This window comes from Callorhinchus milii, unplaced genomic scaffold (genome assembly GCF_018977255.1).
Source record: "Callorhinchus milii isolate IMCB2004 unplaced genomic scaffold, IMCB_Cmil_1.0 Scaffold35, whole genome shotgun sequence".
NCBI lineage: Eukaryota > Metazoa > Chordata > Chondrichthyes > Chimaeriformes > Callorhinchidae > Callorhinchus > Callorhinchus milii.
Genome location: NW_024704776.1, coordinates 101,164 through 173,252, shown reverse-complemented (window position 1 = coordinate 173,252; position 72,089 = coordinate 101,164). Strand labels below are relative to the sequence as shown.

At 40.9% G+C, this 72,089-nt stretch overlaps 2 protein-coding genes across 4 annotated transcripts; both read right to left on the bottom strand.

Moving 5' to 3' along the window:
- Positions 1–24,385: 24,385 nt before the first annotated feature.
- On the bottom strand, positions 24,386–30,410 carry polr1f (RNA polymerase I subunit F). The gene is made up of 4 exons (XM_007899697.2): positions 30,054–30,410; positions 27,498–27,639; positions 26,383–26,588; positions 24,386–25,558 (listed from the first exon to the last, which is right to left on the bottom strand). Exons 1-4 carry the CDS (start codon positions 30,311–30,313, stop codon positions 25,111–25,113), a joined length of 1,056 nt encoding a protein of 351 aa, XP_007897888.2. The 5' UTR covers positions 30,314–30,410; the 3' UTR covers positions 24,386–25,110.
- Positions 30,411–39,122: 8,712 nt separating this feature from the next.
- On the bottom strand, positions 39,123–57,298 carry LOC103182624 (transmembrane protein 196). 3 transcript variants are annotated; one of them, XM_007899693.2, is made up of 4 exons: positions 56,877–57,298; positions 54,733–54,789; positions 51,767–52,021; positions 39,123–39,807 (listed from the first exon to the last, which is right to left on the bottom strand). In XM_007899693.2, exons 1-4 carry the CDS (start codon positions 57,036–57,038, stop codon positions 39,745–39,747), a joined length of 537 nt encoding a protein of 178 aa, XP_007897884.1. In that variant the 5' UTR covers positions 57,039–57,298; the 3' UTR covers positions 39,123–39,744. The 3 variants fall into 3 exon arrangements, with proteins under 3 accessions (XP_007897884.1, XP_007897887.1, XP_007897886.1); XM_007899696.2 differs by having other exon boundaries at positions 51,767–51,961; XM_007899695.2 differs by having other exon boundaries at positions 56,895–57,298.
- Positions 57,299–72,089: the final 14,791 nt, after the last annotated feature.

Sequence of the window (72,089 nt, the reverse complement as noted above, 5' to 3'; positions counted from 1 at the left end):
AAATAAGCAACAATAGCAACAACAACAGCAACAACTTGGATGTATATAGCGCCCTCCACACCGGACGGCGTCTCAGAGCTCTTTACAGTAACGGATCCCGCAGCTGAGCCAGGGGGAGGGGGAGGAAGGTGACCAAAGGCACGGTCGAAAAGAAAGGTCTTCAGCAGAGACCTGAAAATGGGAAGGGAGGGAGCGAGACAAAGGGAGTGAGGAAGGCAGTTCCAGAGCCTCGGGGCATAGTGGCTGAAGGCACGTCCGCCGAGGATAGAGCGGAGGACTCGGGGGACGAGGAGGAGGCCAGACCCGGAGGAACAAAGGCAACAGGTACGGTTTTGAGGAGAACGGAGGTCAAGGATGGATCCTTGGAGTACCCCGCAGGTGACTGGGTGGGAGAGGGAGGAGAAGCCATCTGTAGAGCACCATACATGTTTGGCATTCATGTTATATACATTAGCTTGCTGTGTAGAAATATGTTTCATAAAAACACATGATCTTTCAGAACAGATCTGTTGCAACAATTATTTCCTAAACATCTTGATGTTATTGTGTACATTTTACACTGCCTTCAGACTTTCGTGCATGCAAGGTGCCATTAGAAAATCAATTGTTTTCATGTCTGCCACTCAAATAATGGTAGTGTAACATTGCCTGATATTCAGCCTGGCTCAGTTGACTGCACTCTCATCTCCGAGTGAAAAGGTTATGGCTCGAGCCCCATGTCGGTACTTGGAGTCCATGGGCTAGGCTAAAATTCCAAAGAAGCGCTGCGATACGCTGCCTTGTTGGAGTGTCATAAACATTGGGCATTCACTCTTGGCTGTTTTTGAGGTCATTGTTGCATGCAAATTGGGTTTGCCTACAAATGCAGTTACTTTACTTAGAAAAAATATGAAGTGCTTTCAGATGTTTCAATGAGAAAAGGCACTATAACAAATCTAAGGATTATTATTAAATAAGAGACAATAAACACCTCCTTCCCTTGCTAACATTATTTGAGGAGCAGAGATCACCAAAACACATCTCTGATGACAGTTTGAATATATGTGAAAGTGACATTATCGCAATACTTGTACAATATCAAGACATTTGCACCTGCAAGGAATGCTAGTTGTCACCAGCACCAGTTGGAAGTTTGGATGCCATGTGTAAAAGTGGCAGGGGCTTGGAATATGAGAATGCCTCCATTTCCTTTTTGCATTCCTGATGAAAGAAAGCTGTTTTTCTTGAAAACAATTCCAAACATTCTGCCAAATAAGGTGGAACTAGAATTGTCTGCATTAAAGGTCCAGAGACTTTCCTATGGGTTCTACCAACAATCTGCACAGTGCTTTTAAGTGGCACAGTCTTCATTAAAAACATGCCGAAGAAACATTTTGTAAAAAAAGCCAGAAAATGAGTTTCATCCCAGTGGATTTACATATGAATGATGTATTGTAATACGATTTATATCACAGTTCCATGTGTTTCCAACTAACTAAAAAGAAAAGTTGCAACACTTTTGCATGATGATAATGCAGCTTAGAATTTATATACATTGGAGTTTGAAGCACTTTATTCCCGCTTATCAGATTTGAGTAATAGAGGAGATTCAAACTCCTGCCAAGAGCATTTCTCAATAGAAGCAAAATATTTCTTGATAGATTTTTAGACAATTAGGTGACAAAGCATTCAAATATTACTGTTTTTCAGGGCTTCAACAAGTCAGTGAAGAGTGGAGTAGAAGATTAGAGTCACATGCTTGAATTAATTATGCAAATAAGAAACTATGTGTACTGCCGTAGGCTCAGTAGAAGATAAACAGACATGTTTAGAGAAAAATAAACCCTAGAATAGATTTTTGTTCCAGAACCCTGAAGAACAGGGATTGAGTCATGAAGTTTCTTGCAATGGATATTTGCAATAAACCACAGCTCACGTAAATCATCCCGGGTGGAATTACCCTATCTGCAATGGTGGTTATGTGGGTTTATTTTGGCACTGAGAACACTTTAAACATTATTACCAGTCATCACATTTTCATGGGTAATTAGTCACAGGCGTAATGTGTTAACCCTTGGGATGCTGCTGATGAAATCCCTCCTTTCTGCGGCATTGAGTTCTTCGGCAAGTTATCTCATCCTGATGTCATAGTCCGCTTGTTACCGCCAGCCACACCTTGTAAGACTACCTCATGAAGCAACCATGCCAATGCCCCAATTTAGAAATCCACTCCGACCTATTTTCAGAGAGATGTTCTTTGTGAATTACGGAGAAGAAATTCCACCTTTGGTTTAGATTTACTTTACTTACATTGCAATTCAGGATTCAAAATTCGACAAATTCTTGAATCCAACACTAAGTTTGAAGTCGTTTTTATATAAGCTTGTTTCAGAACTGTAGAAATCCGACTTCAAAATGAAGACCGAATTCAACAATTTGCCTAAAAATGGGCCCTCGGAAATGCTAAGACCCAGGTAGAATTTTGCTCTCTATACCTGGCTCTAAAGTAGCAACTGTATTTATAGATCCTTTTGTGAAAATCGCAAATGTTCGACCTATATCTATTTGTTTGTACATGCTTCTCAATTTGTTTTTTGTGTCTATTAACCTACATTACATATGGTTGATATTTTGGTGTTATACAATGAGTAACATAACAAATGCATGATTTAGAAAAAAAGATTAACAAAACCAGAAATAAAATAAATGTGAATGGAAGGATTATTAAATGACATGCAACCTAGAGTATCATTGTGGGTCAATCGTAGCACTCTTGCCTTTCAGTCAGAAGATAGTTCGTTCAAGCCCCATGTTGGGATGTGGAACCCATATAGTCTAGGCTGACGCTGCAGTGCAGTGCTGAGGGTGCGTTTCATTGTTGGAGATGCCATCCTTTGGATGAGATATTAAACTGATGTCCCATCTGCCTGATGTTAAACCAAGATGACATGGCACCATTTGAAAAGAGTAAACTAGTTTTTCCTGGTAGTACCAGGCCAACAATCCCCCAAATAAAATTGGTCACTCACTCCAAGGCAATTTGTGGGACATTGCTGTATGCATATTGGCTGTTGGATCATCCACAAAATGCACACAGATACACAACTTTACAGTATATCCTGTGAAGCACTTTGAGACATCTCAATGACATGATAAGATGCTATATCAAATGCAAGGAACATAGTTATTATACCTACCTATCCCCACAAAGTGGAAAATTGTGGTCATTTTCCTTCCTACAATAAACAGTAATTTTCTTGGTGGTACACCTTCACACTTCACCTTTTGAGAGCTTTATTGAGGGCCACCTATATCAGTGCACCCTTCTTTCAGTTCCCTGTATCTTTTATTGCTTTAGGAATATTATTTATTTTGGGGAGGTGTCTTTTAGCATATTTGCCACCCACTTACTGTATGGGGCTGGTTCTTTGAGCCAAGAGTATCCTTTTTTCTATCAGTAAGTTCACAGGATTGTAAAGATCATCCTGCCAGAAATGTGATTTGTGCTCTTGAGGCAGTTTGCAAGTTAATTTCTTTCTGGTCCCACCAACAGAAATTAAAGCTGACTGATCCTCAAAGTTCAGATACTTCTGGTTGTTGAGCACATGGTGTTATTCGGCTGTATGTTTTAGTCACTGCCAAATATTAAGGATATAAAAAAAATCAGATACACCACTATGTGGTGGGCAGAATAAACAGACTGCATGGAGCTATTAACCATGCTATATTTACATTGTATTACAAAAACTACTCTTGGATCTGAGTTCCCGCCAGTCCGAGTAACGTATTCCTAGGGAATAATTTATAAATGTTTTTGTGAAGCACTGCTGGGCATGCATTGCATTGTTGGAGGTGCTGTCTATTAATGAAACATTAAATCGAGGCTCTATCTGTATTTTTGCAAAAAAAGTTTGCATTTCGCCCGCAAAATATACAGTCAATCCACTTTACAATATATTCTGTGAATCCATTTTGAGACATCTCAATGACATGATAGGGCTATATATCAAATGTACTGATTATTATTATTATTATTTTCAGATGGATGTGTGCAAATTGACTGCCATTTCATTGCAAAATAAAATGTCACTAAAGCTTAAATTGTATCCTTATCCATGCTTTTGTCATGTATAGGCTTGACTAGGCCAACAAAAACTGTGTCCTCTTTCTCACCTGGCAGAAACAGGTTTTGGTCAAAACCATTTGTTAGTAGGAACCTCACCAATCGACTAACACTTGGGTTCCACTTGGGAGGAGGAGGGAGTGGAGGGATGTTCTCATGTACCAGTTGCACTAGAACACGTCCAGGAGAGGAATATCCTTCAGTGTGACAAGTATTACCTGACATTACATTTTGCACACTATATTAATTAGAATATAGTGACTTCTGTTCATTGAGGAAGAACTGTGTCTAGACAGAGCTAAGATGGCTCTTATTGATGGGTGGCTGCAAACCAAACAGAAAGGAGGGAGGAAGCAGACATGGGCTATCTTCATTGCGAGCTGATCTATGTTCCTTCACTTACTTTCAATGAACACTCACTAAAAAGGAAATTATGTGTACCTTAAGAAGTACATGAGGGTTGAGCTTCAAAGTGATTAATGGCTTTCTTCATCCTGACTATCACTAAGCTTTTTAAATGTATTTATGTTCTTCTATATTTATAGGTTACTCATATTTTGGAGGTGGGGGGGTAACTGAATTTAGTATTTGGCAATTTCAATTGTTCCCTATTCTGCTGTTGAAATCTTGGCCATTGATAAACCGTAGAACAATAGAACCATCAACTCAGGCTTTTATGCGAAATCCAATCCTGGGTAGTAAAATTACAGAACATAAATATGTAACAGATACAATTTTGAATAAGAAACCCACGCTGATTATGGACTTTATAAATGAATGTCTGAGTATCTAGATCAGAGCAACTTACAGACTGTTCTAAGCAATTTTGTTGATGTTACAGAATGCATTGGAGTTCATGTTACTTCCCAGGCTGGCCAAATAAGACCTGAAAAGTGTGAATTAACAGTGGCAGAACGTTACGCCAACACACCACATTGTTCAGAGAAACATTTCAGTCTGTCTAAATTACAGGAAGTCTGGCACTTTTTGCATAGTCTGGCACTAAGCATTCAGAAGTGCCAAGTTCCCAAAGTACATTTGAGTGAATATTTGCACAACTTTGCTGTTATGACTTCTATTTCATTCCTTGAAATATCATTGCTGGCATTTCTCTGTCACTACAGCTCTTTCGCACATATCATTTAAACTTCAACTTTGCCTACCATGCACATATGCCAAATGGACCTACTTTTCAGCAGCAGTACTTTTTTGAAGTCATACGCTTTCTTCTATATGCTTCGTCAGGTCCATGGAATCTCAGTATCAGGGAGACATTGTTAACACAAAACATGTTTTGCCACACTTGCTGTATATGCTGGAGATGGCAACATCACTCCATGTTGGAGCCCACAAGCACATGCAGGGTCTCGCCTCAGCTTTTTCATCGCTGTTGTTTAGATATTTCCATCTGGAATTCCACTCTCCACAGCTGGATTTATAGACTTTTCAAATTTTATAGGGGCCAATTTGTCTATTACCTGCTTCATAAATGCAAAATTCTCATTTTTTGCAGGTGCTTGATCATTCGCTATGTTTTTTTTACTATTAATGGAATTTGAAATTTCACGGCCAGCTGTTAGGATGAAAATGCAATTTTATTGGCATTTCATTACCATTGTTCAGAAAGATGCTTGTTCTGATGCTGTTGCTGTTTGGACCAAAAGAAGAATACCAAACACTTTCTTTATCCTTTTTGATTACCTTTCCTCCATTACCATAACTTTTGCAATTGCTCCACCTTGTTGTGGCTCAATCAAAAGCAGAAACTCTTTTAGACCATTTAAATAGATTTGAATGATAGACAGGCAGTTACATTTTTGAGCAGCTAGTTATAAAACTTAAACATGTTATGAGGAAGCTTCCATGCTGCTTTGAAATCAATGATTTCAAGGCAAGTTCTACTGATCTTTCCAAAATATTGCAGTACAGTTGGAAGTTAGAGCATATACAACAACAGCAACAAATTACATTTGTATAGAGCCTTTTACGTTGGGAGGACGTCCAAGGCGCTACAACATGTTATCCAGCAAAACAAACACATATTAACACATTGTTATTTTGTGCGTTGTATAAAGTAGTGATGTATTAATAATAAAACCCTTTCAATTGATATTGCACATTATATTTTCAATTCTTGGATGATGCTGCAGATCTATTGATTTTTGTCTTTTGTTAAGAAATATCTGGAACTGAACAGACATAAGAACAGACAGTGTAGACAGTGATCCTTGCACTCAGTTCATATGTTTGTGATGATAATCCGTTCTGCATCAGTATGCCCTGCAGACATGTTTATTTAAAACATTCTGTTTTAGTAAAATTCACTCCTTTATTTAAGAACGTAGGAATAAAGATGTTCTAAATAATAATCCTTGCATTTGTTAGAGCACCTCAATGAACAGAAATGTCTTAAAGCACTCTACACATTGAGTTGCTTTGATATGCAGTGAATGCTGTTATGTAGGCAAACATGACAGTTGATTGCTGCCAGCAACATCCCACAACATCAATGAAAGAAAAGATCAAATTTAATCTGTTTTATCGGTGAGGTTGGATGAGGAATGGAGATTGCCCAGGACACCGTGAACATTTCTTAATCTTCTTTGAAATAGTACTACGAGTTCTTTACCACCCATTTGAACTGTCAAACATCTGTTTTGGTCAGCTGGGTGCCTGACACATGTAGAAACCCATCACCGTGTTTAAGAGTATCCAATGTAGCCTGAGATTTTCACATATGCATGTCACCTACACATACAAATTCTCATGTCTGGAATGGAATGTGCACTATCTCCCTGGAGGGATGCACCTGCTTACTTAATTCCGGAGAGTATTAGGCACAGGTTGGCAAGAGCCCAGTGCTTGAGGAATGTCACGGACACATTGTTTTTTATTGATGCTGTACCTTGTTGTAATGATATTTGCTGTAGATAGTCTGTGTATAGAGAGTTTGTGTTAAAATAAGCCACTTCGCTTTAAGCGCAATTATGGTCCAGGGACCAAAAATTTTAAGTGGTACTGCCTACCAACACACAAGGTCTGTGACCTGGGTGAGTGTTAGAGGAAAAAAAGGAGGGAAAAGGATCACATGGGCCCTAGAGCAGAAACCCAGTGATACATTGGAAGGGGCTGAGATTGAAATTGGAGGGAAAGGGTATCGAGAGATACATTGAAAAGGGGAGCAGTTAAAATCGTATAAAAGAAAAGACCTCATTAAACTCTGGGTCACTCTTCACCTTTAGTGTCATCAAGGAGGTTCGTGCCTGACCTGAGAGTCTTGTCTCCAGGTCAAGATTGTTTTTTCTTTGTCTACTAACTTTGGAGAAAGCTGTTAGTTTCATAGTTATGGTGTCAAGGTTTATTTCTTCATGTTGCGACTCTTTATCTTGTTCCGGGCAGGGTAAGTGAGCCATAGGGTTTTAAGGACCAATAAAATTCTGTTGGGTTTTTTAAAAAGTGCATCTCAAGTCTCTGTTAAATTCAAGGAGGGAGAGGGAGCCACAAACAGGTTACTGCAGAAGTCAGCTATCTGGTAGTGCGAGGGACACTGACTGAAGCATCTCATTGTGCACTACAAGGCATTGGGATTACCTGTCGCGTGTTAATTCTCATACAGTGGAGTTTCACATGGTGAAGGAACTTGCACGTCAAAGAGAAGAATCTACGCAGAGGCCACCTAGTACACTGTTCGCTTTACATATATTAAGGGCTGAGAACCATCACTGGACCCCAGAGTTTGAGTTGGGATACTGCTGGTGTTTAACCAGCTAAAATTGCAGAGCTTGCCATTGAAAGGATTGTCTGTTAAGCTTCCCGCTATTTGTGCAACTAGGAGCATCACCCAGTAGGGGTTTGTCTTACAGTCAAGAGGGAAGAATACCAATCTCCACCAAATCCCGCTGATGAGCCAGGCTGTCTGGTCTGTTACCATCAGTGCTCTGAAGTACTGCAGACCTCTCTGACTCAGAAAGCAGAATACTGAGACCGACGGTGCAGACTGACTTAGAGAAAATGGAATCTGTTTAACCTATGATCAGGCAGATACACCTGAAGAAATAAGAATGTAAACCCAGATCATTTTGCTTGAGGGACTTTGCCATGCGCAAATTACTCTTAACACTTTCACTTACACCTACACAGTCACTTTACACCAATAAGCTATGAACCCCTTTCAGAGATTTCAATATGATAGGTGCCATATCAAATGCAAGAATTATTATAGGTTTGTCTATCCAATTCAATCTAAAATATTGTTACAATTACCAGGTATAAAGGCACTTGTTAATTTTTGATATATATGTGGTAGAAGTCATTTGAAACGTCTTTCCAATGTAAAAAGTGCTATATAAATATAAATGTTATTGTATAGAGCAACATGTTGCTCCAGGAAAAATCTTTTGTTTTCATCTTTTTTATAGATTTTGTAAAATTTTATAGTGGCCAATTTGCCTATTAAATTGTGAAGTCCTGTAGCTCAGTGATTAGAGCACTCACCTCGCAAGCGAGAGACCATGGTTTGATTCCCGCAGGGCGAAACGTTGGGCAAGTTTCCTTACTCCACACTCCTCTGTTTACAGCAGTAAGTAGGAACCTGGTTGTTAGACGATTAGTGGATCGCTTTTCCTGGGGGAATAATTTCTCCAAAAAAATAATAAATTGGTCACTCAATCCACCACTGTTTGTGGGACACTGCCGTGCGCAATTGGCTGCCGCGTTTCGCCCACAAATATATACAGTCAATTCACTTTACAGTATATTCTGTGAAGCACTTTGAGACATGTCGAAGACGTGATAAGGCGCTATATCAAATGCAAGGATTATTATTACCTGATTCATAAATATGAAATTCTCATTTTTTTCAGGTGCTTTGTCATTCACTGCAATGCGTTTTTCTACTATTAATGGAATTGCAATTGCAATTTTGTTGGCATTTCATTACAATTGTTTAGAAAGATACTGTTCTGATGGTATTGCTGCTTAAAAAATCACTAAATGGGTTAAATCCTGCCACAGCTCTGCTGTCTTTGTTTTGTATTTCTTGGACATAATAAGTCCCAGTATCTGCTTCATATCAAGATTTTATTGCAGTGATACGCCAGCAGAATTCTTATATGAGGTTGTACATCAGCCTCCATTATAACAGATTTATGTCAACAGCCCCCACACTATAAGCAGTCATTCTGTGAGCAAGCACTCAGCTATCTGAATGAGTTGCACAATAAAAATGCCAAGACGACCAAAATCAATCCAGTAGTTAGCTTCCATCTGGTGGAAAAAAAGCACAGAATAATTCAAATTTGTGATTTTCCGGCAATAATACTCAGAAATAATAAGCAGTTGGAGAACCTTACTTACTTGGTTGCTATCAATCACTGTGCTATGACCATGAGTGCCGCCTGTGCATTTCTGTGGGCTGTTGTGGGTTCTAAAGTTAAATAAATAGAACTCCATCAGTCTAGATTGACAATAGAAAGGCTTTCAGCAGCTGTGCTTCAGCAAGGTAGCTACACACAGGTTGTAGCTTACAGTGAATGTCAGTACTGTCAGCCTAGAGGAATGTGATGTAAAGCCAGGTGCACTGAGCAGAACTGCTAAAAGTAAATCTTAAAGAGATAATACAGTCAAAGTATCTCTATATATTATATTGTGTACCGAGAATCTTTCTCTTAATCACCCTGTGCACCATTTCCTAAAGGCTAAAGGTGTCGCTCTGTACTGCCATAAAAGCAGGTTGTGATCTTTCCCCAATGGCTCAAGCGAGAAGCAAAGGCACAGAGAATCAGACAGTCTGGGGTAAGATCCTTACTTTCTTATGAGCTAGCTGATTTCAGACAGACCCATTCTAGAGATTAAATCAATACCTTTGGCTGATGGATGGAAACAAATGTGGGACGATTTTGGCTCCTGACAACTGTCCAGTGATTCCAGTTGAAAGGTTGATCTGCGCGTTTTCCCTATATTTGAATAGGCTGTCTGGACTTGGACATGAAGAATGGCCATTTGGAGGAGATAGTGGAAACCAGCCGGTACCTGTAAAACTGCACTCCTGTATACGAGTGGACATCAGATTCAATCCCCAGATGTCCTTTTCACCCTGACCTGGGCAACTTTCCTCCAGTTCCACCATATCAGCCGCCTCTGATGATACCTCATACCCAATGCAACCAAAATCCTTATCCACATATTTGTCACCTCCAGCCTCTATGTTTCTATTGCCCTCCTTATCAGTATCCCCAGTTCTACCACCGATAAAATTTAATTAATCCAAAACTTCCCCATCACATCAGTCCTTGCCAGGCTCCACTTTCAAATAACGTCTAAAGACCTTCCTTTTTGATTGTGCTTACTTTCACTTGCCCTCTCCCCCTGGCTCCGTGTCAGATTCCGCCATTGTCCACCACTCCAGGATGCTACTCCATGTGAAAGGCGCTATATAAATGCAAGTCGTTGATGTTGTCTCCTCTGCTCCACCATCGGCAGCTGTACGTTCGGCCAAATGCCCCGAAACACTTGTACTCTCTGCCTCAAACCCCTCTGCCTTGCACCCTCCTTGCCCACCGAATCTGTAGACCTTCCTCTTCCCCCAGTTCGGCGTTAAGATCCGACATTGTTAAACTCTCCGAGACACTATCCCTCATGAAGGGCATTATACAAATACAAGTTGTTGTATGTTCCCAAGAATATTAACTTTGCCCAAGTTTAGAGAAAAGCTTGTATAGGTAGTTTTAGGTGCAGCCTACAAAATATACTGTCATTACAATTTGCAATAAATCTTGTGAGGTGCTTTGAGACATTCTTCTAAAGTGAAAGGTGCTTTAATAAAATGCAAGGATTATTAAGGATTATTATTGTAAAGCAGGTGTTATGTAGGAGAAAGGGTATTAAAGATAGCTATAAAATACGAGGTGAAGAAACATAGCCTAACGTGACTGATCATGTGTGTTTCTGTATGGGGATGGGAATATAGAAATTTATGAGATTATAAAAGTACAAATTATAAGCAGTTTGCAACACCTAAACATGTTGCAACAGAGGTGGGTGAAATGTACACCAAGTTCACCATAAATAAATAATCCTATCATAATAATTCTTGCATTTAATATAGCACCTCATCACATCTACGAGACGTCTAAAAGGGCTTCACAGAATATCCTGTAAAGGGAATTGACTGTATATTTTGTGGGCAAAATGCAGCAGCTAACTTCACACAGCAGTATCCCACAAACAGTCATGGATTGAAGTGACCATTTTATTATTTTTTTGAAGGAATTATTACCCGGAAAAGCAATCTGCCAATCAACAGGGTTCCTACTCACTGCTAGGTAAACAGGCATGTGGAGTAAGGAAACTTCCCCAAAAGTTCGCCCTGCCCGGGAATCAAACCCAGGTCTCTTGCTTGCAAGGCGAATGCTCTAACTGCTGAGCTACAAGACTCCTGATCTCACCATTCTCCACATAAGCATAAGGCATGATTTGAAAAAGAGTTGGCAAGCAGAATAGTGGAAGTGAATAAAAATTAATGGGTGAGTCACACCAAGTCCCATTTTTTTTGGTCAGCTGTGTGTCTGACACATGCGGAAACTCATCACCATGCTTAAGAGTATCCAAACCAAGCTGAAATTTCCATGTATCCCTCCTATACATGGAACTTCCCGAGATAGATTGTTGGAATGGAATGCACACTCTCTCCTTGGAGGGACACATCCTGCTTACATACTTCTGTAAAGTATTAGGAGCAGGATGGCAAAAGCCAAGGCTTGGGGACCCCAGAGTGTGCGTTGGGGTACTGCTGGGGTCTAACCAACTAAAACCAGATAGCTTCCTATTGCTTTCCCACTGCTTGTCCAGCTAGGACCATCATACCTGTTAGGGCTTTGGCTTGCAGCGTTAACAGGAGCTGAGTGGGATGACTCCCTGACCCAATGACTGGTTTTCCCTTCCAGGTCCTGCCAATGAGCCAAGATGGCTGTGTTGTCATCAGCAGTGCCCTGTAATACTGCAGACCTGTCTGGATCAGGAACCAGACTACCAATACTGCAACATAGGGCTGGCTCGATTCTGACATTCCATTGCTAAGCATGTCACCTTGGAGCCAGTTCACCTCCAAGGAAACCCCACTTACAGTCACTTTCTCCAGAGAGAGGCTCAGGAATGTGTTTGTGTGTCTATACTTAGTAAAAATGATGGAAAAAGCTGTTGTGACTCAGGCACCTGAACCAAGAATAACTCAAGCAAATCTGAGGACTTCACAAGAACATCCCACAACAGCCATAAGGTAGCTGTGCTATTCCTCCCCAGACCTCTCACTCAGGAAGTAACGTATAATCACTTAATCATCAAGAATAAAAATATATAAAATACTACAAATGAAGGTTACGTAACAGAACATATGTCTAACATAAAAGAATACAGACATTTACAGGAATAAAAACAGACCATTTGGTCCCAAAGGTAAAAAGAAAACAAAATAATCTTGGACTACTCTATCTCTCAAAGCCCTGAATTCAATTCTGCACCTTCAAAAAACAATCTGCCTTCAATGTAGTCTATTCCACATATTACTGTATAAATAAATTGAATTTCAACTGACTGTTCACATTCCCTCTACTGGACTTGATTCTGTGTCCCCTTGTTCTATTTTTGTTGACCATGTTAAACAGTTTTGTTGACATATTAGTGTTAGGGTTCAATTTCTCTATGCCCTTTAAGGTCTTGAATATTTTGATGTGATCTCCCTTAAACATTCTCTTTGGCAGTGTGATATATTGAACAGATGATATACTATGTTTCCATTCACCTAATACTGTGTGTTGCTGTCATCATACGCCGTTGAAATACAGTAACTGTAACTGGATATCCTTTTCTTGTGGTTTTATATTTGTTTTTCTCGATCTGAATATGGCCAGCTGGATGGCAAAAATGTAGTGGACGACTGACTTAATTGAGTCCAAAAGCGAGTCTTGAAAACTTACTGGAGTAACCGCTAGCTATAGAAAATGAAACAGTGATATTGGTTGAGTAGACACCTCTTCCAAGAAAACAAATGCTGAGTTAGTGTAGTCTGAAGGGAAATGTGATTTTTTTTACGTGAAGTGTCCAAGATTTATAAAAAGTACTTGCTGAAAGATTTACAGATGTTTTAGCCATTGCCGTATTCAGGATTTTTCACTAAATCCTACAGAGAGGTTTAGGTTAGGTGATGGTGAGAAGAGTAATGTGTTTTAATTTGTTTATTTTTATGGGTTTGTTCAGGTATTTTCCCATTGGTATTTGGGCATTTTGATTGCACAACACTTTAGCCATCTGGCCTGGTGCCTGGAGCCAAAATGTGGGTCCACAATCTTCTCCCAGGCTCTTGATTCCCCCTGTAGTCAGCCTGGTTCCAGGAAGCACCAGGATAGAATATCACAGTCATGATTCTGCTCTGATTATTCCTAGCTACAGATTCCATTCTATAATCGCACATCTTAACTTAACAGTTCAGTTCAAGAAAAAGATGGAGCGATCTTCAAACCTGCATTTATCACCCCTCGCTTTACCTAGCAGTAAGTAGGAACCGGGTTGTTAGTCGATTGGCGAATCGCTTTTCCGGGGATAATAATCCCTTCAAAAATACATATATAAAAATATAATAATAATTTGGTCACCCAATCCACGACTGTGTGTGGGACACCGCTGTGCGCAATAGGCTGCCGCGTTTTGCCCACAAAATATAAAGTCACTACACTTTACAGAATATTCTGTGAAGGGCTTTGAGACATCTCAAAGATGTGATAAAGTACTGTATCAAATGCAAGGATCATTATTATTATTATCAGATGCCCCTGCAGGAAACTGTCTGTCAAAAGTCTCAAACTCCTGTCATTTGGAATGGTTTCTCTCTTACCATAGTCTTTTTCTCCCATTCTAGTGCTGCTGATATTCCTCTCGCCCTCCTCCTCTGCAAGAGCAGCAATGAAAACTTCCTTCCTTCCTCTCTTTTAGTTTCAAAATGCTATGGCTTCCTTTTCCTTTATAGCTTCATGGTTAAATTGATGTTCCACCCATGGTGCCAAACCTCATACTGACTTGATTTCTAGATCGTGGCACTGGAAGTAACTACTCTGTCATCTGTCACCTCAAATACAGTAACAATAATACACACAGCATGGTTTCTATTGTTCTAAATAATACAATAAATAAGATATAAATAACACACATGTCTGGCAGCTGGATTATACAAGCTTTATCTCTCTCATGAACCCATCCAGCATAACTGACTCACAATTTTATTACTCATTGGCAAAACATTGGTTCACTTTGAGGCATAAAATCATAAAACACAGCTGGCAGCTGCATATCCTTTATTCCATCTATTTCCTCGCAGACTTGAGTAACACTTGGAAGGAAAGACTCACTAACTTATGTCCAAGAAGTTATTTTATAATCGTCTGTTTGTTAAAGAGCAAAGGCATAGATGGTTTGTTCATAACTCGTGACGAGAATGTCTTGATCCTGAGTACCAAAAAAGAGTACCACCTGATGGATACAACTAAATGTTGAATAGATAGTCGTACTTGCACATATTAATGTTGCTGCAAAAGCATAGACTAAACTCATTTATTTTAAATTATCCCCCAAACTTTGATGATGGAATTCACATGTGCAATACCTCTGTCACCAAAAGGTTTTCGAAGGTCTTTGAAAGACTCATTGTTTCCCAGCTTCACTCATTCCTCTCCTACCACTCCCTTCATGAGCCCCTCCAATCGGGTTTCCTTGCTGCTCAGAGCATGGAAACTGCTCTGGTCAAGGTGACAAACGACATTTTGTCCATCTGTGACCAGGGCTCCCTCTGCTTTCTTATCCTCCTTCACCTGCCTGCTGTCTTCGATACCGTGGACAACTCCATCCTCCTCCACTGCCTCTCCTTTTACCTCAACCTTCAAGGTTCTGTCCTTGAATGGTTCAGGTCTTATCTCACAGACCGCCTCCAATTTGTCTCTGCCAACGGTTTCTCTTCCGGCCCCCGTACAGTCTCATATGGTGTTCCTTAGGGCTCTGTCCTCGGTCCCCTTCTCTTCAGCCTCTGCATGCTCCCCCTTGGTGACATGGGGTCAACTTCCACATGTACACGGATGACACCCAACTCTATCTCTCTGCCTGCACCCTCGATTCCAGGATCACTGACATCCTGACAGACTGTCAGACATCAAGCCCTGGATGAGAGCCAACTTTCTACAACTGAATGTCAGCAAGACTGAGGCCCTCCTGATTGGCTCACACCAGCGCCTTCACCCCTCAGGCACTGGCAGCATCAGCATCCATGGTTGAACAGTCCACCTTACCAAGCCAGTTAGGAATCTGGGCATCTTGTTCAACCCTCAACTGTCCTTTCTTCCCCCATATCCATGCCATGACCCACTCTGCCTTCCCCCACCTCTGCAACATTGCCCAACTCTACCACTGCCTCAGCCCTCTGGCCACCAAAGCCCTCATACATGCACTCATCAGCTCAAGGCTGGACTACAGAAATACCCTCCTTGTCGGTCTCCCCAAATCTTCCCTCCATAAGCTGCAGATCATCCAGAACACTGCAGTTCATGTCCTTTTCTGCACCAGGCTCCATGACCCCATCACCCCCACCCTCACCCGGCTCCACTGGCTCCCCATCCCTCAGAGGATAGAGTTCAAAATCTTCATCCTCACTTTCAAGGCCCTCCACGGTCTTGCCTCCTCCTACAACTCTGACCTGCTGACCCACTATCAACCTGTCCACTCCATCTGCTTAGCAGGATCTGGCCTGCTCCAGGTTTCCCGCCCGACCCGCCCTACCATCAGCGGCCGGGCTTTCAGTCTCTCTGCCCCCACTCTTTGAAACTCCATTCCACAATCCCTTTGCCTTGCCTCCTTCAAGGCACGGCTCAACCTTCCTTTTTGACCATGTCTTCAGCCACCCTTCTACCCACTCTGCCCTCCCTCATCCCAACCCCCCACACTTGAGTCCTGATCCTTAACTGTTCAGCGCCTTGGGACTTCCTCCTGACATGAAAAGCACTTTCCAAATGTAATTTTGTTGTTGATCTGGATCAATGCATTGAGCTGTTGTGAAGGTTAAGTTGTCAATATCTGCATAAAGACTGTTATTGGTCTCAAATAGGATATGCAACATCGGTGCTTGTTGAAGTCAATAGAAAGAAAATAAATGAATGCTATGAGGTTCTAATGATCTAAGAACAGGATCATGAGGGAAATCTAGTTACACATTTGTACATATCGTGTCTTGGCTTCCTCTAACTCTTCTCTTTCTACTATTATTAATTTTATAAAGTCTGTTCTACAATGAGTCATCATAAGTTCTATAGTTGAGTAAAAAGTATATTATAAATATACTTGGTCAAAAAATGGTGAGTAATGGTGAGATGTGTGATATGTTTGTGACAATCTTGTTTGGAGAATTGTTGGCCAAGACACTGGGAGAAACTTCTCATTTCAAATAGTGCCATCGGATTCTTAACTTCCACCTGGAGGAGCAGATGGAATCTTGGTTTAATGGTTCATCCGAAGGACGATACCTAATAATAATCCTTGCATTTGATATAGTGCTTTATAATGTCTTCGAGATGTCTCAAAGCGCTTCACACCACATACATTAAAGTGAATTGACTGTATATTTTGTGGGCAAAATTCAGCAGCCATTTCTGCACAGCAGTGACCCATAAACAGTCATGGATTGAAGTGACTAAATTATTATAATTTTTTTGAAGGAATTATTACCCCCAGAAAAGCAATCCGCCAATTGACTAACTATCGGGCTCCTACTTACTGCTAAGTGAACAGAGGCATGTGGAGTAAGGAAACTTGCCCAACATTTCGCCCAGCTGGGATCGGACTCAGGACTCTCGCTTGCGAAGCAAGCGCTCTAACCACTGAGCTACAGGACTTCATAATGCACTGTGACAATACCTTGACAATGCAGCACATCCCCAGCGTTGCATTGAGGTGTCAGCATAGACAACTTTGTAGGTGCTCATAAGTCCCGATGTGGAGTTTGAACATATCCCTTCTGACTCAAAAGCTGAGAGTGTTGCCAACTGAGCCAGGCTGCTACCCTAAAACAATGCAGTGTACTTCAGCCACTGCATAAGAGTGTAACTTGGACTGTAAACTTAAATATACATTACCATTATGTAACACACCTTTCTGTACAAACATTAGGAAACATCTGATGGCTTGTTGTCATGATACAGTATTCAATATAACTTTCTGTCCAAGAAATATCTACACGGAACCCTAGCGCTTGAATATTTGATAGAGAATTTATTTTATGTAATCAAAAGCACAATGGCGAGTAATGTTGAAACATCATATTACTGTGCAGCTGGTGACCAAATGGTGTGTGTGCTTCACAACTTTGAGCGACACAGAAATATTTTTAATATAGTGGTGAAAAACTAGTGCCATCTATCCAACACTTCCTCGGATTGGCTGAATGTAGTCAAAATTAGCTAGTGGCAGACATATATAAAACACATGCTTTGCTTGTTAAGTGGGCATTGATGTTACTGAGACCACAGACCTGTATCATGTTTTATATTTGTGACTCCTACTCATATACTTTCCCTAAGGCAAAAATTCGACCACAAGATTGTACACTGCATATTTGCAACAGTACACACTGAGGAGGTGATGCACGACATAAAGAGCACAGGCCAACAGGAACAATGATGAGGACAGATAACAGGAATAATGATGGACACAGGCAACAGGAAAAATGGTGGATAATAGGATATCTTCCAGATAAATAGTGTTTTGAATTTCCTACTTAAGAGTGATGATGGATATCTGCAATATGCCCATAAACTGAAATGCAAACAATATCATATCTAGCTCAATGAATTTAAAATATCTGGCAAGAATATCTATGAATCAACTTGACTTTACAATGAAACTAAATGAAACATTTTACCTTGGCATAAATCCTGTACGTTAGCTGAACAAAACTGAACAGTATTAATGAATGTTTATTTGGGCAACAGGAAGAAAGGCATTCTGCCCTCCAGATTAACATAACAAAAACATAATGTATGCAGCTGTCTAACTAGAAAAAATAAACTATTTTGATATAAACTAAGAAAAATTCATGAGTCTTTTGTAAACAAAAAAGGACAAATATTCAGATTGATCTGCAATCCTAAAATTAAAAATAAAATGAATTAACTGTCCACTGAGGCTATTGGGATTAAATTGCATTGTACTCAACTACAAGATCAAAGAGTTGAAATTCGGTTACACTAACACAAGTGCCATCAAGGGGTCTGGACTGTAGAGCCATAATAGTAGTTGCACTGCAATATTAACAGTGCGATATTCCATTTTTTCAGGCTTACCATTTGGAAATATTTTAAGCATGACGTCGCCACCGTAATCAAAGGTGATTTCAGATTGATGCCCCGACACAGGTAAACAAGCAAAATGAGGTATTACACACTGCCTGGATGTGCCTGATATATATAAGCACTGGTTTTAGCAGGTAGAAATAGCAAGTGGAAGGCACAAAACCTGTGAGAATATGACTGTCTGGACTAATGCTGCCAGCGACACCCAAAGAACCTATGTTGAGGTCATGAAAAAAAACACCATGGAAGTGGAGCCCTCTGTGTCAGTCTCAGTAGTCTGGTTCCTGAACCAGGCAGGTCTGCAGTATTCCAGGGCACTGTTGATGCCAGCATATCCAGCCTGGCTCATCGGCAGGACCTGGAAGGGCAGAACAGTCACTGGGGAAAGGGAGTCATCCCTCTCAGCTCCTGTTAAATCTGCAAGCCAAAGCCCTAAAGGGTAGAGTGGTCCTAGCTGGACAAACGGCGGAAAATACAATACAAAATTACATTTGTATATCACCTTTCACCACCCAAGGTGCTGGACAGTCAGGGATTTGGACCCGAGCTGGGGTCGGAATCGGAGAGAGTAGAAGGGTGGCTGAAGGCTCGGTCAAAGAAGAGGGTTTTGAAATGCGCCTTGAACAAGGCATGGAAGGGAGCAAGGCAAAGGGAATGTGGGAGTTCAATGGGGTGGGGGCAGAAAGACTGAAGGCCCTAGATCTGATGATTGTGTGGAAGAGGGTTTCGGCGGCCTGAGGGAAAGCTTGCAAGTGAGACGGTTCTATACCCCTCTATGTACACCCACGATATGGCTCGCTCCTCCTCGCAGAGCTTACTGGGTGGCCTCTGTATTCAATCCTCACTAATGAATGCAAGTCCCTATAACTAGGTGAACTTGACAAATGAGTTCTTCCACGATTACAGGTACTACCAATTCCTATTTAATTTAAAGCAAATTGGGAAGCTTCAGAATTCAGAATAAAACAGAATTTTATTGTAGTTTTGATGAAATGCGCAACCCTCGGCATTAAATCTTAAACAACACGATAAATATCAATAAATGCAACTATGAAATAACAAACACTAATCACATTAAACTAAACACATTAGCAGTCACTTGTAAAGAAGTTAACGTAAAGTGCACGAATAGACAATCCCTGACCTAGACAATTGCTCCTCATCAATAGTCATAGCACCTATCTTTTGATGTCATCAGGTAAAAATAGATTTTAGCTGGTCAAGCTCCAGCAGTACCCCAACACACACTCTGGGGTTGGCTTAGCTCTTGCCAACCTGCGACTAATACTTTCCAGATTTAGGTAAGCAGAAACCATCACTCCAGGGAGTGAATGCGCTTTCTATTCCAACAATCTATCACTTGAATTTCCACGTGTAAGTGGGATTCATGTAATCTCACCTTGGTTTGGATAATCTTAAGCATGGTGATGAGTTTCTGCATGTGTGAGACACCCGGCTGATTAAAAAGTTTTAAAAGCAACGTGCAGGATTTTCTTTCCCTGAACCAGTGTGCCATCTTGTGGCGAAAAGAAGTAACCCATTACTAAAACTCCCACCTATAAAATGACCTTAAAACCACAAGTCTTGAAATTTGAGATAACTCAAAATTCTTAAATTCAGTCTTACTGGAAGTTGCTTTGATAAACCTGCAGGAGTTGTTTTAAAATGACCTGTCAATTCTAAAATGTGCTTCAAATTATGAAACTATCAATGAATGTGTAGCATTTCACAGGTCACATGATTATTAGAATGATGTTTCTTGTATCATAAAAATAAACTATCACAAAATTGTAGTTGCATTGATTACAGCTCAACAAAAAGCTTTATTTTAGGGACATATCAATTTTCTTTCTCTATGTCTCTCAGAAAACAAGGCAATTGAACACTTTGTGTAACGCATGACCAATTTTGTTCTGCATTTTATTTTGAATTCAGTATATTTTGTGAGTGTACTGGCTGCAAATAATTTAGTTTAGCACGGGAAAAAATGCATCCGAATTGTCAACCTGTATAACATGATACAAAAACACCATATACTCTGGATTAAATGCAGGATATTTCAAAAGCTAATAGACCAAAAGTGGTTTGCTGCATCAAAGTACTACAAGCAATGATCCTACATTAGGGTTTAAACTGAACTGACAGAACTACCAGTTAAAGCTGTATTAAATTCTGGGAACACCTTCAGAGGGAGCTGCAAAGTATATGCGATAAATTAAAGAGATGTTGTACTTCTGCACCTTTGCATTGACCTTAAAGAGGTGTGAATGATTACTCTGACAACAGGGATGCTGACAGCACAGCATGTTGCAGGGTCACAGAGCTTCCTTTCTCTCCTCTCCATTCATGTCACAGACCCAAAAATTGCTTTAAAGCCCACGTTCAATACCTGATTCTACACTTGTAGCAGGAACAACAACAACAAATTGCATATATGTAGCTCTTTTCATGTATGGAGGTCGTCCCAAGGCACTGGACTGTGAAGGGTTTGCACCCGAGTTTCAGGTTGGAATCAAGAAGGGTGGTGGTGGGAGAATGACCGAAGGCACGATCAGAGAGGGAGGTCTTGAGACGGGCCTTGAGGGAGGCAAGGAAGTTCCAGAGGGGGCAAAAAAACTGAAAGCCTGACCGCCGATGGCAGGGAAGGGGACATGCACCAAGCCAGTACCCGCTGAGCAGAGGGAGTGGGCGGGTGGTAAGATTTTAGTAGATTACAGAGGTAGGTAGGGACAAGACTGTGAAAGGCTTTAAAAGGCCGGACAATAATCTTCAACTCGCTCCTCTGGGGGTTGGGGAGCAAATGAAGCTGAGCAAGGATGGGGGTAATCAGCTCACGGAGCTTAGTGCGGGAAAGGACACAAGCTACAAAATTCTGAATAATCTACAACTTGTGCAGGGAAGAGTTGGGAGTTGTCGAGCAGGTAGTTAGCAGTCAACCCTGGACATGATGAAAGCATGGATGAGGGTCTTGGCAGCCTGAAGGGAGAGGGAGAGAGAGAGATGGGCAATGTTGCAGAGATGGGGGAAGGTAGAACAGGTCATGGCTTGAGTGTGGGGTTCAAACGATCGTTGAGGGTCCAACAAGAGACCAAGGTTCCTCTAATTCACCTTCCACTTTCCTTGGTCTTGTTGACATTCAACCGAAGAAAATTAGCTCTCATCCAGGAGTTGATGTCCAACAGACATTCTGTCAGGACAGCAGTGGTCCTGGAGTCAAGGTTGGAGACAGAGAGGGAACCCCTCCAATCGGGTTTCCGTGCCGCCCATTGCAGAAACAGTCCTGGTCAAAGTGACAAATGACATTCTACCCATCTGCGACCAGGGATCCCTCTGCTTTCTACTGTTGGGTGTCATCCGCATACATGTGCAAGTTGACCCCATGTCTGCGGATGATGTCACCAAGAAGGAGCATATAGATATTGAAGAGGGGACCAAGGACAGAGCCCTGAGGAACGCTGCAGGAGTCGGTATTTTTAAGAAAGGTAAAAGTAGGAGTAATATCTGCCTTTCTCCAGGCCCCCAGCATTCATTAATCCTATCCTTAAAAAACCCTCTCTGGACCCATCTCTACTCCCCATCTCCAACCTCCCTTTCTTCTCCAAGGTACTAGAACCTGGAGTACCCTCCCAGCTTCGCTCCTTCCTCTCCCGCCACTCCCTTCACAAACCCCTCCAATCGGGTTTCTGTGCCGCCCATAGCACAGAATCAGTCCTGGTCAAAGTGACAAATGACATTCTGCCCATCTGCGACCAGGGCTCCCTCTGCTTTCTCATCCTCCTTGACCTCTCTGCTGCCTTCGACACTATTGACCACTCTATCCCCATTGACCCAGGAAACTATAGACCAGTAAGTTTGCATCCATTGTGAATCAAATTATGGAGACTCTTAAGAATAAAATCACAGAACACTTGGACAGAAATAAAATCATAAATGCCAATGTTTGCCAATATGGGTTCTTTACTGTTTTTCTTTGATGTTGTGACAAGGAAGCTTGATAACGGTAAGGCTGTGGATATTGTATACCTGGAATTCAGTAAGGCCTTTGATACAATTCCTCTGGAGAGGCTGGTATTGAAGGTAAATAAAGCAGGAATCAGTGGAAGTATATTACAATGGATATGTAACTGGTTGACCGGAAGAACCTAGGAGGTGATGGTACAGGAAATGTTATCAGACTGGGAAAGTGTCACCAGTGGAGTTCCACAAGGGTCTGTGTTGGGACCACTTTTGTTTAATAGTTTCATAAATTATCTGGAACTAGGAGTCGTAAGCACAGTGGCTAAGTTTGCAGATGACACCAAGCTAATGAAGGTGGTAGATTGCAAAGCTGAACAAGATAGGTTATAGGAGGATTTGAACATACTTGGGAATTGGGAAGACCAGTGGCAGATGAAATTCAATGTGGAGAACTGTAAAGTACTTCACATGGGGACAAAATATCCAGGAAGGGTCTATTATTTGAACAGAAGGAAAATAATATATATGGAAAATGAAAAGGATCTGGGGGTCCTGAATGACAATAAATTGGAAGCTCTCGCAACAATGCTCTGTGGCAGTGAGTAAAGCAAACCAGATATTGGGATGTATCAAAAGATCAATAGCAAGCCAAAATAGTGGGGTAATTCTGACACTGTATAAATCATTGGTGAGACCGTACTTAAGAGTACTGTGTACAGTTCTGGTTGCCACAATACAAAAAGGAAATGGGAGAAATCAAGAGGATACAGAGAGCAAACAGAATGATTGAGGGAATGGAGGGACTGGACTATGAAGAGTGACTAAGTAAATAGGGCATGTTCACGCTACGAAAAGAGAAAATTAAGAGGACAATATAATTGCTGTCTTTAAAAGATTCTAAAAGGGCTAGATAATGTAGATCATGACAGACTGTTTCAACTAGTACCAGAAAGTAAAACCAGAGGACACAGCCTGTGATTGAAGCGGGGGGAAGGGGGTAAATGCAGAACGAATCTGCAGAAATATTATTTCAGTGAGCGAATAGAAAACCTGTGAAAGAAGCTCTCTAGGGAGATGGTTGAAGCAGGAGGTGTTGATTCCTTCAAACAGATTAGATAACTTTCCTTTAGGAATTAACATTATGAATATAGTACATAGGTAGTTTGGGACATATGTGCATGCGACTGCCAGGAAAGTGGAAGGTGAATTAGATAGAACTTGGTCTTTCTTTCGTCTTGCATTTCTTATGTTCTTATTGCGAAGATGGTGTGACGGAGATAAATCCTGTCCCTGCTTTCTATGGACATAGATGTTCCACTTATGTGTAAAGGAGTGTTTTTTTTTGACGTTTTTAAAAAAATACTTCCACCAATGTAGCTAACAAGGGCTGAACTCCAATAAGCACTCTGAGACGCTGTCTGGCGTGGAGGGCGCTATATAAATCCAAGTTGTTGTTGGTTGGGTAAAATTCCAGCCCTAATTGTTAACATGCTAATGAATCATCACCAGTATATAACTGTGTGCGAGAGAAGCGGGCAAGCTCTGTAGAAGACGACTATAAAAAAGCAATAGCTTCCTCATCAAAATAAAACCAACCTTCCTTTTTGTTGTTAAAACCCTTGGTGCAAGTTTGTTTTCCGGGTGTGACCCCCGCCCAACTGCAGATGGTTATTCTTTCGGTTTTGGTCTTTAACACACCAGGTTGTTCAGTTCTTGACAAAGAAAGGTGAGTTACAAGAGGAACGTGAACTTCTTGGTAACAGTGAGAGGCTGAGTGATTTCGCATTTTTAATTGATATTTCGGGTCATATGAACAATTTCAATTTAAAGTTGCAGGGGAGGAACAAACTGTTTTCAAATCTCGCCAATGATCTTGCTGCATTTAAAATGAAATTAAATCTGTTTGAAGTTCATTTCGAGCAAAACAATCTCAGCCACTTTGAACATGTAAGATAAACTGAAATCAATTTATTATCAAACAAGTACAAATTTGAAAGTCGTTTCCATGACTTCACTGCAGAATCTGACAATGTATCTGAGCTCCCACAAGAGAAGTTAAGTAGACCAAACACTGGAAATGGAAATCATTGATCTAAAGTGCAACTCCATGCTAAAAAGCAAGTTCGAGGAACCCAACCACAGACACCGTGTTGACCTTTTGGAAATTAGAACCACCAGACTTAAGAAGTTTTGCACAGAGTTATATTTGCCGATTTGGCAGCGCCTATTTTGTGAGCATAACTTCTCAACAATAAAAATCATTAAAAATACCAATTGTGATTGACAGATGAGAATCTTACCAAACTTGTGCAGTTGGCCACATCTCAACAGCAGCGAGAGATTGATAAGCTAGTGGGGAAGAAGAAATTGTAAAAATCACACTAGTCTTAAGTAAGTCTGTAGATAAAGCAACATTTTGCTTCCAGTAGCTACTGAGTAGCAACGTTTATGGTATGGCCCCTGTGGCAATCAAGAAAAATATGTTTAGCTCTCATCAGAAAAGGGTTGGCTACCACTGGCATAGCAGAATGACATGGTTTCATCACATTCAGCAATAGTACTGAGGCACCTAGTGGAACAAAATAAAACTGTCCCTTTTCACATATTGTAATAGTGCAAGAGATGCCAACTTGTAACAATTTAGCAATTATGTTTAACTACCATTTAAACATGTTACAGGTTAAAATCACTGTTTCCTTCTTTTTTTGACTTTTGGTTCTGGTGTACAGTCAGTGGGCTCTGAAGCTCGCTCAGAATGTTTTCTTTTCTTTTTTTAGTTGGTTTGTCACAAGAGTCATTTGTTTGGATTTCAGTTTCTGCGTTTGGTTTCTCCTCCTTAGCTCTCTTTTTCTTTTTCTTTTTGGATTTTTTGCCATTTGTTTTATGGACTCCATCTTCCAACAGGCTCAAATCCATAAGCTCAACTGTTTCGCTAGCCTCTTCAGGTGTGTCTTGGGTGCTGAATTCTTCATCATTCTTCCTTTTGTGTTTCTTTTTCTTCTTCTTCTTCTTTTTACCAGGCGTTTGATCAGCAGTGTGATTGTTGCCGTTTTCTAATGGTGTTTCATTGCTGTTGTTTTCTAATGTTTTTTCAGACTCCACATTGTATTCTGCCTGCACACTGCATTCAAAGAAAGAAGTTACAGATGACCAGGGAATCAATACATATCAAAATATTAACTTTGGTGGTGGCCAAACTCTGAGTGATGTTTTCTGAATATATTCTATACGGCATTACAGGCTAAGAATTTCAGGCCTCGGTTTCTTCTGAGTGAGACTGCCAACTTAATGCAGTCACGGCATTTGAACCCACTGAGCATTCATAGACACCAAGAACTAGATTGAACAAATTTAATCTGTGTAGACATTTTCATCCCACTAACGTGTGTTAAATTGAATCCAAAATGAAAAGCCAGTGTCTAAACCAATGATAGAGCCAAATGCAAATTTCTAGAAATATGTTCTACAGTTTATTTTTGTGCTTCAATCTCAACCAAATCTTCCAAGAGCCCAAATATACATGTGCTGCAAAAAAGTAATATAAGTGGTTTACTTATTCCCCATAAAAATTTCCATTTCGCAATAGAAAATTATATAAGCTTTTGGAGTTGACAAATTAACTGTGACTTATTGAGGCCCGCAGTCATTTCACAATGAATAGACGGTTATTGTGAATTGGATTCTGTAAAATAAGCAATATTTGGAAAAACATGTGGGGGGATAGAAATCAAGCAATCTTATCGCTAAAATGTTATAGAATTAAAAAATATAATGACCCTTAATTATCACACTAAATATATGTGATCCTGGGAATTATACATGGTGAGATTTGTTTTTATACCATTAAATGTCTAGTTACATTGTGGCAAAACTAATATCCCCCCATCAGTAGTGTTCTCCGCTTGGAATATTTCACATTATAGATGTCTCACAATATAAAGTTACCTGTTTGGATCCAACTTTCCTCGAATGCACAGCACACCAACGACGTCAGCATCCAGGTGAACAACTTCAAATTGCAGGTTATTCCCCACCTTTACTTCAAAGCCTGGCCATGTACCATTTTCATGATATGGTTTGGGTATCGAAGCATTAAAACAGCCATGGACCACGCAGCCAAGATGACTTGGGGCAACTTTGTTCACAACACCCTTAATAAGAGATTACAGAAAATAAGATTTATTGATTGATCATATACATACAGAAATGCAAATACATAATATATTCAAAACAAAAAATACAGATTGCATCCACTGCAGACACAAACACTAAGCAAAAGGTCCATATGTTAAATGTCCCTTTTACAGGCTTGATTTGCTCAAAAGCTTCCTACTGATCCAAAAACATTCGCTATCCCAATTCAAACAGGAATATTCCTCTCCCCTCCCACATGACCTCTGTAGTGTTTTACATGCTAGTATGCATTTATCTCTTTATTCTCCAATATGCTTAAGTAACATAAAGTCCAGCTATAATGCACTTCATTTTTATGTGGGTTTTCACTTATAGAATGATTGGAATGTGGACCCCAACATTTACTTACCCAAAAATCCAAACTGCGTGTAGAATGCCCGCTGGCTCGTTACCGCACATTGGCCAGCTTTTCCTATGCTAAATATTGGTTGCCTTCAAAAACACTTCCGTGACCTAATACCTGGACGTCAGCCATTTTTAAGAAAGTGAAAGCCATCTAGCGATTTGAAGCAAGCTAGCTTGCTATATGCTTGTGCAGTGAATATAGAAGCATTAACTGGCAACCGTGAAGTGTTATAATGGTGGTTGGGATTTTATGGGGCCCAAACAACGTGCTACAATACAGCACCACCATGTATATATGTTTTAAAGCTACAATAGTTCTCATTCATCCCTCTTTAATGCCCTATAGAGGAACCCCAGCTGCTAGGTTTGCAGAGAACTCAAATCTCTCCCGTTGCGAGCAAGAGAGTCTCAAGACCAGTTCTGCAAGAGCTTAAACTCAAAAAGTTGTGACTGAGAGACTAGCTGTCAGAGCTACACTGACTTGACTCCCTCAGGTTTTGAAGCCAAATATATAAACTTACCACAAGTTTCTGTCCTTTTTCAGGTTTGAAGATAACAAAGTTTGCTTCTATGTTGACATGTATGTAGCCCTGTTCATCATAGATGCTCCCTAATTCACCTACTAGTTTGACTTCATCGTAGGCAATTGGGACACCCTGAAAACTAATAAATACATTAACTTGTACAAAATATCAAATGTAAAAAGTTCATCCCAATTCAGAAAGCAACAGATGCATGAAAAGGTAATTACATGGCAGTAAGTTCATCACGTGGTTCGGATTCCACCTTAAATTCACAAAATGAATGTTAAAACAATGCACTAACAATTATCTGTTGATATTAATACTCAGCTCTCTAAAATATCAGTAATTCTGTTCTTCAATAAAGTAACTTATGTTAGTGTTTGTCTTTTTAGACATTTTTAAAAGAAAATCTACCCTTTTTGCTTTCAATTTGGATGAAAAAACATAATTACGAAAGATAGCCAAGTTTTTGTTTTGTGGATGAAAATAAAGTTAAAATAAAAGTTAAAACACAACTCCTAGGTGCCAGCCTAGCTCAGCGGGCAGCACTCTTGCTTCCGAGCCAGAAGGTTGGGAGTTCAAGTCCCACAACAAAACGGAGTTCACAGTCAAGGCCGACACTCCATAGCAGCGCTGGGGGCTGTGCTGCAATGTCGTCATTCAGATGAAACGTTAACACAAGGTCCTGTCTCTGCCTGTTCAAGTGGACATTAAGCATTCCATGGCACTATTCAAAAAATGAAAGTACTTTCTCTCATTATCCTGACCAACAATCTCCCCGGTAAATTTACTCATTCACTTAATGGCTGTTTGTGGAACATTGCAATGGGCACAATTGGCTGCCGAGTTTGCCTACAAATATCGTTACTAGACTTTGCAGTAAAATCCTGTGAAATGCTTTGAGATGTCCCAATGACATGATAAGATACTAAGGATTATTATACGTGCACGCAGGAGTGACTTTTGCTCAAGTAGGAACCTGGTTGTTAGTCGATTGGCAGATTTTACTACCCCCGCTTTTCCGGGGGTAGTAATTCCTTCAAAATTAAAAAAAACGGGCCACTCAATCCCAGACTGTTTGTGGGACACTGCTGTGTGCAATTGGTTGCCGAGTTTCACCCACAAAATATACAGTCAATTCACTTTACAGTACATTCTGTGAAGTGCTTTGAGACGTCCTCCCGATGTGAAAAGCGCTATATCAAGTGCAAGGATTATTATTATTAATCAGGAGGATTACCGCCCAGGACATTGGGTGAAACTCCCTTCTCTAGTTCTAGGAGATCTTTAGTTTACAAATTTACAAAATTTAAGTGCAGACAGGAAGAACCTCTCAGAGCGAGTGAGCCCTGTGCACACTTTCTCAAGCAAAATTCACTCCTGTCTGCATATAATAATTTAGTGTATTATCACATCGGTGAGAGGTCTCAAAGCACCTCACAGGATTTAACTGTGAAGCCTGAGGATAATAATAATCCCTGTATTGGATATGGCGCTCTCTCATGTCTTCGAGACGGCTCAAAGGGCTTAATACTGCGAAGTTAATTGACTGTATATGTTGTGGGTGAAACGCTGCAGCCGGTTGCGGACAGCAGCGTCCCACAAACAGTGGTGGATGGAAGTGACCAAATTATTATTTGCTTTTGAAAAAAAAACTGGAAGGGAACTGTGGATGGGCAACGGTCAAATTAACCTTCCCCTGAGGGGCCGCTGTCTGTCCTCCTGATCCCCTGCGAACTCAGGACAGACCACCCCCTCCCCCCTACACCAGGCCTGGGGCAGCCTCCCCCCCCACCACACCAGGCCTGGGGCAGCCTCCCCCCCCACACCAGGCCTGGGGCAGCCCCCCCACCACACCAGGCCTGGAGCAGCCCCCCCCCCCCACCAGGCCTGGGGCAGCCCCCCCACACCAGGCCTGGGGCAGCCTCCCCCCCCCCCCCCACACCAGGCCTGGGGCAGCCCCCCCCACCACACCAGGCCTGGGGCAGCCCCCCCCCCCCACACCAGGCCTGGGGAAGCCTCCCCCCCCCACACCAGGCCTGGGGAAGCCCCCCCCACACCAGGCCTGGGGAAGCCCCCCCACCCCAGGCCTAGGGCCTCCCCCCCACACCAGGCCTGGGGCAGCCCCCCCCCTCCACACCAGGCCTGGTGCAGCCCCTCCCCCCACACCAGGCCTGGGGCAGCCCCCCCACACCAGGCCTGGGGCAGCCCCCCCCCCCACACCAGGCCTGGGGCAGCCCCCCCCCCACACCAGGCCTGGGGCAGCCCCCCCCCCCACACCAGGCCTGGGGCAGCCCCCCCACACCAGGCCTGGTGCAGCCCCTCCCCCCACACCAGGCCTGGGGCAGCCCCCCCCCCCCCCACACCAGGCCTGGGGCAGCCCCCCCACACCAGGCCTGGGCAGCCCCCCCCCCCACACCAGGCCTGGGGCAGCCCCCCCACACCAGGCCTGGGGCAGCCCCCCCACACCAAGCCTGGGGCAGCCCCCCCACACCAGGCCTGGGGCAGCCCCCCCCCCCGGGCCGGGCCGCGCTCCCCGTCAGCCGGACCCACCTCTCGGAGAATCTGAGCAGTTCGGTCCTCAGCTGCCTCTCGATGCCCGTCCTCTTGCGCTGCAGGTACATGGGGGACAGGGCGAGGTGCCGCCGGCGGGTGTCCAGCACCAGGCACGAGTAGGGGCTGTGCAGCAGTGCCCGGGCCTGGGCGAAGGAGAGAGGGGCGGCGGCGGCCACCCGGGGCCCGGGGAGCTGCCGCTTCCACTTGGGCCTCTCCCCCTCCTCCTCCTCCTCCTCCCCGAGGCCACCGCTCGCCATACCGCCGGTCCCGCCGCCGACCACGCCGCCGGTCCTGGGCTTCCGGGGGAGAGCAACGTGTTGCCGCAAACTGCTGTGAAACCACGACCTTTCCGGTCTCCCCTCCTCTCCTCTCCCCGGGGTTACACTAGGGGGCGCTGCTGCTGTCAGCCTCAGTGGGCTGTGCTGGGTGGGCTGTGCTGGGCTGTTGGGCTGTGCTGGGCTGTTGGGCTGTGCTGTGCTGTTGGGCTGTGCTGGGCTGTGCTGTTGGGCTGTGCTGTGCTGTGCTGTTGGGCTGTGCTGGGTTGGGCTGTGCTGGGTTGGGCTGTGCTGTTGGGCTGTGCTGGGTTGGGCTGTGCTGTGCTGTTGGGCTGGGCTGTGCTGTTGGGCTGTGCTGGGTTGGGCTGTGCTGTTGGGCTGTGCTGTTGGGCTGTGCTGGGTTGGGCTGTGCTGTGCTGTTGGGCTGTGCTGGGTTGGGCTGGGCTGTGCTGGGTGGGGTGGGCTGGGTGAGTTGGGCTGTGCTGGGTGGGCTGTGCTGGGTGGGTTGGCCTGTTGGGCTGGGTGGGCTGTGCTGGACTGGGTGGGCTGGGTGGGCTGTGCTGGACTGGGCAATAGCTCTCACTGCTCTCATATTCCATATTACTTACTTATAGATACATCCCTACAAGCGCCTTGTCAGGCCGGGAGGGAGGATGTCTCAAAGCGCTTCCCCTGATTTACTATGAGATGGAGTGACTGTATCAAGCGCTCCGGGATGCTACCGTGTCAAGGGCGCTTTGTAAATGCAAGTTGTTGTTGTAGTTTGGAGGCAAACTCAGCTGATCCAACTTACTAAGAGTAGTGTAAGTGTTTAGTGGGGGTGCGGAGGGTGTCTTCTTGAGCCCTGTGGGTCACTTCCTACCTGCAGGTCACAGGTTGGTCACTGTTGGCATAGACTATTGCGAGATCTAAGTCCTAGCGTGGGACTTAAAGCCACAACCTTGTAATTCAGGAGTCAGAATGCTACCAATTGAGCCAGGCAGACACACAATGTCGCCCAGTCTTAGACTCTTAACATCAATTTTTTCTTAACATTTAAGAATATTAAGAGTTGTAGAAAATACTTAAAATTAGTCTTAATCAGCTCCTGCCTCCAGCTCAGGTGCCCTCATTCAATGTCAAGCACTTTAAGAGGTCCTCCCGCCGAGAAAGGCGCTATATAAATGTAAATTGTATTGTAATAATAATCCTTTCATTTGAAATAGCCCTTAACCATATCATTAAGACCTCTCAAAGCACTTCACAGGAATTACTGTAAAGTGGATTGACTGTATTTTGTTGGTGAAACACAGCTTGTATTTGGTTAAGGAAACGTGAAATAAAAGTATTTTTTAATAGAAAACATATTTAATTAATTTCCTTTTTAATTTGTGCTTTAACCTACAATAGGGGACTGTTTTGGTAGGTTGGTACATTAATATCAGACAGACTGGCTATCAGGTGCTGGGCATGTTCACCATGGTCACTCCTCTTCATATTCGTCACTAGAGAGCAGTACATATCAGCAAACAGTAAGTATCGTGGGAAAGTAAAATGTAACACACAACACTCAGCTAAGAACTAGATCATTAGAGAGGTTTAGATGAAGAAGGCCCTTCCACCCATTTGACCTCGTTCTTCCAGAATACCCTATTGTTCACCCATCAAGGCTTCAAGCTGTTTTGTAAATGAGTTCTGCATCTAAGACTCAGCCATTCTTCCTGGCAACATGTACCAGTTATTAATAACACAATAGATTAAAAAAAAACTCTGAATACAGAAATATAAATAATGATTGTCAAATTTGTATCAATATGTAACATTGTCAGATTCATTCCAATATTCCAACCATAACAAACAGAATGTTTTTCCCTCCAGGTGCGGTGTTTGCAAATTTATTGGCAAATTTGTAGGGAGTAATTCAGCTCCTCCCTGGAATCTATATTTTCTCTGAGTTGATGATACCCTTACAGTATTCAAACATCTCCCAAGAGTATCCCATGCACTGTGGTGTACTTTTTCTCTGCCACTGTATTGTATTATTGTATAAATATCTTTAATAATGCTGAATAATCTTTTTGAATGTTTTTTTAAAAAAAATTCATGGGCTGGGTCCATTCTTACTAACCGTTCATTCTCTTAGTTTACTTGGCCCCAGGATGATAACTGTTTGTCAGCACCCGATAGATAAATTCAACTGGTTTTACATTAGCAGTGACACTGATCGATGTGTGCAAAATCAGTTAGCGGATTAGTATTCCGAAAGAGGCTTTCACTCTCACTAACTGCCATTCGACAAGTCATTTTGGTTGCGTTCTACTACTAACACCTAAGAGATGAAAAAAATAGGAAGCAACTCATCTTTATTAATTGCATTTAATTTGATGTCCCAACTTTTGTCGCAAAGATCTACAATTTAGGTAAACTCGAAGAAACTTCCTGTCTTAATTTGTTCCCTCACAATGTAATAATAGTATAGCTGCACTATGGTGTATAATAAATTACTTTTCAATTAATTGTGCTCAGTGAATTCAGATATAGTGAATTGGGGTTGAGCCTTAATGGTTGTTCTGGTAAAATAAACTTAAGAATAAGACATTTTAATCTGTATATGACAGTGTGTGATTTAAAATGACATGTAAACAATGCTCTGCTGTATATTGCATGAAAACAAAGATTTAAAAAAACAAATCCTTGCATTTGATAAACAGCAACAAAAACAAAATTACATTTGTATGGCCTTTCACGTCGGGAGAATGTCCCAAGTCGCTGGACAGTCAGAGTTTCGGACCTGAGCTGGGGGTCAGGTTTGGGGAGTGGGGAGGGTGGAGGGCAGTGAAGGAAGCAGGGTGATTTGATAGCACGATTGAAGAGGAAGGTCTTGAGATGGGTCCTGAATGTGGCAAGGGAGGGGGCTCGAAGCCGAGGTACTGTGGGATGGAGTTTCAGAGGGTGGGGGCAGAGTGGCAGAAGGCCCACCCATCAATGGTGGGGCAGGCGAGGAGGGGAACGTGAAGCAGGCCAGAGCCCGCTGAACGGACGGCGCGGGCAGAATGGTAGGTTGTTAGGAGGTCGCAGAGGTAGAGGGGAGCAAATACAATGGAGGCTTTGAAGGATCTTGAACTGTATCCTCTGTGATGGGAAGCCAGTGGAGTTGGGTGAGGATGAGGGTGATAGGGTCACAGAGGCTGGTGCGGGAGAGGATATGGCCTGCAAAGTTCTGGATAATCTGCAGCCTATGGAGGGAGGAGTTGGGAAGGCCGACAAGCAAGGAGTTGCTAGAAAGTGCTTATAGCATCTGTACATCTCAAAGTGATTTACTGATATTGGTTGTTGTATTGATTTTACCATAAGATTACTTAATTCAATTATCTTCAATTAATTTACAATTCTATGAATTAAAGTTCTGCTGATGAAGCTGCATTGATAACTGAGGATGTGTTATGCTGTTCAATTTTAGGTGTCAGTCTGGTTCGGTAAGGAACACACTCACTGATGAGTCAGAAGGTTGTGGGTTCATGCACCATGTTGGGACATGAACCAACTATGTTGAGACAAGATCACAAGATTAGTCTGAATGAAGAAGGCTTTCGGCCCATCTGATCTTGGCCCCTCCAGAACACCCACCCTACAGTCCCACAGTCCAATTTACATATATATAGTGCGGGAGACATTCAAAGTTTTTGACATTGCTGACTGGGTAGCTCAGCGGGAGGAGGGAGCTGAAGGGACTGTGAAGAAAGATGGCTGAAATACAGGGTGACCAAAAAGTCTTATTTTTCAGCTACCCAATCATCTAAAAAATTATATCATCATTTCTTTAAGACTTCTTAAACATTGTGATGGTATCACAACTTTTTGGTCACCCAGTAGAAAGGTTATATCTTGAAAGGTCTACTCGTGAATTTTAAAAGGTTAATTTTTAAAAATATTGTCATTTTTATACATAAAACAGCCTTCTGTTCATATATGGTTAGCTGTGAACCTGCAGAATCAGCTGCAACCAATGTGATGAAGCGTGGTGAAGCATAAATTCATTTTCCTGCTCTATTCCTGGAACTGATATTATTTTGTCTGCAATAGTAAATCAAAGCATGTCAAAAATAATAAAAATACTAATAATTGTTGTATTTGATATTGTTTCTGCAATATCAAAAATGTCTCCAGCACTTTACTAATAAATGCTGTAAAGTGTATTTGTAGGACAAACTGGAAGTTATCCTGTCTGAAGGACACTGTAAAAACAATTAATTCATCTGGGTATTGGTGATCAGGACACAGGGAGAAACTCCCTTGCTGTTTCAAATAGTACCATGGGATCTTTAACATCCATCTGAACCAGCAAACAGGACTTTGGATTAATGTCACATTAAAAGGAGAGTACCTCTGACAATGTAATGCTCCTCCAGTATTGCATTGGAGTTTTAGGCAATGTTCTCCATATTGATTTTCCCTCCCAGCCTGGTATGTTCCACCACCATAAAATGCCCCATCTTTTATCCCGGCTTTCTTTGAGTAGAATGTTAATTATTGGACTTGAAATTGAAGCATCATTTTAAAAATATAGGCATTTTAATACATAAAACTGCCATCTGTTCATATATGATTAGCTGTGAATCTGCAGAATCCTCCTCAGTCAATGCGATGAGGAATGGGAAGAATCAATGGGAACAAGAATTCTTTCCACTCAGCTCCTTTTAACCCTGAAGCCAAAACTGTAATTGGAATAGAGTGATCCTGACTGGACAAACAGAGGGGAAAGCTTGCCAGACAGTGCTTTCAATGCTAAGCTATATGATTTTAGCTGATTAGGCTCCAGATTTACCCCAACACACTCTGCAGTCCCCAAGCCTTGGTTCTTGCCAACCTGTGCCTAATACTCTCTGCAATTAGGTAAGTAGGATGCATCCCTTGAGTGAAAAAGTGGTCATTCCAATCCAATAAATATCTGGAATTTCCATGTATAGGTGGGATGCATGTATTGGAGTCCTGTAACTCAGTGGTTAGAGCACTCGCTTTGCAAGTGAGAGACCTGAGTTCAATTCCAGGCAGGTCAGGGTGAAACCTTGGGCAAGTTTCCTTACTCCACACACCTAATAATAATCCCTCCAAAACAAACAATAATAAATTGGTAATTTTCAATCTACGACTGTTTGTGGGACATTGCTGTGTGCAATTGGCTGCCGCGTTCGCCCACAAATATACAGTCAATTCACTTTACAGTGTGTTCTGTGAAGCGCTTTGGGACGTCCTCTCGACGTGAAAAGAGCTATACCAAATGCAAGGATTATTATTATTATAACTCTCAGTTTGTTTGATGCCCCCCCAAAAAAATGTAAGCATTATGATTTAGCACAATAATCAAAAAACAGACATTAGTTTATGTTTTTATTTTTATTACATTGATACTTTACATGATATTCTCACTTGTAACGACAAGGCAGGCAATTTGACATATGATATATAGTTATTAAATATGCTGAGCTAAATGTTTAAAAAGATTGCAGATGCTCTTATCGTAAGAAAATAGTGGAAGAAGAAGGTCCTTGGGCCCATTTTATCTGATCCTTCCAGAATACACACTCCAACATGTTCCCATCACAGTGCGATACTGTTTCTCAAATGAGTCTATGTCCTGGCCTCTATAACCCTTCCTGATTCCCTGTTCCAACCATTGATTACTCTGTATCTGCTCTGAACTGAGACTTGTCAGAATCTGTTTTGAAGACATTGTAATTCATGCTTTAGGGTTCCATTTTTTAAGGAAGGAGAAAATGCAATTTATTCCTGTTGAAAACACATGGATGCAAAATAAAATGTGTAATAATTACATGTTCTTAAACACAAAAGAGACATCAAGATTTACTTAAGCAATATTATGTATATAAATTGTGAATGAAAATAAAGTAATATTTAATTTACAACAGTGATTTTGCTTTGTGCAAAATATGTCTTTAGCACTAGCTTTCACTAACTGTTCAACAATTAGCTCATCCTAATGGAAGTGTCATGATGCTCCTGGAGTCCTGTAGCTTAGTGGTTAGAGCACTCGCTTTGCAAGTGAGAGAATCTGGGTTCAATTCCCAGGCAGGGGGAAACGTTAGCAAGTTTCCTTACTCCACACATATGCCTCTGTTTACCTAGCAGTAAGTAGGAACCCGGTCGTTAGTCAATTGGCAGATCGCTTTTCCGGGGTAATAATTCTTTCATGTGGAAGTTGAATGGCATCACCAAAAAACAAATAATAATTTGGTCAATCAATCCACAACTGTTTGTGGGACACCACTGTGCGCAACTGGCTGCTGCGTTTCACCCACAAAATACACAGTATATTCTGTGAAGTGCTTTGAGACATCTCAAAGATGTGATAAGGCTCTATACCAAATGCAAGGATTATTATTATTATCCTTTTTGATTGTCACTCTCTAAAATAAGTAGCATGATTGAGAACCGTGAAAGTTCAAATGCATCTGCTTTCTGATCATCAGTTTAATTTACATCACAATTTTTATATTGTACTGCCCTTTTTCAAGAAAATGTCTGCCACAAAATCAACAGAAAATATCTGCTACAAAATCATATTCTGTTTTCTCTGTGTACTGTATTTCTGCTGAGGATTGCAGATTTTAGTGAATCATAAGAATCTGGCTGACATACCTTCTGAAATCTCCATCCTATCTATGTATAGGGGAGAATTGCAGCAGTTGATGATTATCACATTGGACAAATTATTAATAATCAATAGTTATTGGTTAGTCACAAGGTCAGTGATACTTATTACTTCTGACCTCATTTTGGTCCATGTAATAAATATCAAATACTGCATTTCCCCCATATTCAGATGCCTGTGCTCATCATCAAAGGGAAATATACCTTTTTCCTGAGTGTCAAAATCAAGAACTCTGTTCAGGTACAGCACAGACAACTGCTGAGCAAGGCTCATTCTGCTTTATCTAAAAAATGAACCTTATCCTCAACATATCTTCGAGCACATTAATAGCTTCATTACTGTTCATCAACAATGATTAAAGAATCTATACATAAGGGGAAAATGGCTATACTGGAAATATTAAATCCTGAAAATACATAACAGCTAGATTAGTATCTTGAGAACAGTAGTTAACATTTTACATGTGACCCTTTATCAGAACACGAATGGCTGGATATGGAGAAATCTATTTTTAGGATTGAAAAGGCAATTAGGACTAGACAATGATGGTTCGATAGTAACCTGGCCTGAAGTCCTTTGCTATGATGAGAGGTTGGGTAGACTGGGTTTGTATTCTTTAGAGCAGACAAGGTTAAGAGGTGATTTTATTGAGGTATTTAGAGCAATGAAAGGAATTCACAGGTTGGATAGTAGCTGACTCTTCGCTCCAGTAAAGGAATTTGTGAAAATAATGATAATAATCCTTGCATATGATATTGCACTTATCACGTAGTGGAGTAATTTCAAAGCACTTCACAGGATACACTGTAAAGTGGATTGACTGTATTTTGTGGGCGAAACTCAGCAGTCAGTTGCGCACAGCAGTATCCCACAAACAGCTATGGAGTGAGTGCTGAATTTTATTTGGGGGATTGCTGGCCAGGACACTGGGAGAATATCGCTTCTCTTTTTGAATGATGCATTAACATCCACCTGAACAGGCAGATGGGACCTTGGGAGAAGGATGGCATCTCCGACAATGCAACGCACCTCCAGCAACTGCATTGAAGTGTCAGCTTAGAGTATGGGATTCCAAGTCCCGACATGGGGCTTGAATCCACAATCTTCTGACTCAGAGGTGAGAATGCTATCCCTGTGGCAGGCTGACACAGACCATTAACCCCGGAAAGCAATCCGCCAATTGCCTAATAACCGGGTTCCTACTGCTAGGAAAACAGAGGCACTTGGAGTGAGGACACTTGCCTAAGGTTTTGCCCTGCCCGGAAATTGAACCTGGGTAATCTCGCTTGCTAGGAGAGCGTACTAACCGCTATGCTACGGGACAAGGGGACCTAACCTTCAAATCAGAACTAAGCGAGTCAGACCTGAGGTCAGGAAGAATTTCTTCACACAGAATGTTGTGAAGATGTAGAATGTTCTGCCCCAGAAATCTGTAGAAGAGGAATCAATAGGGATATTTAAGGAGAGAGGACACAGATACTTGAGTATCATAGAATCATAGAATTATACAGCACAGAAGGAGGCCGTTCGGCCCATCATGTCTGTGCCGGCTCTTTGAAAAGAGCTATCCAATTCAATCCCACTCCCCTGCTCTCTCCCCATAGCCCTGCAAACTTGTCCTCTCCAAAGAGTAGTAAAGCTATTAAAGAGTATGGTTTAAGGGTGGGACTTTGGGATTAAAAGATCTGTCAAGATCTAATAAACTGGTGGAACAGGCTTGGTGGGCTGAATGGCCTCCTCCTATGACTAATAGGAAACTGGATTTTCACATGAGGAAGAAGGAAATAGAAGGGTGGGGGAGGAAATAAGGTGTGGGTGGAGATTAATGTGGACACAATATGAACTAGTTGGGTCATTTCCTTGCTTAACATTCTATGTAAATCTGTGTAAATATATTTTTTTCTATGTTCTGCAAGGAAAACACAATCAAAAATGAATGTTGTTTTTCTATTGTAACTTGAGTTGTACTCTATCCTGTACTACAATTGTTGCTTTTACATTAAGAAACTCAAGGTTTTCTGTTTTCAATTTGTTGCATACAAAATACCTTGCATCTCAAGCACGATGCTCTCACATTAATTAATCAGGGCAACATGACATTGAGTTTGCAAAATGTTTTAAAAAATCATAAACTCCACCGTGTTTTGATGGTATAATGTTTATTTACCATGTCATTTGTTTTGAAGACATATAATAACATTTATAGAAAAATAGTGTTTCATAATATCTTAAATATAGAATTAAATAACAACAAATAGTTGCTATATTGTCTATTTACTCATGTTGTACATGGTTTAGTGCATTCAGCATAGATAAAGTAGTATTGTTTGCATTCCACAAAAATGGCCTTAGAAAATCAATGATCTGTCGAGGACTTTACTCGAAAGCAAAGAATGACTGGGTTGTGCATGCTGCTTAAAAAGTGTGAGTGATGAAGTATGTCTAAATACATTTTTTACATTTTCAGTCCTTGCTTTCTTAGAAAATATATTTTTCAACATCCAACAAAACACAGCTGTTTTGAACCTGATATAAAAGTAATCTTGAAACTTCAACTCTATTATTCAGGGTGGTATCTTCTGAGAAAGCCACTAGCATTCTGCAGGATCCTGCAACAAGGACTTATCAGTGTTCCATTAGCCAGACAGAAAACAATCTCAACTGCAGAATTCTGTTTTATGCTTACAGGATATATTATTAAAACTCACATTCTTCATGCAGAGATGAATTGCTGTAAAAGTTTCTTTCTATAGTATTTTGTTTATCATGATGGTCTTCCATTTTGCATAATTTGTGGTATTCCATTGCCCGTGTTATCTGAGATGTCCTGTAGATAAAAATAATATATGTGGTATATATATTATTATATATATTATATAGAGTATATTTAAAAAACATAAATTGTATTGTGGGGTTTGGAGAAAATATAAAGATATATCATTTTGTGCTTAGTTATTTTAACATTGTAATTTCCACAACCTTTCTATTTTCTGTTATTTCAACATCACCTCTGATGGAGTTATACTGTCATCCAAACAATATTATTAATCTGAGTAAAGAACCACAGCATTTCATAAAATCACAAGAGATGCTCAAAAACAAGTTAATTTGATCTCAATCTTCTAGATTGCTAATTCTACCATCTTCCATTACAGAATCGACTCATTTTATAAAACAAAATTAAATTTTGTAAAATCACAAGAGAGTTTGGATCTTTGGTTCATTTGATTTCAATCTTCTAGATTACTAATTATAACGTCTCTCATTACAAAATCGACCAGTTCCTTAAATTATGTCCAATGTCCTTGCTTCAACCTCTTTCCTTGTAATCTGTCCTAATACTACCCTTCACAAACCTGATCCTTATTTTGTTGCTTTAGCACCCCTGAAAGTACTGTTTTTCTATTCAAAGAAGCAACTTAAATAGTGCTACACAGTCCCCACTGAGAGGCCTTGTTTTGAGGGTGAAGAGCCCTATTGTAATTCCTCATGATAACTCACTCTAATACTGTGATGAGACAAGTTGCTCTTTTCTGCACTGTTTCCAGATCCCAGCCTGGACCCACCGCCCGGATGTTACGATGACCTTGGTATTCCAGATGCAACCTGACCAGACCACTGTGCAATTTGAGTATGACTTCTAGGAATAGAAACTCAATTGATTGGGCAATGTGGACCAGCATCCTATTCATTCATTACTCTCACGTCAGAGGTTGTGAGTTCAAGCCCCATGTCAGGAGATGGAACTCAACTAGTCTAAAGATGACACTCCATTGCAGTACTGGGGGTGTGCTGCATTGTTGGAGGTGCAGTCCTTCATATGAAACGTTAAACCAAGGCCTATCTGCCCAATTAGATGGATGTTAAAGATCCCTTATCACTATTTGGAAAAATAAGGGAGTTTCTCCCGATGTCCTATCCAACAATCTCAAAATAATTGGTCATTTACTACACAGCTGTTTGTGGGACTTTCCAATGTGCAAATTGGCTGCCATATTTGCCCACAAATATGCAATCAATTCACTTTAGAGTATATTCTGTGAAGCGCTTTGGGACGTCTAGAAGACGTGAAAAGCGCTATATCAAATGCAAGGATTATTATTATTATTATTATACCAAATATAAGATTTATTATTATTATTTTAAATTATTAGTATTACTCTCTCACTGTTGGGGCATGGTACACAACCTAGTTAACTAATACCCTGAGGTTTTCTTTAACTTTAAATTTGCTCACTCAATCCACGACTGTTAAATAAATAAAATTCTATAAAGCCTGTACCAAGAAGAGAGGCAAAAGATTTTCAGTTTATACTATACAATACTATGATTATGGTTGCATAAGACAAGATTTTAAAATAAGTTGAATTGATATCTTTAGTTTGCCATTTAATATGAAATTGTGAGCATTCAGTGGGTCCCACTTAAATTCACCTCACCAGGCAAAATTCTGTTCAATATCCCATATTCAAACCCATTTCCACCCATTATGGGTATAAACTACAACAGCATATAATTGTTGCAACGTTTCCTGATGCAATGGTAGGAGATACGCAAAGCTCCCTGTTAACTTTTTTCCAACTCCAATTATTATTTTGCAATCAGTCTTACCAGTGTGCTAGATTGCTCAATGTGCTGACATCGACTCATTCCCAAAAGATGCTGGCTTTGTGAGAGAGAAAATTTCAATTGCCAACAGCAAAGACCAGCAATATAATTACTTAACCCCTGACTTACTGAAAGAGATTCTGCTGTTTAAATTGGGGCACTTTTTTAGCAGATGACAATCTGAAAAATGTTTAAAACATAGGCTTCACTCCATAAATGGCATAATTGGTGAAGGCAGAAAAAATTTATACAGACAAGAAGGATCCAAGTTTGAATCCTGCTTCTTCTCTGTGCTTAGTTAGCTGACACAACATTTTGGGTGCTACAGTTAGTCACAAAGTGCCTCACAGGATTTACTAATATAGTGATTGTGTTTCTTGGGAGCAAATATGGCAGCAAATCTACATGCAGCAATTGTATTAGAAAGGAAAAACAGTACTCAGGGTTCTAGATATAGGGGAGAAATTCCACCCAGATATAGACTTAGACTTTTTTCTTAGCATTTTAGACTATTCAAATTTTGGACAATTCTTCAATGCAGTGTTTTCCCAGTTGCTTTTCTGAAGGTTCAAATTTCATACATTTTATCATGCTCAGAAATGTTGAAGTCTGGATCCAGATGGATTTTCTCTCCTCAGATTTAATTCATGAGAATGTAGTGTGGAGGTTAGGAGGGATGGGGATTGGGCTTGTTTGAGATGTCCTCTCCTGATGAATAGCCTGCTAACACTCACTGTCAGCTCACAGGATAAGAACATCCCACTGATCTAGTCACAATGCTACCTGCTCCATGCCATAATCCATCCATCAGAGGGCAGGTTTTCAGCCGTCTTTCAACTAATTTCCTCCCATCTTCCTCTTGTTCATGGCACATCTCAAAATATAACTCTTTGACTGCACTTTCTATTAATATAATAATAATAATCCTTGCATTTGATATGATGCCTTATCATGTTTTCGAGATGTCTCAAACGCGCAACACAGAATATGCTGTAAAGTGAATTGACTGTATATTTTGTGCGCAAAAAGCGGAAGACAATTGCGCACAGAAGTGACTCACAAACAGTCATGGTTTGAGTGGCCAATTTTTTTTGTTATTAATACCCCCAGAACTCTAGCTTGTGAGGCGAGTGCTCTTGCCACTAAGCTACAGGACTCCTTTCTTTCTTCTCCCTACTCCCATTGGTTCCCACACCTTTCACTGATGCCCATCCAGCACTGATAGACACTTATAAGTGTGTGCCTGATTTGAAAATTGTTACATAAATGTATATTGGATTGTAAGAATAGACATTTTGATGTTATAATGGACGGTGCATTGCTCCCAGCATAAAGGAAAAATGAGTCAAACACCTTCAGGAGAGGAGGATGAAAACTGGAGAAGAAAAATTGGTAAGGATTTTCAAAAACTCATAGATTTCATTAGTTTCTAATTGCACATCAGAAAACAATAATGGCTTGGCTGTGGGAAAATTCTTTAAATATCACGAGATTGAATGTATCATAGTTTAATTTGTAGCAAGACATTTCTATATCTGTTTTCGTATATTGCACTGTCCTGGAAAGATCCATTAAGATGAGACCCTGCTTGAACAAGCATTCCTTACTGCCCTTCTTATAAATACTGCATAAAAACATTTAATAAATGGTATATGATATTTTGCATTTATCAAAATTTATTAATGAAGATCTTTATTTTTAAATGTTAAAAAGTAACATTTAGTATAGCACACCCTCGTTTATGAATAACGAATTTTACGAGTTCCTCCTTGTGCCCTGAGGCAGATGCTACACAGCCCAAAAAGTAAAATCCTCAGTTATTATTGTGTCAGTTTAGAGCATTGATTGCAAGGAGTTACTCACCAGTCTGCTATATCGAAACAACAAACATACTCAGAAATCTAAGCAATTCTAAAAAGCTCACAGAGGAAACATTAACCTATCTTGCTTTGATACTGATTGAATTGTTGTTTATTTCCAACATTTTCTGGTTTTGTTCCATATTTTGAGAATTTGGCATTTTTCTTTTAATCTCTTATAATAATAAATCGTGTATTTGATATAGTTCCTTATATTGAGATTCCATTGAGATGTCTCAAAGCTCTTCACAGAATATCCTGTAAAGTCAAAAAGTCGTAGATTGAGTGGCCAATTTTTTTTAAAAAGAGATTATTACCCCCAGAAAGCGATTCACCAATAGGATTACTCTGAGGAAAAAGGGCCTCAACACTCAACCTCTTCCTGGTATCAAACTCCCTCAGGAAGCAGGATTTTCTTGAAGGTCTCCCTCCCCCACCCCACAATGCCAGTCCTTATTAAGCAAAGAAATAAGACAAGAACATCTCAACCAGCTCCTCTTGCTTGCTCCTCTTACGTTATATAACAGAACATTATCCTTTGGAACATAGCTCAGGGCTGCCTCAATGAGGGACATTATGCTTAAGACTTGCTTCAAAATTGCTATAATGATCACATTAATTTTCCCAAGTACATTTGTCAAGATCCATTATTTTCTCCAGCAAAAGGATATTATCTAATTTAAAACAACTTTCACTTATACATTGTCTTTCATGTATAGTGAACATTTAAAGCGCTTTACAAGGGGACATGGGAATCACTGAGCAGGGACGAACTGATTGGGAGCTTAAGAAAATTGACCAAAGGAACAACAGAAAAGAAATTCTACCCTGGTCTAGATTTACTATATTAACATAGCATTTCAGTGCATCCAGCAGTTGTCAAATTCTTAAATACAGTTCTTAATTTTGAAACCAGAACTTTTTTTTAAGAACTACAGAAAATGGCTTCAAAGCTTAAATTGAATTCAGCAATTTGCTAAATTCTGCACACTCTGAAATGTTTCGGTCATTACACTTTAAATTAAAATACTTTGAGACATCCTACCAATGTGAAAGGCGTTATATCAAATTTAAGGATTATTATTATGTTATATTAACAGAATAAATTTAGACCTGGGTGGAAATTTTCACCAAAGAGTTTTTTTAAAAAAAATAGTGTTTTGAAAGCAGGTAGAGGTAATGCAAAGTAAAAGAATTTTGGAAAAGAGTCTGAGGGCTCAGTGGATGAAGGCTGATGATGGGATAGAAGGACCAATAAGCAGAAGGACAAAGGCAGAGCAACAGAGGGTACAGACGTCAGAGCTAGAGGAGATGCAGAGGTAAAGTGGGGCAAGTCTTGAAGGGATTTATATGTCAGGTAAAGCATTTCAAAATTGATGCACTGGGGAACTGAGGGAGCACAGCTTGACAAGGATGGAAGTAATGAGGTTGCAACCTTCACTGTAATTTTCGTTTATTGGCTAATTTATTCATGAATTTTCTTCCCCACTGAAAGTGTTTGACATATTTTTCTTTCTACTAGAGTATGGTTCAATGGGTTCTAGTTGCTCTTCTCACACAGGTAGCTATTATTTATGCATGAGGCTTGATAGTAAATGTTTGCAGGCTATTCCAGCATGGATGGTATCAAAGCTGAGCCTGATCCTGTCTTTCCACAATCCTGCCCTTAGACTGTCCTGTCTCACCTGACATCCTCACTTCCTCCAAGAGTTGCTGGATAGTCATTAGACATGGGAACTCAGCCTGATTTTTCTATGTCTAACCGAGGTTAATGAGGCTAATTTGGGAGCCCGAGGGCTAACCTTGCCAGGATCAACTAACTCAGCATAAAATGTTGATCAAATCTGCAACCCGCTCAGTATTTATGGCTCATCTATTCAATGATTAACTAGTCATAAGGGAACTGTTATTTTATATTTGACATAATTGACATCAACAGACTACAACAACAACTTATATTTACATAAGGCCCTTCGCATAAGTGAGGCTATGCTATACAAGGCTGTGTAATAACAGATTCCTTTATTTGCATAAATATACAATACTTGGTTCCAATTAAAGGCTTGATTTTGCTGCATTTGGCCAGCCTGTCTTTTGTTATGCATCATGGGATACAATAGATTTGTAGGGTTAACTATAGACACTTACACCAACTCCCCCCCGCCACCCCCCCCACCCACACCAAAACGTAGTTTGAACATTTGTCCAGAATCATATTGGAACTTCCTATCACAGGAATAATAATTGCCATTTGCGCCAGAAGTACTGATATAGATGCAATATTTACATCAACTTGTGCTACACAATCATTCAGATATTCAAGGGGTACAAAATAAAAATACTGTTTATGAATCCTTCTTTAATGTTTCTTTATACATTTAAAACTATGGATCTTATCCTTTTATAGAGGGCACTCTATTAGGTAAATTGAGGCAAAATTGCATTGCCATACCTTAATATATAAACTGTAAACTCTGTAGTCATTTCAAAAACAGTCATAGTGTAGTGGCTCCCTGGAGAACACCTACATCCATTATGAATATACCCTCTGGACAAGTAGATTAATCCATAAAAAATAGATTAGAGTTTGTGTCAACATGATGGTATGCTGGTAACATTGGAATCAGCTTGATTGTCGTCTAAATTGCTCCCTTTCATATTGAGAAATTACTAAAAGTCTGTTTGCATGAAGTAACGTTCTTGCTCTCAGTATAATAGAATGGAAACTTACATTCCGACTCTCACTTACTGTGTTGCTCAGACCCTTTCGAAATACAATTCTATTGTACATTCAATTCTAACCCTGTCTCCAGCCTTGTCAAAAACAATTTTACTTCCCTGTTTTAGAGCCAAATCCCAATTTAGTTCAATCTCATATTTTGGAGTACACTTTAGGGATTGCAGAATCCTTTATTACCACATCAGAACAGATTTCAAAGCTTCTGACTGGACTGAAATCAAATGCTAGCTCTGGATCAGGAACTAGGAAGTGCACTGTCTCTTTAGTTGAATTGTATGGTCCTTGATGCAGTATTTAAAAGCCAAATTAAACAGGTTAATCAACAGCACAATGTTTTTGTATGGTTTTGTTGCCGTCCTATTGATCACACGTATTCTACTACACAAAAGTAACAACTTGCATTGATCTAGCACCCTTTAGATAGGGGAACACCTCAGAGATCTTGACAACAATAAGGTTAGACACAGGGAAAGGGAAAGGAGGGACGAGAAGGTGGCCATAGGCATATATTCTAGTCCTTTATCATTCCAGTGAAGCAAATCTTCAAGAGATATACGGAAAGTAATAAAGATCTACTGTAAAGATCAGTAGGTTTAAAAGAAATGTTGAATATTGATGCCTTTCACTTATTTTACTATGCTTGGTTTAACTGTTAGGTTTTATACTTTTCAATCTTTCTGTTAACTATTTTCTTTGACTATTTTCTTTCTTCTCTTTGACCGAGCCTTCAGCTCCCCTCTCGACTCTCTTCCCCCTTCTCGCTCCCTCCCATCCCTCCCCTCACCCTGACCATTTCCCCCCTCCTCGCTCCCTCCCCTCCCCTCCCCCTGACCATTTCCCCCTCCTCGCTCCCTCCCCTCCCCTCACCCTGACCATTCCCCCCCTGCTCGGGTCATGACCCAACTGTGCAGCGCCTTGGGACGTCCTCCTGACGTGAAGGGCGCTTTATAAATGGAATCTTGTTGTTGTTGTTGTTCTAATTTGCTCAGATATCTCACATATTTTATTGGATGCTGTTAATCATGTTTTCACTACAATAATATTTTATGTGATTCAAGATTTTTGTTGTGGTTCACACATCAACAGGTTTTAAGTACAGAATAAATTCAGAGTTCATTGGCCTTGAAACAACACAAGTTATTCCTTGTGATTAATGTGTTGTGATGACTGAAAATTCTGCTATGTAAAAAGCCTAGACCCAAACTTTTATTCCTGAAAATAAAAAAACTGCTTTACACACTCTTACAGTTACGCACTCTTGTTTTTTTTAAACATTTGCCTTCAATGAAAGTCTTTTGCATCTGTAAAATGTTGTTTTCCAGGAAGGCAAAGTGTTGATTTATTTTGGTCAGCCAAGTATGTGACACACAGAAACCCATCACCATTCTTAAGAATCCGCAAACCAAATTACTGAACGTTACACTTATGTACGTAGTTTCAGCACCTTGAGACATCCTCCCAATGTGAATATATAAATGGAATTTGTTGTTTTTTGTAGTTGTATGGGAGCCAAAGTTTTGCATGTCTAATTTATTATGTTTGGGTACAACCATGCAATTTAAAAAAAACTCAAACTTTTCTGAAAGAATAGAACTTGGATCAAGAGGAACTTTCAACGATCAGAGATACGAAATGCAATGGAATCCACTTTAGCCGGACGGATCAGGGCAGGGAGTTTTGTTCGATTTATCCGCCGTCCGGTAACCGAAGTTCTTACTTTAATCTTATCTTCCCACTCAGCAGAGCATCTCCTCTGCTGTGCTGAGTGGGAAGATAAGAGTAACGCATCTCCTCTGCTGTGCGTCTCTTTCCTCCTATTGCCATTCCCATTGGATGGGAGGGGATCAATTAATGGCGACTGCGGGAGGTGTCAATCATCTCAGAGCTGCTGCTAATTGGTGCCCTCCCCGTTCACCAGATGCAGGGACTGCTGCCCCAAAGCCACTTGTGAATGGATGGAGTTTGCTGTCAATCAATCATGATTTGACTCCTTCTATTCCCTCCCTTGTTTATTCCCAGTTCCTCTGCCCCCTTACTGATTGACAGCCCAACTCCAGTTGCTTGAGAATGGCTCAAGTCTGTTGTTAATCACAATTTGACTCCTCCCATCTCCATCATGGAGTCACTCGTGGCTGAATGGAGGTGCTGGACACACTGAAGGCCCGAGTGAGTATATTCAGCGATGACCAGCGTGACATTTTGCCCGGATTAACTGGATTTTCATCTGAATTAACAGGCATATTTAAAACAGGTAAGAATACAAATGAATCGGAGCAGGTTTATCCAATTTACCCAGTGTCTGGGGTTAACTGCTGTCCAGCTAAAGCGGATTCCACTATAAATGCAAAGCACTCCCTCATTTGCTCATTATTCCTAGGTCTTGTCAAATTAGTAAATTTCTCCATCCATATAAGAACATTTCCAATTTATCTATCGCTATCAAACAAAAAACACTAGTCTCTTATCTTTGTTGTTCTAGTTTCACTTAGTTTAACAATGTTTGTCAAAATCAATAAATTCTTATTCTTTAAAAGCAAAGCAATGGTAAAAAGAGTCAGCTAGTTATGGCATTTACTTCTTTCTTAGTTGCTTCTCAACCAATTTCAATTCCAGTTTCTTCCAAAGTGCTATTTTTTATTTTTTTAATCTAATTTCTTAATTTGATGTTCACCCTGCATATCTGTGGTGCTGGTAATAAGATGACTGGGAAATATCTCACCTGTTGAAATTACACCTCAATCTGTGCTAAAAGTGCCACGCTCAGTGGAGCAGCAACAGAAATTAATACTCATTTAAGAGTCTGAGATTAGAAATAAATGCCCAATTATGTTTTTTTAAATAAAATGATTAGCACTTTAGGAACTAGGAATACAAAGGTTATCATATATTTATACTCAAGAAATTGTACTCGTGAAATTAATTAATTATTCTTTATTGCTAATATTGATTTCATTTTTCCCTGTCTGCCTGTATCACTTGGGATTTTTCTACAATAATTACTCTTTTATGCACAGAATGCTGAACACATCATTGGTGTAAGTGGCTGAATTTAATTATTGTGCAGTGAGGGAGTTTACAGTAATATTGGCAATCATATTCATTAAGGTCAACATGCTTCAGCAGTCCTACTACCTGAAAAAAATGTATGTCCATTCAGCTCCTTCATATTATCAGATACAACTTCTCCAAACTAATCCTTTTTAATGGTTGAAATTCCTTGAACTCTTTAATAATTGCTAATCTATTCATACCATAATCTGCAACAAGTAAAACAATATTAACAACAAACTAAACTTGTATAGCACCCTTCACGTCGGAGAGATGTCCCAGGCTGCTCGACAATCAGGAAGTTTTCGACCCAAGCTGGGAGTTGGGGTCAGAAGGGAAGGAGGGCAAGGGGATGGGGTGGGGGTGGGGGCGTGGCCAAAGGCACGATCGAAGAGGAAGGTCTTCAGACTGGACTTGAAGGAGGCAAGAGAGGGGGTGAAGTGGAGGGATTGCGAGATAAAGTTCCACAGTGTGGGGGCAGAGATGCTGAATGCCCGACCGCCAATGGTGGGGCGGGAAGTACGGGGACCTGAAGCAGGCCAGTGTCCACCGAACAGCCAACATTTTTAAATGGTTTCATTTTCTAAACTTATAGTGGATTCCCTGTTTAATGATTAATATTTACTTTTAGTTTGAATTAGTTTGAGGCCCCTTTTCAGAATATAATCATTGTGTTTAGATGCCTTAACCAGAACTAAACAATAGATTGCAGTCTCTTTAAGAATCCATGAGATATCTATTTTAAAAGAAAGCCAAATCATATCACTGTACAACGTCATATTAAAATCATTTCAGTCATTATGTTTTATTTTCAATATTTCAGAAAATATGTATTTCAATATTTCTGAATCATGTATTTCAATATTTTTTTGAAATATACACATCAATAATATTGAGGTTGACTATTATTCTTCAGTGGCATAGTAAAAAACATTTATTGATCTCAGTAAAATTCTACATTTTTACAAACAACTAACAGTTGTCAGGAAACTGCTCCACAAATTACAGATTTTTTGTCCTACGTACATTCCTGTGTTCGAATGTTGAGTATAGTTTTGTCTGATTATTAAACTTAGTGAATTTTCATATTTTTACCATGCCCCGTAGGCCTCAAAACTAGAATGTGTTTACATCACTTTGGTGATGCCACAAGTAGTCCATTGAGAAAAGTCAAACAGGAAATGGGCTTTTTATGTCCACATATATGTTACTGTTTTCAGTTCTGTAAAAGGGCATTGCTTTCAAAAAATCTGTTTCACAAACCTTATTTTAAAGGAAAGAAGAACCAAGTATTATCTTCATAGCAACAACATTATGCAAATGTGGTGCAGTGGTGACTAGTGAGGTTTAAACCATTGCATTGTGCTTTTATAAGTATGGTTTTAGCAAACGCTTATAAAGATGCTCTCTCCTAAGCAAAATGAAGATTGAAAAATAATGGTAAATGGATAGTTTTTGTTTTTAAAGGAATTAGGTGAAAGGAAATTAATCTTAAAACTTTTAAGAATATTGTTGATATAATTTAGACAGTTTGTTTTAAGATCAGTAGCTGCAACAGATAGACTAATTATAACTTATTTGAACAGTTTTATGATGATACAATGACTGCTTTAGGGGATCAAGCAATGAACTGTGACATGCAGTGGTGGGATTAAGCTTCTCACCTGCGATTCCTCACACAGTGAATTACCAATCTCACCTGGCTGTCACTAGGTAGCACTGAGCAGAGCATGGTGATTCTGCACAAGGAAAAAGGGAACAATCAGAGGGCAACTCAACCTGGACTACTTCTGAAAGAGTCCATGGGGATTATTCTCACCCAGCCACACTTTCAACTTTAGGTGTTGTGTTCTTATCCACAAGCTTTTCCATCATATATGCTCACAGCAAAAGATTGGCACACTTACCAAAAAAGGAAATTTTAACACTCTCCCCATCTATTAAAGAAAGAAGGTTAGCTCAGATGTGTTAGTAAATCCTGCCAATGGCCTTCTCATTGGGGAAATCAATGCACTGAGGGAGAAGGAAGCTAGCTAACAAAAAGGACAACTGAGAAACTAAATCTGTTTATCTAAAATTCAACTATTTAGTTCCATATCATTTGTTTCCTATAACACTGCTGATTTTCTGTAATGTCACATAGTTTATTGTCAACCCCAATATACAGTACATTCTAAAGCATGCACTAGAATGCAGTTGGATTCAGGGAATTTCTTCCTAACTGTGATCCCCTACATCCTATTGTTGGAATCACAGAACAAAGGCAAATTATTCCCCTGATCCTAGCAAAATAGAGTGCATTTTAACAAATATCAAAGAGGCCTATAAAACCAGTCAATTAAAATTGCCACAGACTCAACATTTAAGTGGTAATTGGACACCTGTTTTACCTTTAACCTCACACTGCAATTTTAATTATTAAAGCATTTTTATTTAAAAAATGGTGCTATACTAAGGTCAATATATGGAAGAATTTTTTTAAAAAATGCTATGTTCATTAGATAGTGGCAGTTGTAAAAAAAAGTACCTACTTTGTCTGTCATTTCGTGGGAGTGATGCAGTGAGTGTTCTCTTTCCAGGAACATCCTCTGCTGTTCGTTGCTGGCCAGCCGACAGGTGAGCCAGGCAGAGAGAGTGCACCCCGCGATACCCAGGCACGCCATTGACATGGAGGCTACATGTATGGGGTAAACGAAAGCTGTCCCTTTGCCTAGTGCTCGCAGAAACTGAAAATTTAATATTCCTCCGATCAATCCACAGATACAACAGGCTGAAAATAATATCATCTGGCAGAAGACAGGAAGGATTACAATCAGTCTCCCAAACTGAAAAATGGAATTAAAATAGTCACAAGGTCTTAAAAATAGATTAAAATGTACAGTGTTATAATTAAAAAAAAGACTACTTGCAACAAGTTAATGAATGAAGCATGATTATAATGACTCATTCTGTGTTGAGCAATCACAACCACAATAATTCCGGATTTCACAACTGAATTTTAATAACAGTAGCAACTGGATGGAACCTCCCTTAACATGCTGACCCCTCCCTCACTATAATAAATCCAATAGCCCAAGCTGAAGCTTCATTCCAATGTATGGAGAAGTATGCAAATGAGACAAAGGTCAGATTCCAAGAACTACTTCATTAAACTATATTATTTTAAATTGTCATAATTAGTAATAATGAAGTCTATCAATATACAAGGCAACCGCGCTATAATGTGGACCGTGGACCCACACTATACCGCATGTGTGGTACATACAGCGCCCAGTGCTAAATAGATGGCTTCCTGCACCATAAAATGGCTAACTTCAAAGTTGTCAGGTCACCGTTGATGTCATTTCCTGTAATTTGCCTGTAATTTGCCTGTATACATTCTATGTGCATGAAGCATTGCTGACATCACTTCTTGAACCCTGCATAATACAACACAAAATTGCATTTGTAAAGTGCCTTTCACGTCGGGAGGATGTCCCAAGTGGGGGGAAAGGGAGAGGGGATTGGATCAAGGAGGGTGGAGGGCAGAGATGATAGTAGGGTGGCTGAAGAGGAGGATCTTGAGGTGTGCCTTGAAGGAGGCAAGGGAGGGAGCGAGGCGAAGAGAATGGAGTTCCAGAAGGTGGGGTCACAGAGGCTGAAGGCTCAACTGCTAATGGTGGGGCAGGCCGGGTGGGGGACAAGGAACAGGCCTGAGCTTGCTGAGCAGAGGGAGCGGACAAGTTGATAAGGAGTTAGCAGGTCAGAGAGGTAAAGGAGGGTCAAGACCATGGAGGGCCTTGAAGGTGAAGATGAGAATTTTGAATCCTATCCTCTGGGGATGGGGAGCCAGTGGAGCCGGGCAAGGGTGGATGTGATGGGGTCACGGAGCATGGAGCGGGAATGGTCATGAGCTGCAGAGATCTGGATGATCTGCAGCTTGTGGAAGGAAGATTTGGGAAGGCCGACAAGCAGGCGTTGGCATAGTCGAGCCTGGATGTAATGAAGGCACATATGAGGGTTTCAGCAGCCTGAGGGGTGAGGCACGTGGGTACTATGCAAAGGACCCACTAATAACGTGCTCTGTGCATGTACGCTATGTGCAAGAAGCATCACTGATATCACTTTACAAAGAAAGTGATGTCAAGAAAGTTTTTTGCTCATAGTGCACATGGCAAGTGTGTGAGAGGTGATGTCTATGGGTAGAGCAATGTCGCTAATGACCTGATGACCTGGAAGATGGCATTTTTTTGTACTTCATAATATGGCCTCTGCGTTATTGGACCCAAATGACCGTAATGCAACAGGGATGTCCTGTATTTTATAAAAAGAAACATTAAATACAAAGGCCTATGTATAAGAAACTATCACTACATTACTATAATACAGAACAAATATCATACATGGAATTTACTGTCTCCTTTTTACAGGAACAATGTAACTTATATTGTATGGTCATGAATACACTGATTCACAATATTAATAAACATATTGATTTTAAAATTCAGTATGCCACTAAACCTTTTAATTATTGTATTGTATTATTTTTCAATAAAATTATTTTACGAGAGATTCAAGTTTACTCAGAAACCGAATTAAATACAGCATGTAATCAAACAACAGCTCAATAAACTTCACATTAGCTCTCATTGATTTAGTCTAAAGAATTTAAAATGTGTGTCCCTCCAGGGAGAGAGTGCGCATTCCATTCCAACAACATATCTCTGGAATTGCATGTGTAGCTGGAACGCATGGAATTCTCAGCTTGGTTTGGATATGCTTAAGCATGGTGATGGGTTTCCACATGTGTCAGACACCCGACTGACCAAAAATAAATAAATTGCAAAATGCAAATAAAATGCACCTACTACCCTTTCATCAAGTATTGTGCAAAATACGTGAACATAATGCTGGCTTTATAACATTAATCTAAAATAGTGTCAAAACATTGATATTAAAGCAATAAGCCATTCGTTCAAATAGGAGGTGCTTCGATAAATTATTTGCATTTCATAACAGAAATGTGGGGTTCTGTTAATAACCCAATCGAATTACTGTATACTATATAATCTACTAATGATTGCCTGAGACGGCAATGATGAATATCCAAATACTTTCAGATTTCTATAAACTGAATTGTGCTGCATAATATTTAGCAATATCTCAAAAAATATTATATATCAAGGTGCAAAACAGTTCTGTTTTGGTTGCAGACAGCACTGATCCGCAGCTTCAATAAAACATGAGTGTTCAGTTCCCATTGACCCAGGGAAAAACAGTCCTTTATCATCGTGGTCTGTCTTCTGTTCACCTTCATTAAACTTAGGGAAGGTGGGCAGATGTCAGATGTCAAAACACATGAGCTCCATCCTTAATTAGAAAATCCAGACTCTATAATTCATACGAAAAGTGAAATTAATAGTCATTTTTTAATTTAAAATTATCTCCCCCCCCACCCACCACACAACACACACTGAGACTTTATAGCTGCAATTATGAATAAAATGGAATAACTCACTATGAGACCAGATTTCTTTTTGGCGCAAACAATTCCACATATTCCGCAGATTAAGAACTGTAAAAAGGAAAACAAAGCATCAGTGATGGGGCTGAGATGTCAGACAATAAACCGGTACCTTGTTCATGTCCAAAGGCAAGTTGGAATCCAATGTCTCTCGTGATTGTTACTGTTCCTTTACGACACGTTACTTGTAATTAATTGCAGTGCAGTGTTATTATCCGGAGTATTTATAGCCTTCGTTTTAGTAGCAATGAGGACCCATTGTTTCAACAGAAGAAATCACAGTTTATCACATAATAAAGTATAATTATTCGCGATCTCGATTTGCCATTCTGTTATCTCAGGGGCAGGGGAACATGTTAACTGCTGTTTGCAGTGAGACCGTGTCGCTAATACTGAAGCTGTCAGAAAACTCTTACAAACTATATAATTATTGATCATCCGCAACATACTCAGAAAACACTGCGAACAAGACGGTACTTTGTAAGGTGCCCACCGGCTGCTCCAAATAGAGGGAGTCACTGGGATCCTTGTCAGCCACACAGTGAAAACAAACATTAAGGTGTCTTTCAAGGTGTGAACCTTTCAATGTACTGAACCCGTCTCCATGAAAATAACTGAACAGAATGTCACACCCCCACAACAAAATGCAATGCTATTTTGAAGACTTCCAGCGATCCTTCAGCCCTCCCGGAGAACCCAGAACCCAAATGCTTCGTTTATTTGGTTAAACATGAACGATTCTCCCGTTCACGTTGAAAAAAAAGCTGCAAAACGTTGTCGTTAGAGAGAAAAAAAATCCAAATTGCATTCTGCGAGATCTAAAGGAATACAATAAATATGTTATTGTGCAACACAGGGAATAGCCAACAACACAGGGAATAGCCAACAACACAGGGAATAGCCAACAACACAGGGAATAGCCAACAACACAGGGAATAGCCAACAACACAGGGAATAGCCAACAACACAGGGAATAGCCAACAACACAGGGAATAGCCAACAACAGGGAATAGCCAACAACACAGGGAATAGCCAACCACGCGCCGTCGGGTCCATGTATTTCAAGTGCTTCCCTTAACAGGTAAACCAAATGTGCGGCGCATTTAAAGCGGCGTTGATGGCGGACAATTGGATGGAAAGAAAGTAAACACCGACGAGTCCTGAGGACAAGTCCTGAGGGACGGGATCGGGGACACCGTCCGCCAAAGGCGCTGCCGAGTAAAGCGAGAGGCGGCCCCGGGCGGCCCGTCCGGCCCGTCCGGCCCGCAGCCCGGTCTGCGGCTGGGGCAGTCCCCCCCCCACCCCCTCCCCAGGCGGTGCTGCTTCACGGTTTGCTCGAATTGAGCAAGTTTCAGGCTTCCCATCGTGTTTGATTTTGTGGAGAGTGCAGTTCGAAAATGCAACTCGGTTTTGCACATTAGGGCTTAAATCCGTCTCTCACGTGTTGTTGGGTTTCAATGTGTTCGTTCGCACGAATCAAACCTTCTCAGTGATCGGAAAATAATTTGCAGACGTCGGAGTAAAAGTTCAGACAGGCGCCGAATTCGTACAGCGCACCTGCAGCCAAGACTCGAGATATTTCCAACACGTATCGCGACTTAGGGTTAAGTTAACAACAGTATTGTGTTCGCAACGCTTTCTGACTGGAAAATGGCATTCGGTGCATTTTCGCAGCGCGTTAAAATCACTCCCAACATTTGCTGGAGGTGCAAATAACCTTGAGCCCGGGAAGCACCAGCCCGCAGCCAGGTCTGGAGGCAGCTCGTTCGTTCCACAAGACATCAGGACAAGTCCCAAACCAAGATCCCACCGCGTCAAAAATGCAATGCGTGTTATTAACATGAATATCAACTTAAAAACGCGCGTTTCTCTCCGTGCAAAACAGCCACAGGAGTGGATGCAGCACGTAAGCATCCAGCAACACGGCGCTTTCCGAATTAATCATTATTTTTGTTTTACGTTGATATATATAGAGAGAGAGAGAGAGAGACAGAGAGAGAGAGACAGAGATGAAACAAAACCAGCCGAGTTGCTACATGCGTTAAGTGTTGGATGTGCATCCAGGTCCCACTGGTCGGGAGAAAGACTTAATTCACTGAAATTCACAAGAAATCCAGGAGAAACAGTGCGGAACGTACACAAACACCGCTCCATACCGGTGAAGAGTCTCCGAGCTGAGGTTTCAGAGCCTGTCTCCAGCCGATATTGACTGCTCCCAAAGCCACACTGGCAATGCCGAAGCCTATTTCCATGGCAGAGAGCACGAAGAGACTGGAGATGATCTGACTGCTGGTGCACATGGTGTTCCCACCAGCATTCTCGGGAAATACACTGCCGCCTGCCCACAACCGGAGGTGTTTCTCTCTCTTGTAATTATTAGTGATTAGAGTCAAAAGAAAGGGGGGGGGGTAAAAAAACACTTCGCTCTTTTTTTTGTTTGGGAAAAAAAAATCAATGAAACTTTTCTGCTTCAAATTGAACCCACGCCCGGATCGGGAAGGGGGGGAAAAAAAACCAGACGGAGCAAAACATCGGGTGATCTCCTCGGATTGCAGAGTGGGGTTGCAGAGCCTCTGTGTGTGTGTGGAGCCTGACTGTCCTGTCCGGGGGGGGGGGGGGGGGGGTGTTCACTGTGTGTTGCTGCCCGGGCACAGCAGATGGGAGAGCCTGATCCCCGGAGGATGGATGGATGAGCGCTGTTCTTTGGCTGTGGATGTGACCTCACATATACTTATACAGTCTCAACCTTTCGATCCGGGGATGGATCCAGTGCACAATACAGCAATTGCAAGCATTGTTTCCAAATGCACGTAACTCCCTGTGTCTCCCCCCCCCCCCCCCCCCCACACACACACACACACACACACATACACACACACAGTTGGTCCACTGAGATCCCCATCACATAACGCGATCCGACAGCTATTTTCCATAAGTAGCGATTGCAGAATTCCACTCAACACATGAAAATGCCGAGTTTTTCAGAGAAACGAGCACGTTTCACCAGCTTGGGACACCTTCACCTCTTGCCTTAGTCATTTTAATGGGTCTTGCACTTGTCAGGCCTTTGGCAAGAGTTTAACCCCTTCAGATTCCACCCCTTGTTGTCCGGGCGCTAGCGCTTCGCTTGTTGGTTTGTTTCAGTGCCAGCAATCCGCCACTCTGACAAGGGTGGGTGATACTTCAGTGTCAATCTGGGTTGCCTCTGAGGCATGGGGTAGTAGGTCCAAGCCTTATGGTGGGACTTTGAACTGGTATTGTGAAGACCTGTAGCTTCAGTGGTTAGAGCACTCACCTCGCAAGTGAAAGACCTGGGTTTGATTCCAGGTAGGGCAACATGTTGGGGGAAGTTTCCTTACTCCACACGCCTCTGTTTACGTAGCAGTAAGTAGGAACCCAACTGTTAGTCGATTGGCGCATTGGTTTTCTAGGGTAATATTTCCTTCAAAAACAATTTGCCATTCAATGCACGACTGTTTGTGGGACACTTTTTTTCCCCACAAAATATACAGTCAATTCACTTTACAGTATATTCTGTGAAGAGCTTTGAGAAGTTTTGAAGACGTGATAAGGCGCTATGTCAAATGCAAGGATTATTCTTAATATATAACCCTGACATTCCGATACAGTGCTGGGGATTTGCTGCATAACTGGAGGTTTTTCAGATGAGATGTTCAATCTAGTTCCAGTCTTCCTGTTCAGGTGGACATGAACGATCCCATAGCACTGTTCAAAAAGAAATGGAAGTTTCTCCCAGTGTTCTGGCCAACAACCGCCACCACCCCCCACCAGGCCAACACCCCCCCCCCCCCCCAAATAAAACAGATTATTAACCTCATGACTTAGTTTGGGATATTATTGTACACAATTTATGCCTGGTGTGGGAGAGGACATGGGCCGTTGAATTTTGGATCATCTGCAGCTTGTGGTGGAAGAATACAATTTGCCAAACACTCAAAACATTATCAGTCAAGTATCTGATATACACACAAAACAGAAACCCATCACTTTGCTTAAGAACATCCAAATCAGACGAATGAGAGTTCCACATATGTTTGGACATTTCCATTTGTCTGGAATGGTCACGTAATGCTGGAGAGTCTATAATAATAATAATCCTTGCATTTGATGTAGCGTCTTATCACGTCTTAGAGATGTCTCAAATAATAATAATAGATTTTTGGGGGGAAATGCGGCAGCTAATTGTGCACAGCAGTGTCCCACAAATAGTCGTGGATTGAGCGAGCAATTTTTTAAAAAAAAAGTGACTATTACTCCCAGAAAAGCAATCTGCCAATCGACTAACAACCGAATTCCTACTTACTGCTAGGTAAACACAGGTGTATGAAGTAAGAAAACTTGCCCAGTGTTTTGCTCTGCCCAGGAATCAAACCCAGGTTCTCTCGTTTGTGAGGCGAGTGCTCTAACCGCTAAGGTACAGGACTCCACGAGGTTAGGTTAGTCTAAGTTGGACAGAGCCAAGACTTGGGGAACCTAGAGTCTGTGTTTGAGGTACTGCTAGAGTTTAACCAGCTAAATCTGCACAGCTTGCCATTTCAAATGTGGACAACCTCTCCATTGCTTGTCCAGCTGGAACTAATTAACCATTAGGGCTTTGGGTTGCAGGGTTGACTTCAGACATGGGAATAATCACATCTGCCAGTAAATTGTCTGCTGTTCCAAGTCCTGTTAACTAAAAATAATGGATATCCATAATAAAGCATGTCATTTGTATTGCAAAAGCAGCAGACAGTAATTTTACATGATGTAGTCAAATTGAAAATAATGCACAGCTTCTCCAGCTCCACTTAAACCTTTAAATCCAAATGAAATGAGCTTCTGCTGTTTTTGTCTAAATAGAGCATGGAAGAAAATGTAGAATGAGAAGAGGCTATTCAGTCAATTTCTTCTACTAACTTTGTACAATCAGTTTTAGATCTTAAACGACTGAAATTAAAGAGCATTAATTGTTTTTGCCAGGAATACAACAATAACTTGCGATTCTACAGCGCCCCTCATGCAGGATAGCATCCCAGAGCGCTTGACACTGGTGGAGAACTATGCAAACAACTGAGCCAAGTTAATATCTATATTTTTGTTATCATCAACACGAATAGAATAACATTGAGAGAAGCATGCAAGATATCCCTTGGGTATATTGTAACAAGCTGATACAGAGTGTCAGGCCTCTACAGAGCTCTGTTTGTTACTGCCTAAGACACAGCTCTTCTCATTTATCCAATTTATAGTTTTATTGCCAAGGCAGATTTCAATCTAGCTAATTTGCCATTAATTCAATGGATCTTAATTTTCTTTGAGATGCACTTTAAATCTTTGAAAAAACTGTGAATGCAACAATATTCAAAGTTATTTTGGCAAGAATTATAGCAAAAGCAACTTAACCACATTAGTTGTTGTTATTTAACAGTTTCTGTGCAACACTTATTAATGGTCCACACTGGTTACTCTCTGAGCAAACCAACCAATTGCATGGTTACAATGCTTTGGTTCTCAAATTATTGTTTGATTATTGGGGAACCTAGAGTCTATGTTTGAGGTACTGCTAGAGTTTAACCAGCTCAATCCTTTCCCTTTTTGAATAGTGCTATGGGATCTTTAGTTTCCCCCTGAACTGGTAGATGGGGCCTCAGTGTAATGTTTAGTCTGAAGGACAGAACTGCAGGCACACCCCAGCACTGCATTGGGTGTCATCTTCAGCCAAATGCGCTCCAAATCCCGACATGTGGCATGAATCCACAACCTTTTGTTTTAGAGGTGAGAGTTCTACCAACTGAGCCAGCTGACACATCTTGTTCATTAGATATTGTTCTAGTGCTAGTTTGTGGATATTAGGTGCATATAAGTTTGGGCTCAACTTTGAGTCTCTTTATAATCAAAAAGCCTTTCAAAAATTCCCTGTCCAAGCTCATATGTAAACACTAACCAGTTGGGTAGGGCACAGTGTTACCTGAGGAACTGTATCCCAGTAATAGTCAGCATTCACTCTGTTTAAGCAGAGTGTTTAAGCAGTCTGTAAATTAATTTGAAAAGGAATTAGATAGATGCTTGAAAATAATAAGGAAGAGACTAGTATATTTTTTCATCAGCCAAGTGTCTGACACCTATGGAAACCCATTACCATGCTTAAGAGTATCCAAACCAAGTTGAGATTTCTATGCATCCCTTCTACACATGGAAATCGCAGAGGTAGATTGTTGGAATGGAATACGCACTTTCTCCCTGGAGGGACACATCCTGCTTACATAATTCTGGAAAGTATTAGGCGCAGGTTGGCAAGAGCCAAGTCTTGGAGACCCCAGAATGTGGGCTGGGCTACTGCGAGAGTCAAAACAGATAAAATCGCATAGCTTGCCATTGATATTGCTGTCTGGAAAGCTTTCCCACTGCTTGTCCCGCTGGGACCACCCTACCAGTTAGGGCTTTGGCTTGCAGGGTTACAAGAGCTGAGTGTGCTGACACCCAGCCCCCAGTGAATGTTCTGTCCTTCCAGGTGCTGCCAATGAGCCAGGTTGGCTGTGCTGTCGTCAGCAGTGCCCTGGACCAGCCTGACTATCGAGACCGCCACAGAAGGCTGGCTCGATTCTGACATTGCGTCTCCAGGCATATCATCTTGGAGCCAGTTCAGCTCCAAGAAGACCCCGCTTACCTCCCCCCCAAGGAGGATAGAGAGACTAGTATTGGCGTTGGTAGCTCATGTAGAAACGCCAGGGCAGATTTGATTGGGCAAAGGGCCTGATTCTATGCTGTTGCATTCTATAACCTTCAGAAGGGGGGAAAGAAATTGGTAAAGCAAATAAAGTCGTTGCGTCAATAAGAAATCATGTATAAGATTTATGAGAATAGGTTGTAGGTCAGTTTTCAATCTTTAGAAAGTTACATTTTTATGAAGCCTTAGTAAATAGAACATAGTGATTTATGCCAGGCACACTTCCAAAGAGGTGGTCCTCTTAATTACCTTGCAAAGCTGGTAAATTAACATCTAAAAAGCTTCACTGGTACTTTTTGTACTGCCCAAATATATGGTAGTTAATCATTGAGGCATTATCACTCCTACAGCAGAAAGAGGATATACCAACAATAGTTGTAATGATTTCAGTTACACCCTTATGAGATTATGGGTGTTCATAAATTTGAATGACAATGGTTAATTTTCATCTTCTTTGAACCAATGGAACAGACAATGTTGCAGATTGCTGTAACAGCTTCATAAAAATCCCATCATTTATCAAAGATCTAAGGAGAATTTTGTATCAATCATGTGTTCTGAATCATAAAAATGTGAAATTTGTACTGGAAAATAAAAGTGGTCTTTCACTGTTTAAAAAAAGGTGAGCCAAGCATTCCATTCTCTTGAGCTGCACCTCTTACCCTCAAAATTCGTAGAGTTTTCAATTGTGGCAACCGATTGTAAATCCTGGCCTTGCAATCATCCCTCAACTAGAAGCCACCAAACCTCATAGTGTGGGCATGGTAGTAGGCTTTTATAGTGGAGACATCACAGCAAAGCCTCATCCTATCCTCATCTATCCTTTCGGCCACAAAATATACAGTCAGTTCACTTTACAATATATTCTTTGAGACATCTAGGAAACGTGATAAGGCGCTATATCATATCCAAGGATTATTATTGTTATTATCATCCTAGCCTGCACAAACGCACATGTACAGTTTTCAGCAAAAAATCACTGAATAATTATTAAAAACATTGGCTGATTCTACACCTTTTCCAGCCCAGGGTCCTTATGGTCAATTGTAACACAATAATTGCTGTCTTGGATTTTAACACAGATGGGATTTAAAATTGGATCTTTTAGTCTGTATAGCTTAGTGCTATACTAAAAGTGCCTTTACTCACTTACAGGCGTCAGGGATCAGGCTGCAACCTTAACTTTAAAATCTTGCACTCTCTTTGGTTTTATTGTAATCTGATAGATACAATAAATGAACTTGATCACGGAAAAGTCAGATGGAGTTGTGTGAGCTGGTGGCCCAAATGGATTATTTGTGAGTTATTTTTAAGATGATCCATTCATAAAATCTTGTTTTGGATTGAAACTATAAGTATGGTTCCTTCATTTACCATTGGATTTAAGCAAATGTAGCTAAGCCTTTTCATGAAAAAGCATATCATTTGTTAAAGGTCACCACTGTGCATAATTTAAAGACTTCAGGCACATTATTATTTTGCATCAAAATAAAATTATTTTCATATTTGCTCACTTGTGTTTTATAAATAGTGAATAAGGTAATATCCATTTTGGTTCATACCTAAATTTTAGTAAACCAGTCTTTCAAAATAATTCTCTCAAAAATTGTATAAAGAATATCCTTTGTGTGGACAAAGTACTTTTCTCCACAACTTAATCATGGTTAGTATTGATATGATTTTATCTAAAACATCTCCTGTTTTTATGCAGCTATCATTAAGTTGGTACTTTCTGGAAGATGGTCTATCATATCATTTTATATCTTCACAAACAGTTAAGGAGGAGTTATAAAAGTAAAATGAAGAACAGTCACAAATCTACCAAGTTTCAGTTTCTGTATTACCAGACTTCAAAAGGTAAAGTTCAATACTATACTTTCACAATCCTGAATAAGCCAGGATAGAAAATTTGTTTTTCTAACATACCTTATCACATTGATGTGACTACTGACTATTTGTGTATGTTAATCCAATAGCTGTTTTGTATTACAAACAGCAATGCGGTGAATGATCAATTTTTCTAGATATTGTTGACAAACATACTGGCAAACCTCCTTTCTCTTTTCAAATGGTGCCGAGGGATTGCTAATGTTCATATGAAGAACAGAGTTTGGAATACTAACCCACAATGGCACCCATGTTTTTATGTCTACTGTAACTTCACTATCACCATGACTTGTAGGAGTAGACCAGTCATTGGGAACAATGTTCTTCTCACTCTGCTCCAATATGGAACATCAGCATCCTATTCAACCCTCAAGTGACTTTCATCCCCACATCTGTGCCATGACCCGCTCCACCTTTCATCACCTTCGCAACATTGCCTGGCTCCACCACTGTCTCTCACTGCAGGCCAGCGAGACCCTCATCCACGCATTCATCACATCTAGGCTTGACTACACAAACCCAGCTTCCCCAACACCTCCCTCAGAGGCTGCAGATTATCCAGAATGCTAGGCCCATGTCCTCTTCTGCAACAGGCTCCGCGACTCTATCACCCCCATCCTTGCCTGACTGCACTGGCTCCCCATTACTCAGAGGATACAGTTCGAGCTCCAGATCCTCACCTTCAAAGCCCTCCATGGCCTTGCTCCTCCCTACTTCTGTTACCTCCTGACACCCCTACTAACGTGTCTCACTCCTTCCATTCAGCAGAGTCTTGCCTGCTACAAATACCCTGGCTTGCCCACCCCAACATTGGCAGATGGGCCTTCAGCCTACCCTTAACTTCCCCACCCTCCTGATCCCAACCACCAGCTCGGGTGCAGATCCCTGACTGTTAAACTGAGATTCTGTCTACTGTTCACGTGAACTTTAAATATCCAACGGCACTATTCAGAAAGAGAACAATCCCAAAGACATAAAACTGTGAATTAATTTAATGGTTGTAAAAAATTGCCTACAAATACACAGTCACTACACGTTACAGAAAAAAATGAAGGGCTTTGAGATCTTTCAATGTGATAAGGTGCTAAAATCAGATTTAAAAAAGATGTATTTTATAATTACAAGGTTCTCATGAGGTAAAATATATCATTAATGGAAAAAGGATTGAAGAGGTATGGGGATAGGGTGGAGCAGCAGTACTGTATAGACACCTTGCTCTAGGAGCCGGTACAGACTTGATGGACCAAACGGCATCCTTCTGTGCTGTAATATTCTATAATTATATGATTTTAATTACGCTCTAGTATAATTTCGAATTTTTAGTTCTTGTAATCCAATGCAATTTTAATGAGACGCTTGTGTGAATTTACATATCTTATAATGATGTGTTCCCTGTAAATTAATAATCCTTTACTTTATGGGAGTCGTTGGAGACCTAATGAGTTAGCAAATGAATATCTTTGTATAGACCAGCTGTTTGACTTCAAGACTAAAGGTATCATTCAGAAATAGGATTCAAATATAAACAAACTGGGCATGCTCCAAAATCCAATGATTATTAACATTAATTAGTGAGAGGGAATGTTCAGGATGGGAACAGTTGCATAGCTCCATATCAATCTCATCACATGTGCTTCACTTCTAATATTACTATGTCAGCTAGATGTGGACAAACACTTACTTTTTCTTTCGTCAGCCAGTTGGTCTAACACTTGCTGAAATCTATCACCATGCTTAAGAGTATTCAAACCAGTCTGAGACTTCCATGCATACCACCTACCCATTTCTACGTATGGAATGGAATGTGTACTCTCTCCCCAGACTCATGCTGCTTAACTAATTCTGGCAAGTATTAAGCACAGGCTAGAGAGAGCCAAGGCTTGGGGTGTCTGTTGGGCCACTGCTGGTGTTTAAACAGTTTGCCAATGAGAGCAATCTTCCCTTTGCATGTTCAGCTGGGATCACCGTACTCATAAAGGTTTTGACTTAGAAGGTTAACAGAAGCTGAGTGAGATGAATTCCCCCCAAGGGTCTCCCCTCCAAGTCCTGGCTGTCTGGGCTGTCATCTGCATTACTGTGGACCCGCCAGATGGTTCACTCAATTTTGACATTGCGAGGACTTGGCAGCCAGTTCAGCTCCAAGGACACACCACTTACTCCTCTCCTCCCACAAGAGTCCCTTGTGGAACACTTAGAATTACAGTCCTGACGTACACATAATCTTGTCCTCTTTATCTGTCCTACTTTACTAAACTTTGCACAAGAAAATGTTTGACTTTAATAGTGAAGCTTTCATTTTATCTAAACTGTGCAGATTGATTTACAATTCTTTACTTGAACTAGTGCACTTCAAAGACTCTCATGGGTGTAAGATTAGTCTCCTAACATCTCATTTATTTATAGAATATAAACACAGGCATAATCAGGCAGCACTGTCACATGCACTGTGTTTCTTGTAAAATTGTAAATAAAGTATCCAATTTCTTTCAGGATGCAGGGGAAGCAAAAGCATGAAGTAGTCATTGACTAAGGCTTCTCCACTCTGTCAACATAACCAAAGAACATTGATCATCATGATACCTTGAACTGAAAGAAACAGAATCAGCAACTTATATTGATATAAAAAAAACACTTCAAGTGCCAGAATGAGGTTAATTGGCAAATATGTCACCAATAAGGACCTGCAAACAACAATAAGATGAATCAAGACCTAACTCTTTGACCACGCTTTCAGTCATCTTTTCTCTCCCCACCCTCCTGGTTCCCACCCCCAGCTCAGGTGTTAAAATAGTATTAATATTGGAGTCCTGTAGCTCAGTGGTTAGAGCACTCGCAGGACCTGAGTTTGATTCCGATGAGGATGGGTGGAGGCTTATGTGGGTAATGATCAGTAGCACAAACTAATTTGGTGAATGAGCTGTTTTGGTGCAGTAGATTCTGTATAATTTTCTATGTAATTATTGCCCTTCAGCGATCAATTCCAAACTAAATTTAAGTCCTAAGGACTCCTATTTGAGGTAGAAAAAAACCAATGAAATGATCAAGAGATTTCCTACTTTTTGGTAGGTTTCTTACATCTTTAATCTCCAGAGCAAGAATGAAAATACAGATAATTCACAAAACTTGAGCTACGGGGATTCTTTTCGAAATTGAGGTTACTCTGCTTAACTTGCACTAGCGACTTCTCACTTTAGGTGTCGATTATATAATCCTTCCCAGTTGCATACTCCAACTCACAGAGCCTGTATGGGAACCTAGGCATTTTGTTCAACTCTTAACTCCCCTCTTAGCCTCTATCTCTTTTTCACCCCCAAACTTCTCCAATGCCCTGCTCACTGATCTCTCCAGCCCAACTCTCCAGAAGCTCCAGAACTCCACAGTCCACATCCTCATCTGCACTACGCACCTCGAGTCCATCCATGCACTACGCACCTCGAGTGACAAACTCCACATCTACTATTCCTCATATCCCTTCCATCTCGGGCTCCAAGTCTGCCTTTGTAAAGTGCTTTCATATGTTCTCCTGTGTGAACAACAACAAATTCAACAAAATTACATTTATATAGTGCCTTTCTTGTTGGGAGGACATCCCAAGGCACTGGACAATCAGTGTGTCAATTTTGACTATGTCAAAATTTGTATTATTCAAATATCAGGGTCATTTTGTGATATTTCTTAATAATTCTTAATTGTTTAAGTCCAGGATGCTGACTTGAAGGAACACCACTCCAACTTAATTTGATCTTTGGAACGGGATTCCATAAGGGCATACATGACCCTCTAATCCCTATGTGCAGTAAATTAACGGGCTTCTTTCTTAATATGATTGTTTTTCGTTCAGCAGCAGTATATCTGGGGAATGTGCCAATAATGCACTGATTTAAACAGAAGGCAAGGTTTAGAGACAATTTATTCTTGCAGGATTTTAACATATTGAGCTACTGCAAAGCATTACATCAAGGAGTAGCTTGTTTAGCGAATGCTATTTTGGAATCTATTGACTGGAAACTGCTTGGAAGTGCCAGAACCACAATCTGCAGTGAAACCAGGACACTTAGGAGGCAAGGCGTGAATCATGCCCATAGACTTTATGTGGAGCTTCACAGTGGAGCTTCTACCCCTGATGTTCCTGCAATATATTGCAATCTCTTCCAAGGCAGGAAACAAATGTAATAGGTTCAGAAATTGTGTTCAAAATGTGATGTTATGCTTTTAAAGAAAAGGGATGTTAAACAGAAATATTCATCATCAGGATTCAGAGGAAATTTTGGAGTATAATGTTAATTACTGTATTGCACTATATAGATTCATTGGAGTTAGGGTTAGTTATACAAAGTACAGTTTTTAATATCTCATTCTCTAATATTTCCTTTGTATTGCCAACTTAGAAACAAGAATACCTCACTTATTTCCCCTTCTGCCCCTCCTCCCACACAAAGAGGATAATATGAATTCATCCATGCAGCAAGTTCAGGCGTATTAATCTGGGTGGAGGGGGTCTGTGGCCACATAATTGCTAATGCTTCAATGTTTGGACTATGCCCAACATGTCTGAGGAGTTCCAACAAGTGGATATTCACTCCTTGAATTGTATTGATCAGTTTGGAACCTTCCTGAAGACAAGGCACTCGAAGACCATCTTTATGTAAGAGCCACCTCTCCCTGTATTATGGCATTGCCAGCTAAGGACGCCACCTTTTGGGAATTCTGGATAAACAATGACACCTTGGAGCTTGGTCGCAGCGCCTGGTGCCCGGGCTATACCATAGGACTCTTCAAGAACTGACTCCCTCAAATGTCCACCTAATGATCCTCACCCATGTTAAATGTTTGTGGCCCCAAGAAGCTTACTAGTTCTTGATGAACATTCTTTCTAAAGTAACGATTCCCTGCTGGACTTTACTTCAGCATTAATGTTTTGTCCAGCCAGGTGTCTGACTAAGACCACCACCAAGTAAAAATTAGATTCCAACATTCCTTTGCCAAATGTATCACCTTGAGGGCAGCTCAGTCCATAGAAGACTCCGCTTACCTCCCTCCACTCGCTCCCCTCCCTGACCTCAGAGGAAATTCACCAGTTTGATTTGATATCCAATAAGTGCAGGTTTGAGTCCTCACCAGATTGATATAACATGTTGAATGAGGGCTGAGGTTTGACAGAGTAAAGGCACCCCACCCCCAACGATGCATTCCTGTAAACCTGGCCTTCACAGGTTATCTTGATGTTTTAGCTTGCCAGTCTTCCTTGGTCACTTATATGGTTTCCACAGCTAAGGAGGTTGTTGAGCTTCCTTAAGCACCTAGTTTGTGCAGCCCAATCTTCTGATTTCATGTATTGTGAACAGAATTTTCCTGTGCTACACAACCAGCACAAAACAGAAAGTGGACGTTCCTCTTGTGATACTCAGCTGCCAGAATGCCAACACCAAAAACCATTGAGAACATCTTAAACAAATGCAGTTACAATGTAAGCAATAAATATTTAATATCTTAGAGATACCAAACACAGAAATATGTGATGCATAACAAACTTAGGAATCACTCTCAAGGGGCTCTGTGAACATTATCAATTGTAACAGACATTGCAGTGGCTGTTTGGAAAAATATGTTGATTGCTTGTTACAGTTTCATACTCCATCTTCCACAGATACAGGGGTGGTTCTGGTGAGCCTTGACATGGACTTGAAATAATTCTTAAAAGGATCAGCACTGCCTCCAATAAGTAGGCAATAATGTTTTTTTTGATGTACTGAAATGTGTTATGTTAGGGGCACTGAGTGCTGGAAAGCTATCTTGTTGGAAGGTGTGATCAACCTATTGCGTGCAAATGTGCATGTGATGTACGCTGTCAGCATTTCTCTCCTGGAGATGTCCACAATGATGACCACAACAACTTGCATTTACATAGCTCTCTTCACATCAGTGGCATATCTAAGAATGGAAAATTAGGTAAACACCAATTTATGATGGATGGGCAATGACCAAATTACCATTCCCAGCTTCAGTCGGGTTTCCGTGCTGCCCATAGCACAGAAACCGTCCTGGTCAAGGTCACTAATGACATCTTGACCATCTGAGACCAGGGCTCTCTCTGCCTCCTCGTCCTCCTCGACCTATCGGCCGCATTCGATACAATCAACCACGCTATCTTCCTCCACCGCTTGTCCTCCCGCCTCAACCTTCAAGGCCCTGTCCTTGAGTGGTTTAGGTCGTATCTCTCCCACCGTCTTCATTTTGTTTCACAAACGGCTTTTCCTCCATCTCCCGCACTGTCTCATGTGGTGTCCCTCAGGGCTCTGTCCTCGGTCCCCTCCTCTTCACCCTCTATATGCTCCCCCTTGGTGACATCATCCGCAGACATGGGGTTAACTTCCACATGTATGCAGATGACACCCAATTCTACCTTTCCTCCTCTACCCTCAACTCCATGACCACCGATGTCCTGACAGCCTGCCTGTCTGACATCGAGTCCTGGACGAGAGTCAACTTTCTTCAGCTCAACATGCGCAAAACTGAGGCCCTCCTGATTGGCTCGGGTCAGCGCCTCCCCACCTCAGGCGCTGACAGCATCAGCATCCAAGGCTGCATTCTCCACCTTTCTAACTTTTGATGAATTCTACTTTGCAATGATAAGAAGAGCTGACATTGAAAGATCAACTGGAGCATTGAATTTGATCATCCAAAAAGCATCTGCATACCATTTAAAATTGTTCTCTAGATTTTTTACAAATTCTAGAAATGTTTCTTCCTTTGAATTAAAGGAAAATTTACAGGTTGAGGTGCCCAGTAAGGTAGCCATACTGTTGCTGGGATTGTAAAATTATTTCTTAGCACAGTTCAGCAATTTCTATAATTGGGTAACATTACCAGTGAGTGTTACATATATTTTCTTTGGCAATATCGGTCACTGTTGGTACAGTCTCTATCTCTAAAATGTTCAATGGAATTTTTCCCACACGTGTTTGGCCTCCTGTTCCATCACTTTTTTTTTCTCTGAGCTTCACTTCTGGGCAGAATGAGAGCACAGTGACATCTCAGCGATATGTGGAACAGTCCCAGCCTCCCACTCCTCTCCCTGCCAATGGTATCAGATTGTAAACTGATTTTAAATGACTGTAATATACATTATGTACATGCAGCAATTTGCACAGAATTGCCATAAGGGAATTTACTCTTCACAGATGTACTGAATAAGGACAATTATGTATATTTTTTGTGTTATGCAAAACTACCATTAAATACTGATATGCTTCTGGACTCAAGCTTTTATCTCTAAAAATTTAAAGGGCACCACTAGCCCCAAGCTGGATGGTCCCATCACCAGTGCTAGTATCAAAAGATATGACTTCTGCAGGACTGAGAATAGTGCAATATTCAAATACTTACTGAATATTTAATGTGTTACAGCTCAGACTTCACTCTAACCACTGATGAATGAAGGCAATATTGTGGTGATCATGCCTGCAGATGTTCTGAAGATGAAGTTACCCACTATGGCAAAGGTAGGAGGAAGTGGAATATGTCATGCTAAGTATGCGGGTACTTTGAGTAGATATTCAGTATGTAAAGTCAACACATGAGAGCTCTACCAGTTGGTAGCATATGTGCCTCTAGAACAAAAGATTATGGATTCATACCCCATTTTAGGGACCTTGAGCTCAGAATTTAGGCTGATAATCTGCTGGGACACATTATATTGTTGAAAATGCCATCTTTCAGATGAAACATTAAACTGAGGATTATTATCTGCCTATCCAGGTGGATGTTAGAGGACTCATGACACTATTTGAAAGTAGAAGGGAGTTTCTCCCAGTATCCCGGTCAACAATCATCCAGATAAATTGGTCATTCGCCTCCTGGCTATTTGTAGGACATTGTTGTGTACAAATTGGCTAACACATTCACCTACAAATATGCAGCAACTACAGTAATTAACAGTAATTATTGTAAAGTGCTTTGAAATATTTTGATGTTATAGGCACTATATCTAATGTAAGGGTTATTTATTATTATTAACTCCCCTCTGACATGATCTCTTTCTGGATGTGTTGGAGCAGATGTCCTGTGGGTCAGTGAGATGCACGTGCAGTGTAGTTACTGGCAAATATCTTATTTATGTTCGCTTGTTGACCCATGTTGTGAATTTTTTTTTAAACCTCAATGTTACTTCATAAATTCCAAATATCACCTGAAGACAGAGATAAATGATTACTGCAGTGAGCTGAAGGAACCAATTGACCCCAATTATTGGGAAGCAATAGATCCAATTAACTTTAACAATGTGGCATATTTCAAAAGTTAAATGTTTGCCACCAGCAATCGCCATTGGACCAAGTTTTAAGGACTTGAAGTGACCAAAGTCAGGGATATAAGTACAGATGTTTGTGTATTTCTATTCTTTAATCACGTTAGGATTGTGAAACTGCATCCCAGAGTCCCTCCAAATTGTTCCCTCTTTCAACACACATCTCAAATTGTATCTTTTTGACTGGACTGTGCTTTTAGTTATCTTTGCCTTTCCCATCCCTCTCGACTGTAACCCAACCCAGGTACCATTCTGTACTGTCAACGTACTTTAGGATGTCCTCCTGACATGATAGGTACTATATAACAGCTTTCAACATTTCTTATCTGGTTCAGAGAAACTGTGTTCAATCTCTGTGCAACCTCCACCCAGTAATTTCTCCTTGGGCATGAATTTGGGAGATTGATGTCAGTACTAAATATTATTAATTTC

Excerpts from the sequence above, each read along its gene's own strand:
- LOC103182624 (XM_007899693.2), bottom strand. The coding sequence starts at position 57,038 with ATGTGCACCAGCAGTCAGATCATCTCCAGTCTCTTCGTGCTCTCTGCC. Across the intron at positions 52,022-54,732 it reads AAAAGAAATCTGGTCTCATA|ATGATATTATTTTCAGCCTG; the intron begins GTGAGTTATTCC and ends GTCTTCTGCCAG. Across the intron at positions 39,808-51,766 it reads CCCACGAAATGACAGACAAA|GACATCTCAGATAACACGGG; the intron begins GTAGGTACTTTT and ends TTTTATCTACAG.
- polr1f (XM_007899697.2), bottom strand. The coding sequence starts at position 30,313 with ATGGCGAGCGGTGGCCTCGGGGAGGAGGAGGAGGAGGAGGGGGAGAGG. Across the intron at positions 26,589-27,497 it reads AAAAAGGACAGAAACTTGTG|GGTGTTGTGAACAAAGTTGC; the intron begins GTAAGTTTATAT and ends TCTCTTATTAAG. Across the intron at positions 25,559-26,382 it reads GGAAAGTTGGATCCAAACAG|TGTGCAGGCAGAATACAATG; the intron begins GTAACTTTATAT and ends CTTTGAATGCAG.